Genomic DNA, 72,089 nt, shown 5'->3' with positions numbered 1-72,089 from the left:
ATCAACATTATCAAGAATTAAATAAAAATATTCTATATATCTTATCTTTGTGAGTCTAAAGTCTTATATGTAATTTATCTTTAATCCTAACTATGAAAAGCTGTAACCATAACTATCTGTCTTCAACTCCCTCAAAGACCACAGAAGGATAATATATAAACTCTAGAAATGACAGAGACATCGCTACCTGGTCAGTCACCCGAAGTTCTTCTGTAATCTTCCATCTTCAGCCCATAGGCCACAGTGTGTCTGGCAGACTCCTCAGCAAAGCAGGAAACTTTAAATTGTCCACCTGTGATGGCAGTTTGTCAGTCACTTTTCTCCATGTCCTGCAGACTGTCTGGCAGACTCTTCTATGAAGCAGGAACTCTGTAGCAATGTCCATCTTGTATCAGCAGTCACTTTCCTGTGGGTCCTGCGTGTCCAGTTTATACAGCATAAAGTCAAACAGTCCAGACAAGAGCAGTATCGTGCCCAAACCATAGCCATCTTGATATCATTATCATTGTCAACTTCACCACCCTTTCTGCCGTCCTCATCATCTCTTTACCATTCTCCTCCCTGTTGTTGTTAGCATCAGCACAACCACCACCATCATCACCACTAACACCACCATCATTACCACCACTAACACCACCACCAGCATCACCACACCATAAACATCACCACCACCAACATCATCACCACCATCAACATCATCATCACCACCACCAACATCACCATCATCACCATCATCATCACCACCCTCCAGCATCAATCACCATGTGGTACCAACATCGCCACCATCATCCTGGCTACCATAATGCACTGCCTGCCTGAGAAGCTGCTGTGGAGAGATTTAATCAACTGTAAGTACCAGAACTGAAAGGCGCACTGCTTACCCTGGGAAATAATAAGGAGAATGTTATTCTCGTTATTATTGCCGGTCCCCACCTCCTCTCCGCAGACACAAAGCTGGAAGCACAGAGAAGATGTGTGCTCTGCTTTACGGGCACACACAGAGGAGCCAGGATGCCAAGCTTGCACCCTAACTGTTTAATTCTTGAGTGTAGGACACTGTGTTTTGGGGGACAAGCTCTAAAACAGAGAGTGATCTGGGTGAGATACCTTAAAACACGTTCCCAGATTAATAAACAGAGACCAAGGGGAGAGATATGGCCAGGGCAACACACGGATGGAGCTGAATCTCATCAACAGTGGACACTAGTGTTTCCCAGGCACAGAGAGGGCTGGCTGGCTGTGGGTAACTGCCTTGCTCATGTGCTGATGTTTGTCTAAACAACCCTCCCCTCGCTGGAGCTGAGCGATGACAGCATCCAGCAGACTCTAGGGGAAGTGTGAGCGGGACCACCCTTTCCCCCACTACAGTATCCCATTACCTCCCTTTGTCTCCCAGCTAGTATCGGATTTCAGTGTGGCGGTGTGAAGGAAATGCGCCCGGCACCGCAAAAGGACCAACATGCTCATTTAGTGTCAGGATGACAGATGCTTCAATTAGCAGACAGGGACGTTTCTCCCCAAAATAGATAAAGATGAAATTTTTATAAGATCGTGCTGTTTGCCTGCATGGTGCCGCACTGTTCGAACCCGTCGTTACGGTATACGTTAAAGTAAAAAGCTCCCATATTGGTGGTGCCTAACCATCCTGCTAATCATTCTGCAGCTCAGATCCACAGATCATCAACGGCCTGCTTCCCCTCACCTAGGAGGCTCTTTGTGGTTGGGGATGTCATCCACGCATGCAGCGTTCTGACACCCAAGCACCCTTTTCAGAGAGAAGCTGGGAGGCAGGTGTGGAAGCTGTCCTTTGGCTGACGCTTCCGGAGATATTTTTTCATACATTAAATTTTTCTTTCCTGTCTGCTTCAAAATACCCACTTTGTGTTTTACAGGGTAGGCGGGGTCTGGGAATGCCTGGTCCCTCCTTGGCTGATGGGGGATGCAGCTCCAAGGTTCTGGACTGGTACCTAACTGTAGGAGGCCCCTGTTCCCTCAGCCACAATGGAGACTCGCCCTGTGACAAAGGCCAGCTCTCTACAGCTTCATTGCTAATCCCTCCTCTGTTATCCACATTAAGGGTTTGCAGTCTCGAAACAAGATGGGAGCCTATTGTTTTATAGCCAGGCATCACAACAGGCCTGCAAAAATATTTGGAAGGATATAACTAAGAGCTCCAGAAAGGCCATGCACACAGATGATGCGGGAGCTTCTAAAAATCCAGAGAACCTCGGACAAAATACAGGCCTTTCAGGAGGAGAAAGTCAGTCAGGAAGACCGAGGGAGGAAGAGGGAGGTAGGGAGGAAGAGAGAGAAGATGAGGGGAAGATGGAGGGGGAAGAAAGTGAAAAAGAGAGAAAAGGGGGGAGAAGAGGAGATGAGGGGGGAGAGGTAGAGAGAGGAAGTGAAGAGAGAGAGGAGATGAAGCGAGGGAAGGAAAGAGGGAGACAGGGGGAAGGAAGAGGTAGAGAGAGAGAAGAAGAAGAGAAGATAGAGAGAGAGGAGAGAGTGGGGGTGAGGGAAAGGAAGAGATGGGGAGAGGGAGAAAGAGACAGACAGACAGACAGACAGACGAGACAGAGACACAGACACAGAGGTGGAGATGCACAGGGCCACCTAGGAGACAGCTAGGGCCTTGCATGCATTCTGAGTGAGGGAGTGGAGTTTGAGGCCATGACCAGGTTCATTCAAGGCTGGGGGGGGGCGGCTGGGGGTTCATTCAGTGTGTGCTTGGGGCTCAGACCCTTGTGAAGGCCAGGCCAATCAGGGGCACAGGGCCCATCCCACACTCTGGAAGCCACAGCACCCCAGTTGGCCCTAGGTCTGCAGGGTGGGTTGGTGGTGTCCCTGGAGGGTGGGAACTGCTCCGTGTGTTTGGGTCCCAATCTCTCGTCACCCTCATGATCATTCATGTGGAAACCACATATATGCTTCCAGAACAGGAAATGTATATCTCAGGAGAATCTCATGGGCCTTAGATTCTGGAAGCTTCTTCCCTCTAGAGGGATTTTTGTTTTTGATCTGGGTTGCTTCAGAGCTCCGTTTCTGCTGTTACCAGAGGGACATCACTCACTTGGGAGCTCCATCTTCAGACATTTGGCTTCTTGAAGACCATCTCCCTGACTGCATACAACCAGCCTTCCAGGAGGGCGGGGTTTCTTTTGTGCCCCAGGAATGTGCTAGGCTCCTGTGTGCATCCCCCAATCCTATTTGCAGAGCCCATGCCCAAGCTTAAACAGGACCTGCGGCTTGATTTTTTGAAGCCTCCTAAGCTGGGCATCACCTTGGACTTCTCCTCCTGCTCTACATCAGGAGCGCTAGGATTACAGTTATGCACCTCCCATCCATGCCCGGTTCCAGGAGCTCATTTCTCATGAATTAACAGGAAATAAAGGTGGAGAGAACACCTTCTATCTGGTCAAGTTTTGAAATTAATAGCTGTTTTAAGCTGTTTTCCCTCCCTCGGTGCCAAGATTCCGCCTCTCTCTCCTTGTGTATCTGTGGAGTCCTGACATGGAAGGTGATGCTCTTAAACAAAAGGCTTTTAATAAAGGAGATTCATCACCCTGTGCTTCTGCTCCAACTGTCAGAGGCCCCTGTGTGCAGCCGAGGGGGTGGTGCTGGGCTTGCAAAGAGCTTTCACGGGAGATGCAAAAAGATAATTAGAGCTGTGAGGAGACAATAGAAGGAGACACCCACAGGAAGGGGGCCACAGGGTGAAGGCTGGGAGTGGAGAAGGCCGGCCCCCATGTCGCCAGGCCTGAATGGGGAGACAAAAGCCCAGGCCCCCACCTGTCTGCCTGCTGCACCTGCTGCTCCCAGAGGATTGGGTGGGAGGAGCTGATGGAGTCTCTCCCCTGCACCCACATTCCTAGAGAGCAGTTGGTTCAGTGTGGCCTCCTCTCCTCCCCTCTGCAAGATAGGAAGGACCAGTCACACGAAGAAGTAGAAGGAGAGAGCTCGGGTCCGCAGTGAAGCCTAGCAACTTGCCCAAGTACTCACAGATAGATGCCTCGTGGCAGGGTGGAGTCATTGCCTTTTAAGCCTACCCCGAAGATTTATTCTTTCTCTTTATTTTCCATGTGCAAGGTGTGCATATCCAGGCTGGAGGGATGTGTTAAGACAAGTCCTGCCAAGCAGTAGGCCAGAGTGCCTTTACTTTTAAGCCCCAACCATCCTGCATCCAAATGGGCAGCCGAGTCTGTATGGAGGACAAGGCGTTTGCGCTGGTGATGAGGGCTCAGGGCCAAGTCACAGAACTCTGCCCTACTCCCATGGGATCAGGGGAAGGTTCTGAAACATGGCGGTGGAAGACAGAGGACCAGGAGCCAGACTGAAGGCAGCGGGGTTTATGGATGTCTGAGCTCACATAACCTAGGTCACCTTTAAGCTGACGTCCTGCTCAAATGTCACTCCTCACACTTGTCCTCCGTGTGCATGGACGGCTTGCAGGATGCTTCCTATGTCCTTTGGCATGTCTTCCTACTTTGCATCCCTCCCAAGGCAGCACAGCTCATCCTGGCTCAATGAAACTCCCAGTGTCGCTCTTAACTTGAATTGGGAAAGCCGGAGACAAGCCCTGCAGGGAGAGCTGTGAGTCTGGAGTCACAGTCACTGCGTACATTCCGCGAGAGGTCCGCGGGCCTCTTGAAGTTTCCGAGCTCCTGGATAGCAGGGATAGTAGCGTCACCACCCTCAGAAGGCAGCACAGGTGGACACGAGGCAAATGCATGAGGCTGGGTGACCTGTGAAGGCCTGCACAGGTGGGCTGGGCTCTTTCTCCTGGGAGCACACTGCCTTCTGTCCATCTCGAGAGGGAAGTCATGGAGAGGGCCAAGACCTTCCCCAGTGTGTGAGGCCCAGAACCAGCTCACACCTGTGCTCCAAACCTGCCCCTGTCCTCAATATGTCCAGAGTTGACTTCGATGGACAGGGGCTGATTGAACCACCCCCCCCCAAAAAATTAGGGAGCCACATGTGGCCGCCGAGCCTACTGATCCATGGAAGTGCCTTGGTCTCCACAAACCCCATTAAGCTCCTAATTGGCATTTCTTACAGGTGACTTCTCTGAGCCCCTTCCTTTGGGTGGGGGAGAAATAGGGGAGCTAGCTGGCCTATCTGTTGAAGGCCCAACAGGTGCCTCTTTGCTAATGAGGAAGGCGTGGCCCCTAAGCTCCCAGGGGAGCAGCCATGCACCAAGGGAACTTGTGAGACTGGGGCCTGGCCACTGGCGACAGATGGCCAGTGAGTTTTGAGGGTGCCTGCAGCCTGCTGGAAGATGAATCTCTTTTAGACTTAGTGTCCCCCAGGGTTGAGAGAGTCCCAAACGTACCGGAACCTGTAGCCCCAGCACCATCCTCAGTAGCTGAGGCTTTGGGGTAGCCAGTTTCTCCCGAGGCTGTCTGCCTTACCAAAACGCCCGCCATGCTTTGATTTAGCTGTGTTTGCCTACGAATCAAACCTAACGATATTCTATTTAATTCCCCCCTCTCAAATATCACGATGCTTAATGTAAACCAATTACTACAATTTTGCTTTCTACGAAATCAGGAAATGTAATCAAGGGGACGTGATTTGTTTGCTTTTCATGGACTATTACGGCATGGTAGTGACAGCAGAGGCAGGAGGTGGCCTGGGGAGGGTTGAGAACATGAGTGTGAGCATGCTCATGGGTGTGAGGCATAGCTCCCTGTGTGTGTGTGTGTATGTGTGCATGCATGCGTGTGTGTACATGCATTCATGCATGTGTGTGTGCACATGAGAGAGAGAGAGAGAGAGAGAGAGAGAGGATGGAATTTGCCTAGGTGGCTTCATACAGCCCATACCCTGAGAAAGCCTAGCACAGGGTGATAAGCCAAGTGCACAGGCCTCCAGGGTTAGTGTTTCACAGAGTCCTCACACTTGAGCTCAGAGACTGTGGGACAGAGGTGGGGGCAGATTCGCTTCTGCAGTGGTTGCTCATTAATGCTGACTGAACAGAGTGGCCAGCTTTGACAGGAATCACCACCTTTCTAATTACAAATGAAAAGTTTTCTCCTGGAGAGAATGGCGAGGGCTCTAACATGGAAGGGTGACTTCGGGATGTGAACTTGGTTAGTCTGCAAATGGGGGAGGGCAATAGTCAGGGAGCAATAGTCAGGGAGCCCTGGGTACCCCGGCTGCCTTCCCTGTGAGGTGCTGAGCACGTCTTACCACGCTACAAGAGATAATCTTTCTAGTGTGGCTCCTCTACACCCCAGACTCTGTCTCTGATATCAGTCACTGTGGCATCAACAAGCAGAGAGGAATTCACACCCACCTTCCCTCCCGCCTCCCATTACCTCAGCCTCTGTCATGCAGATTCAGGAATGGGAGCTTCCAGTTCTAGAATTGGCTGGAAAAGTGGCCTGCCCCCTTCTCCATGCCCACAGGTGTGTTTTCCAACCTGGACATCCGTTCAGGACCTACAGCCCTATCTTTGGAGGCCAGGCAAGCAAACCCCAGGGGTTCGAGCAGGTCTTTACCTCTCTGTTTTTGTAGTCTTGGCTGGCGTGGAACTCGCAGAGATCTGCCTGCTTCAGCCTCATGAGTGTGGGGGTTAAAGGTGTACGCCACCACGCTGGGCTACGCCTTTACCTCTTTTCTCCTTTGCTTCACTTTGAAAGGAAGTGAAGGGCAAAGGACTTAATCATTTCATCGGATCAGAAGCGTCACAGTCATTTCTTTTTAGCTGACAAAATCTGCGTAGGTAAAACCTACAGTACAGAGCCATGGAGCCTTGCCCTTCCTTGTGCAGTGGCTGGAGCAGGCTAATTAGTATGTGTGTCACTGCCTCTAACGGACATTTCTGTGATCATCGCCTCTCTTTAGTTTTGGAGCCCTTGTCATCCCCGAGAGGCCAAGTCCTGCCCACTCCCTAACCCTATGATCTGGGGGCTTCCCGACTTTGACCTGACCCTCGCTCACAGCCAGCCTCTTGTGTCTGTTTCTCCAGCTTTAATGGGAGGAGGCAGCTTAGGGGGCTTCCATGCTGGGCCACACTGCAGCCTCTAAGGCTGAGGATGCCCTGTCTCTGCAAGTGCATCTAGAAATCCTGGAGACCCGTGAGGTAGGACAGGACCCTCAGGTGCTATGGCAGACTCTGGGGATCGTTCATTTTCAAGGCTCTTGTGTTTCCATCCAGAGCAGAGGGACTTTCTCCGTGGCCCTGCTTGGTGGAGGCAGACACTGTCCAACGAGGAAAAGCTGTTTCACTTGAAACAAGTGAACCCAGGTGGCAGGTGCTCCTTGACAGCAGGGTGCTGCTGGTAAGTGTCGATCCAGGACATGGGTGACCAGATGCTGTGTCTTCTGCCACCGTCTTGAAGCAGGAGGGCAGCAAAACCGCCTTTCCGCTCTGGTTCCACTGCCCTCCCCTTGGAAGCTGCAGTCTGAGAGTGGGTTTGTATGTGTGTGGCCAAGCGAGGCACCTGCGGGGAAGCATGGATTCTAGTCTTCCGGCGGTCTCTGCCTCCCCCCCCCCCCCGGTCTGGAGTTTCTGGGCCTCTGTGGAGGGGTTCTTTGTGCTTCCCACCCCCTGACTTCTGAGGCTCAAGCCAGCATGAAGGGGTTGAGCCTTGCTCTTCCTTCGCTCTTTCCTTTTAGGCAGTTCTCAGGAAGAAGAGCCTTCAGTCACACAAGTTCGGCCAAAGCTGACCCGTCTCTGATGTGTTCTTTCTCAACTTGGAGGGTCTGGAAGTCATATTTCTACCCCAACTCACCCCACTGGAGCGCCAACCTCCTCAGCCTAACCTGCACCCGCGCCTTCTCAGGGTTACCCGCTCAGGGACAGGCTCATAGGGGCTCAGGCTCGTACGGGGGCGGGAGGGGGTGGTGGCTAATACGTGGTTCTGAAGATTCTGCAGCACTACCCATGGCAAGAGTGATCGCCCCCTCCCCACCTAGACCCCCTCATGCTCCTCGATGTGTTTAAATCTTCTCCCAGCTCTATCCACGTCACGGAGACACTCTGCACCGGGGTTGTGGTGGTCTTTCAAGAGTGCACATTTTACCATGTTACACCCAGCCAAACACCCTTCCAGTGACTCACACTGTGCACAGGCCATAGGCTCGACCTTTCCAGCCCTTACACTGAGGAGGCAGGCCCTCCTCAGCTTTGTTTGAACCTACCCAGAACCTACACCCATAGGCCCCCCCATCCCTATGAACCCACAGGCCTGCCAGACTCTACCCACATGGATTCTCTCCAAGTTGTACCTTGGAAGGTTCTGCCCTCTGGTGGCCCCAGGCCTGGGCTCACCTTTGAGTTGTGGCATCTGTACTCCCATCATCCAGAGCATTCCTCTTTCTCCTCTTCATCCAAACCATATGCACACACTGTGGCCTTTCCCTGATCCTAACTAGAGGCAATCCTCCTGCCTCAGCTTTCCACATCCTCAGTCTGCAAGGCTAAGCCACCACTCCTGGGTCACAGCACTCTCAAGGATCTACTGGTTTGCAGACCTCCCTTGCATCTAGAAGCTTTTCTCTGAGCATAGAAAAGGAAGTCCGATTCTAGCCTGTCATCATATTTCCTGACCAACAAGGAAAGGATGGAATTCCTCCTTGTTGGCCATCTGGTGGTGAGACCCCTGGAGAGTTGTCTGAGTGAGCCCTCATGGCTGTAAGATTGTTCAGAGAAGCCTGGCAAGCTCCCATTTCCCATCATGCTGCTCAGGGACTCTGGAGTGGCCTCTTCTGCAGGAGCATCATAGACCGACAGGTATCCATGGGGGGGGGGTCAACCTGTTATCTTTAGTATGTTTTATGACAGTTTAGCAACAGGCCATGGGAAGAGCCAGCTAGAGGTCACCCATCTGACCTTGGAGTCCTCTGTTGAATTATCTAGTTGTGTTATTAGCAGTTTCCCACCAGCCTGGTCCCACAGCCACATCAGCCCCAAATAACACGCAGAGACAGTGTATTAATTATGAAACTGTTGGCCTGTTACTAACGTTCCTTAATTGGCTAACTCTGTCTTATATATTAACCCATTTCTATCAATCTAAGTGTTTCTACGTGGTCTTATCTTACGGGAGAGAGGGTCTGAACCTCTTCCGTCACATCCTATATCCTGACTTTACTACCTCTCCCAGAACCCTTCTTGTCTCCTAGTCCCGCCTATCTTGCTTTCCTATTGGCCAACAGGGCTTTATTCATTAACCAATAAGAGAAACATATGTGCAGAATGACATCTCCCATCATAGCTGCGAGTGCTTTCCGAGAGCCCACATCCACACAGAGGTGGCCTGGGAAGGTGTCACAGCTGCATCTTGGCACTGTGGTCTCTGTCAGGCTCAGTATAACTTCTGAGATTTCCTGGACCTCAGGGCCAGTGTACCCATCGTCTCTCGGTCTAGCCTATTAAAGATCGCCTGTTCCTGGTGAGACTGTTTAGCCCCGGGGCACATCATAGCCGAAGAGGACTCCAAGATGTGTGGCCCTTACAACCCTTGCTGGGCTTTGAGCTCATCCAGGGGCTGTCTTTCCAGAGATGCGGACACTTATCTTTAAGGAGCATATAGGCATCATGGCACCAGGGCCGCCCACTAACATTCCCAGGTTCTGCCTAGCTGATGATGAGTGCATGATGCCCAGCCAAGCTTTTCCCCCTCTCTGCTGTTTGCTGTGATTGTCTTCCATGGGTCTCTCTGTCTGTCCCTCAGGCTTTCTCTCCTCGTTCCCAGCCAGTGGGTCCCCTCTCAAGTCCCAACTTCCCTGGCATCCTTTGGTTCCCGGTGGGGGTCCATGCTTTTGTCCTATCCCCTTGTACCCTGCAGGACTCACTACTTCATACATGCAAATCACCGCCTTCAATTTACCGCCTTCAGTGAGCCAGCCCGTGAATAATGACACCCCAGCCTGTGTGTTAAAGTTGGTGCGAGTCAAGGAGTGCTGGTGTTAAGGGCACACCCTGCAGGCTTCGCAGGCATGATTCAGTGAGGAGGGGCAAGAGGCAGAAAGTGGGCTGGCAAGGAGAGTCTGAAGCCAGAGAAGCCAGCACCGGGAGGGGTGGGCTCGGGAAGCCACTGTCCTTCTGTCCTATCTTGCAAGCTCACCCACGCTCTCCTCAGCGCACAGCACCTCTGCCCTCTTTTACGACCCTCCGGTCTCCATACCCTTGCCTCACTATGCCATCATCTGCTTGTCCCCAGAGGTCCCCTGGGATTGTGGGGCGCTGGCCACCTATTTTTCTTTCTGTTGGTTAAGAGAGTTGAGAGCCACAGGCGTGGGTCCCAGCCTTGCAGCTCACTGGCTGTTGAGTGTGGGCGTTTGCACTTTGCACAACCATTTTGTCTCCTTGACCTCAAAGGATGGACAGCCGAGCGCTGCTTGAACAGGCTTCGCAAGGGGAGCTGAGGCAGCAAGTCCTCCTGTTACTGTAACAAGTTTTATTTCACAATTACCAAAAGCTGTGACCCGAGTGCATATCTCTGAGGCTGAGTCATCAGAGCCAGGGTGGCAGACACCCTGACTCCACAGATGCCGCCACAGAGTGTCTAGCACACCTGTAAACCACGGGGTGGCCACAGCCGGCACATGCAGAGTCACAGCAGGTTTCCTGCTTGTTTAAAGATTTCTTCAGTTCAGTTTTATGTGTACGAGTGTTTTGCCTGCATGCATGTATGTGCACTGTGGCCACGGAAGTCAGAGAGAGCATCAGATCCCCTTAACTGGAGGTACGGACGGTTGTGAGCCACCACGTGGGTGCTGGGACTCACACCGTGGCCCTCCGGAAGGGCAGCCAGTGCTCTTAACTGCTGAGCCTCCTCTCCGGTTCCCACACTGGACTTATAAAATCAGAACTCCCCCGGGCTGAGGAATAGGGAATGAGATGCCCTCTTCAGAACGGCTTTGGAGTGCACGGAATGCAGAGCTTGCGGCATGAGGCAGGCCTTGGTTCTCCTTGGTTCTCCCTGTGGTACGGCCCTTCTAATGCCACCCTTGTGTTTTCTCTTCTGCCCCTGGGGAAGTGCCTCTGCCCTCTGAACTTATTTCAGCAGGAAGCTGAGACCATGCCAACTCTCAGTGTTCGGAGACTGTCGTAGAAATAGCATCAAACGGCTTCAGATAACAAGAGTTTGTTCTCTCCAAACTGGAGTTTGGAGTCCGACATCCCTGTAGGGCAGAGCCATGTACGCACCCTTCCAGAGCCCCCCAGGGAGGCTTACTCTGCCTCTCTCAGCATCTTATAGCGCCTGGTTTCCCTTGGCTTGTGGCCACATCAACCCAATCCCTGTTATATCCTCAACGGCCTGCTCCCTGGTGCTTCTGCCTTCTGTCCTAGTGAGGGTCCATCTTAGTGTAACTAGAGTTCCAGGGAACCCATCCTCATGAGGACATATCTGCCAGGACCCATCTCCATAAGGTCACATGATCAGGTACTGGGTGGGGGGGGGCTTCAACATGATTTTACAAGAGTTAAACTTGAACAAGCTTGTCTTTTGTTTCTCAGTGTCTCCGAGGGAAGCTCCAGTCTGCAAATGAGAGAGGCAGAGGACATTCCTGGTAGCTCTCATGTAGGAACTGGCAGGTCCAGCCTCTCTGTGAATGTCCACATCACTGTTGTGTCGTTGCTATAGAGTAGGTGCGCACATGGGTGGCTTCAAGGACAAACTGGCCTGGGCTAACAGTGCGGAAGTCACCTTGGGGGGGTGGTAGGGAAGTGGCCCTGTTGCCCAATGGTCAGGGTGAGCAGAGGGATGCTGAGCTCAGCTTGTCATGTGTTTGGTGCGTAGTCTCCATGTCTCTGGGCCCTTCCCTTGGTTTGGAGCTCCTCTTCACACCTCCAGTGGGTATAAAAGCTCTGGGGACCCCTGTTCGGCTCTCCTCGTGGTGAGTGGTGTCTCCCCACGGCGGGCAGGCTTCCCTGGTCCTGCTGTTAAACCTCATGCCTCTCATCTGCTCATTTCACAGCCGTTCATTTTAATCACGAAAAGGTCAACTTGTCAGCACACAAATGTTACACTTAATTTGTTTTCTCCAGGCACATCCTATCCGTGGTAATTCGGCCCAATTTTAAGTCATTTGGCAACGAGAGCTGCAGTGTGGCGGGGTCACGAGCTGCAGCACCTGGGACCGCAACAGTTTACCTGGAGACCCACAGAGTAACTCTCGGCATGGTGTGGGCAGGGGTGCCAGTGGCTTTGAGACGAACTAACTGAATCTTTTGGTCCCAATCGTCTGTGGTAGTACCTGGCAGCCCCTTGGAGTAGGGGTCAGGGTGTTCCAGACTCCGATGAGGTTCCAGCATGTGTCCACTCGCACGCACTTCAACGGCCCCCACCTTAGTCTCTTTTCCTTGTCATCAGCCTTATCATTTTCTGTATGATAACTTCAGGAGAGGCTGGGAGACCTCCCTGAGTTCTCCCTCCCACAGTCTTCCTACAGGGTGGGATGTTGCTCCTGAACACTGTGTGAACTCGTCCTGGGGAGATGAACGAATGTGCATTCACGATTCCACTCAAGTCTATCTTGTTGAACCAGTGAGTTTAGTTATTTACAGGAGTCTGGGTGAAGGGTCCCCTACAGGTGCATGAGCAACCAATGAGCAGGTGGTTGAACCATGGGAAATGTCCGCCACTCCCCGTCACCCCTCAGCAACCGTTAGGTATGTGCAGGGAGGATCTTCATGAGTCCCTCTATCCTCCATGATGGGAAACTCATGGGCCAATCTTGTGCAGGTGTCCTGCAGAAGAGTCCAGCTTCTGAGAGTAAAAGTGGGCCATGGCTGTGCTGTGCCTGGCGGACAGAGGATCTGGGTGGTTGGGTAGGGTCGTGAAAAAATGGGTTTCTTAAAGTCATATCTTTGGCTTTTAGTGCCTTGGGTACCATAGAGACATAGACGTTAAATAGGCTTCAGGGTCAGCATTCAGCAGAGGCACTGAACACCCGTATTCCTGGCACACAGGCATCGGCTGAGATGACGGGGCTGTGGCGGAGGTGGATGGTAACCCTCCCCTATGATGCCGCATGTCACTTGACTCTATGGCCTGTCACCACATGGCCACTGTGTCTTACTCCTCTGGTGATCCCCAGCCCCCATTCCTTGTCCCTTCCCATCTCTCTGTGACAAACCTAACAGCTTTCTTGGTTCTGGCCCTGGCTTTGAAGCTTGCCCAGGGTGCTGCTGGTATGAGTCCCTCGGTCCCTTACTGTGGCGACAGCCTCAGGGAGATCCAGGCAGGAGGTTTGTTAACAGACTGGTGGATTTCACAGGGCTTTGCAGGTGGGAATTGAAGGTCCAGGTGTGAGCCTGGGCTCCAGCTGCTAATCACAGTTGGGAATGCTGAGCCTTACTGTGGGGGACAGCAGAAAGGAGAGGAGACAGGGTTGAGCCCACCCATGAGGGCAGAGCCATGTTAAACGCATCCCCTAACACCTCCCAAAGTGGCCACTGCTAGCATGGGTCTCAGGACTGTTAGGGGAACCAGCACCCAGACCGTGCCGTTCAGAACCCCCCTTCCCACACACGGGTGATGGGAGACGTGGGTGTGCCCACCTCTGCCACCTCTGCTACTCTGTTGCACTGACCTTATCACAGGAACAGCCACTGTGAGCAAAGGACAGAAAGTAACTTGTCCCTGCAGCTGGCATTGATATTCCTTTCCACCAGTGGCTATGGAAACAGTGAACATGGAGGTCTGGTGACTGCTCCTTTCTGGGTCCTGTCGGGGCACATCCTGTATCAGCCTCATGCTTCCTTAGTGCCTCCAGAAACTCAGCGCGCTCTGCTCATTTTGCAGAGAGAGCCCTAGGACTCTTGGGAAACAAGGCGAGTTACCCATGTTACACGGCTCACGGTATTGGTGCAGACCCCAAGAGTAAGCTCGAAGACCCAGTGCCACCCCTGTGGCACCTGGCCTGGGCCACCGGAAGGTTTTGCAGTGTCAGCTGGAAATACTGTTGTCCTCAGATACTTCCACACCGAAGTGGGGTGACGCCTCCCCTGTGTCCCATGGGGCGGAAGGTTCTCTCCAGGTGCAGGCCGCAGGCTCCTGGTGGCCCCGTGTCGGAACACTGTCTTCACTGTCCCTGAAAGGTCTCCTTCCTCACTCCAGCCACACTTGACAGGCCTCTCCTTCACAGGACTCGGCTGCATGCCAGGCAGGGGCCGCTGCCCTCACACACCCTCAAGGTTCCAGCTCTCTTTCCCCACAGGGCTCTTAGGGGTTGAGACCCCTGAGGCAGGGGTCTCTGGGTGCTGGGAACATGGATTATTGGAGCAGAACCATCCAGTCTCTCCGGCACCTCTGCTGTCCACTGTCACCCAATCTGCACCTGGCAGGTGGAAGGTGTTCCACTGAAGTTCAGGCATCGAAGATTGCAAGTGAGGACCTCACACTTAGGTCAGCTGATCACGGGCCAAGAGGTTCTGGGCGGAGTGTGCTCTGGGATCACAGAGCGGTGCTGGACAAGGGGGTCACCCAGTCACTGGAGAATAGAACCCAAGCAGCTGAAGGCTTAAGGAGCCCTTCATCTCCTTCTGACCTTCTCATCCTGTCAAACTCATCAAACAGCTCAGCAGTGTCCATCCCAGAGCTGGGGAGTGCTCAGTGTGGACATTGCTACTACAAGCACCAGCCAAGAAGGTTAAAATAGCTGGCTCCGCATCTCAGGCAGACTTGCCAGCTGTGTGACCACAGGAAATTATCAGATCTTGCTGTGCCCCCTCATCTGGATTTCAGTGCGACAGAGGCATGTGGACACATGCACCAAAGAACCTGCTTGGATAGGGGCTGCGGCTTCGTCAGCAGACTGCTTGCCTGGCACACACAGCCATGCATACAAAAACCAAACATGTCACTTAATGCCTGTAACACCAGCGTCTGAGAGACAGAGGCAGGAGGATCAGAAGTTCAAGGTCATATTCAGCTACCTGTCGGTAGGAGGCCAGCTTGGGCTGCATGAGATTTGCCTTCTAAGAGCACTTGGGATTCTAGCAAGCTTTAGATGAGTGTTTTGTCCTCTTTTGGTTAGTACAGGAAGTGTCCTTTGCCTTGGGGTAGGACTAGTGTCAGGCACTCACCTAGCTGCCTAGCTGCAGCCCTCAGACCTTGGGTGTGATGACACACTCTCTTCCAGAACCATCTCTTCCTTACTTAGGTCGTTAACTTGCAAATACTCCCCAATACTCCCTGCCAAGTTGGGCTCTGCTCAGAGCAATGGCTTAACAGGGAGGACAACAGTCAGGTAAGCTACAGTAAGTGATAGTCCTCTCTTGTCACCTACCGAGGCCCCAGGAACCCCTGATGCCACCAGATGTCTGTTCTCCATTCCCTCGGCTCCCATGTCTCACCTGTCGGGGAGCCCGAAGCCTTCCTGAACCCACGGCCTGCAGCAGGAGGGACTGAAGCCTGAGGTGGAGCGGAGGCAGCTGGATCAATGAAATACGTCGCTGAGAACACATTGCAGTCCCTGCTGGAGGCAGCAAGAATCCCGATCAAAGAATGTATCTTGCTGACAAACTGAATGTGAGATCAATTCTGAGCCCCTCAGAAACGAGTTGTCCGAGTGGCATAATTCTCCTAAAGGTGACACCTGCTGAATACAAATTAACCCAACTAGGCAGATGTGACCAGCAGCAAGTCCCTTTCCTGGGTGCTGGGTGATGTGAAAATGGCCAGGGGGTTCTCACACGCAGTGAGGAGGTATCCGTCAGGACTCTGAGGTCAGGCGCAACCCTGTCTCAGTGTCCCTGCTCTCTTCAGGAGCCCTCACATTTCACAGCTCCCTGAGAGGCAGTAGATCAATAGAAACATCTTTGGTGGGAAAGTCCTTGGTTGCAGGGTAATAGGTGTGTTGATGGGTTCCCTGTGGAAAATGTCAGATGATTGGCTTGTCTCCCAGGACTGGGTTGAGGGACTGATGCTGTCAGGCCTGTACCTTGCTGATTCCAGAGCCCGTGAGAGGGAGGGAGGCCATTGTGAGCCTAGCAGGAAGGCTATGTAGCTCTAAGGCTTCCAGGGCAAATGGTGGTGCTGCCTGCCCAGTATCTCAGCACTGAGCCTTGGTTTGTCACGAGAGATGAAATCTTTCGAAAATAACCCATCCGTGCATGCGTGCGTGGCTCTGACTTGCAAAATGTCTTGACACTGCCAGCCTTTAATTAGCTGTGCTTTGCCGTCAGGGATGCTGCGACTGCCACTTTGCAGGCTGCAAATGATATCGTTGAGTCGCCAAAAGGGACAGGGAAGTGAGAGCTGTGAGGGGGCCTGGGTCACCTCGGCCAGTGATAATCTGCAGAGCTTAGGGACAGCAGCCTGGCTGAGGTTACAAGCTGCAAAAGCTGACCAGATCTGCCTCCTGGACCTGACGGAGCTTCCTCCACTGCCTCATGCTTTGCATTCTGCAATGGCAGCTTCCATCCTCAGGGGCAGAGAAACACACACACACACACACACACACACACACTCACACAAACACAAACACACACACACACTCACACAAATACACACACACACACACACACACACACACACACACACCCCACCACCACCACCATCAATCACCAGGACAGCAAGCTGGTTGACTAGAGTTTGGAGATTGGTGCCCTGAGCCCAGACACAATCTCAGAGACTCCTGGGAGGGTCTGAGCTTCCATCTTTATTTTCCTAATGACCTGTGATGTTGAACATTTTGTCACAAGTGTCTGAGTCTTTCCATTTCTTTGGGGAGATGTGTATGAAATTCTTTGCCCACACTTTTTTTTTTTTAAACTAAGAAAACAGGCTTTATTTTCTTTTTCATAACAGTTTAGGTTTACAAGGAAAGGATGATTCCCCATAACCCCTTCCTACACAGGCCATTTACCTTGAGTTCACCCCTGGGATCTGATCATGGTTCTAAACACAGTACATGGCTCCAATGTAAGGAGTATGGTTTTTCCTGCTGGCCACCGCTGGTCTTGTCCCGCTGCCGCGCCAGCCCCAAATAACACACAGAGACTCTGTATTTGATATTATACTGTTGGCCAGTTACTACTTTCTTATCAGCTAGCTCTGTCTTAAGTATTAACCCATTTGTGTTAATCTATGTATTTCCACGTGGTCTTCTTACCCAGAGCCGGCTGCCGCATCCTGCTCTCTCCGGGCTCTCCATGCTGACTCCTCCTCATTACTTCCTATTTCCTCCTTGTCTCCTAGTCCTTCCTATCTTCCTTTCCTATTGGCCAACAGTGCTTTATTATTAACCAGTATGAGAAACATATACAGAATGACATCTCCCATCACTCCAAGGCAGAGAGCCATGCTGAATTGCCCGTTTCTAGGCTCCTAGAGACCTCCACGGACCACACTTACATTCAGCATCTACGGTATCTTGAACCTCACAGCATTTGATACCTAGAAGAATCAGATTTAGTTCTAAAGCAGGACCCTCCGGCCTCCACATCCCCAGGACTCCACAGCGTGTACCCACAGACCTCACTGAAGGGTGCTCCTTGTCTAGACACTGAGTCACGGGGATGACCGCACTGGAACCGTCTCCCCACGGCACCGAGACCCTGTTTTCTCTGCACTCTGCTCACTGCAGGGGTTGGCAGATGTTTTGTCTCGTCCATCTCCTGCAAGCCTGAGCGGTGCCTCTCTTCCCTTCTGATTAGAGAGTCCTATGCAGGCCCCACCCACCACAGAGAGCTCTTCCATATCTTGAGCTCAGGAAGTCCCAAATTCTTGGTTGTGACTTTCGCCAGAACTCCATGCTTGGCTTTGCCCACTGAGCTGCAAACACCTCATGAGTCAGACAAAGGCCATGTATTTCTTCACGTTCCAGAGCCTAGAACTGGGTGTGCGGCTGAGCTGATGGACACTACCCGGCTCAGATGCCACACTTGCCATGTCTCTACTGCTACTTTGCTTGGTGACCTCACTCCCTGTGTGTCCTCTGAGCCTCACTTCCTTCCTCTGAGCACAGCCCCTTCTGGATGTGGGATTTCGTGTGAATCCCTTGCTACTGTTGGTCTTCTGGGACACTCCTTGTGGACTTCCTGCATCCTTGGCTATCTTACAGGGTGGCTGCAGAAGCATCCACCGCTGGCTGTGTCTAGTGGCAGCTTTTGCTGGTTCGTGTGCTTCCATACCTCACCCTGACTTCCAGATGGGTCTTTCGCAGAGGAGGTGGCTTCTCGAGAGTCTCCCAGCAGCAGGCAATAGTCTTAGAGCCTTAAATGTAGTTAAGTCGCTGTTAGGGCTGGTGGTGGACAACACATCCACACCACAAATCTTCTATCGATTGTTCTCGAACACCAGGACAGTGTGGGGCTTTTCCTTCTTCAGTCACCCCCACCCCCAATGTGATTAAAAGGGAGAGTTTCTGGAAACTAAAAGGAGCTTTATTGTTCTTGACTTAAATCAATGCTGCCGCCTTACACAAAGCCAAGGTGGGGGTGAGGATAACAGGTCTACAAACATTTTTCCTTGCCAAGTTAAGCTGACCTCTAGGGATGCATGCATCTTGGCTCTCAGAAACCAGCTCTCTCCAAAAACTTGTTTGCAAGAAGTTTCTGTGGGGAAAACTTTTTAATAAAGGCCTTGCAGAATGAGACGCATTCAATTTCCTCCAATTATACATGGAAAGTAACTTTTGTTCACTGCATAGTTTTCTCCTTCGCCTCGGGTCTTTCCAGGGATGGGTTTAACTCAAAGCCCGTGTATGCAAGAAGAAAAGCTTTATGTTTCTTGGCTGAGAATAGCTTGCAACAAATTAGAAAGAAATGAAATATCCCCACAATACTTGGGCCTCCCACATTAGCAATTATGTTTCTCGACTTCCTGTATTGCAGAGCTGTTTTTATTTTCCATCTTCCAGCTCTGCATCACAGCCTTTCGTTTTGTTTGCTCCTGGACTGAGTTTTGTCCCACAAAGACTTTTAGGAGGAGCTACACTGGCCCCTAATTCTGCAACTGTTCACACCTAGGTGACCCAGGCCAGGCAGGTGAGGCTTCTGGGTGCAGCATTTAAGGACGTTCTCATTGTCTGGTCTCAGTGAGAGGTGATCCTGTGCTTACAGGGCCTTGAAATGTAGACCCTCCTTAAGAGAACAGTGTTTCCCCACTATCTCTCCACTGCAGTCTACTGACTTGGCCATGTGATACTTTGGAATGGATTTGACCAACTGATTAATTCAGCCCCGCCCTCCCATCTTTGGTTTGCACAGGCTGACCCTCTGAGTGTGCAAGTTACTAGGGATGACTGGGGAGATGGTGCAGTCTCCTCCTGGGTAGGGTAGGCGTGAGTTCAAAAAAAAAAAAAAGTGTCACTCAGACTGTGGCTCCCTTGCCCAAGTCTTACACTGAAGTATGAATCCTTCAAACCTCAGACACGATCGCCTTTGGGACAGTGCTTAGTGAAGTCACAGACTATATGGTGAGCCCTAATCCAAACTGTCACATCTATCTATCTATCTATCTATCTATCTATCTATCTATCTATCTACCTACCTATCACCTATCTATCTTCTATCTATCATATATCTATCAATCATCTATCCACCTATTTATGTATCTATGTATGTATCTGTTAGTCTATCATCTATCTATCATGTATCTATCTTCCATCTATTCATCCATACATCCATACATCTATTATCTATGTATATATCTATCCATCCTCTGTGTGTGTATGTGTGTGTGCACGCGATGGTTCATGTGTGCAGGTCAAAGGACAACGTGTAGGTTGTGAGACAGACTGCTTGCTCTCGCGAGCACAGGCTTAGCTTGCTGACATTCCTAGTCTACCCCAGGAGGACCTGTGTGTTCACTGTGCAGCACCCATGCCCACTCCACATCCATTGTTATCGGTACTTGGGCTCCGTCTGTCTTTTCTTTGTGGGCAATGTCTTACCTAGCACCCATGGAGGGTGTGAAATCCCAGCCTGTGCTTGTACAGGGGCCATCTCCAGAGCTAAGGTCTGCTCTCTGGGACAGATCACAGCTCTGAGAACCTGTCCTGCGTTGTCTACACACCACTTGTGGCCAGCGTTCCCCAGGGCGAGGGTTTTACCCTTTTCTATCTGTTTCTGGATTTTGCCCTTGATTGTCTGTAAATGTCAAGTGAAAAGCAAGAGGTGTCTCCCTCATGCTAATGACACAATGGCTATGTGAGGAAGAATTTTATGAACTTGGTGTCCAAAATCGTGGAGGCACTGAGCACCATGTATATCATGGCCATCTTGCATGTCTCTGGAGAAAGGCTAGTGTGATTCTGGAAGCCCAGTGAGTGCTATTTAAAGTCTGCTTTTCCATCTCCATCAGTCAGTCACATTGGAAATGGCAAAGCATGAATGTGGTGCTGGCCGATGGGCTCAGCTTCAGCAGACTGCCATTTGTGCTGTGATGAGGACCATTTGCAGAGCTCAGGAACTCCATGGAGACCGCTTTTCTGCACGAGGCCATTGTGCTGTTGCTCAGGACAGCACCTGAGGCTCCTGCCTCCTCACACCAGAGTCCCATAGCAAAAGCAGGTAGCAAAAGCCATGCTACCCTAGATCTCAGTAAACGGCACTGGCATTCCTATGTGGTGAAGCCAGGGCCTCTCAGGGCAATGCTGCCCTTTCTGTGCCTCATCATGAACGTGACCTTGCTCTAGTCCTTGGGGAAGTTCACAGCAATAGACAGAGGGAGAAATCTGACCTGACTCTGCTGTGTCCGGATCCAGCCTGGAGGATCTGAGGCAGGCACAGCTAATTCCACGGATTCTCAGGTGACAGCATGGCCTGTTCACTCCACATGTGGTTGAAGAACAGGGTTTGCCTTTTATTTCTTTTTTAAGTGGGGGGAAAGGGAAATCACAGAGCACAGGAGAGCAACATCCATCCAGAAGAATCAAGAACAATAGCTCCGGTGTCTTTGATCTGCTCGACAGCTCTCTGCTCAGCTGCCATGTTCATCACAGTTTGGTTGTGGTGCTTTCTTCCTTGTGCATGAAGGGAAGGAACTCAGAGTGCTGTGGGGTCGAGTCCAGGGTCATCAGCTAGAAAGTGTGAACCCAGAGCCTTCCCACTGCCTGTGTTGGCCTCAGGGTCTGTTGCTGGTCCCCAGACACCTTGAGGCGATGTGGGCTTGAGTCTAGGCTCCAACTCAGGGCAGGCCGAGTCTCTGAGCTGTCTACTGTGCGGATGTATGCAGATGTGTGAGACAGGGCAGGCACTGGCAGCTTTCAGGCTGGGACAGCCTTGCTGGACCTCCTTCCCTCCTCAAGTCTATTATAGTGTCCCCAGGGTTCCCGGGTCAGATGCCCACTCTTTGGCTGCTAGCAGAATAGAAATTCATTCCTCACTGTCTGGGGGTCAGAACACACAGAGGAGGTCAGGCCTCTTCCGGCTACTGGGGCTTTACTGGGAAACTGGTTACCTTGGCTCACAGCCGGGCAATTCCAATCTGTCCCTGGTGTCACTTGGCAAGCTCAATACGTATCTTCTTGTAAGGATGCTAGTTTCCTTGGATTAGGGCCATGGCTCCCCAGTGTGCCCTCAGTCAGCCTCCTGGTGCGGTTCTCCAGTTCCGGGGAAGCCTTTGCTGCAGGCCCTGTTAGAGAGGAGAGATCATGGGGATAGTGTGGCCCAGTGAGAACCCTTCTCTCCAGTGAGAAGCACTCCCCCCAGTGGCCATTTGTGGGGACTTTCACCCTGCCAGACCTGGGTGTGTAGCTCTCAGGATCTCTGTACTGCTCTGAAGAAGGCCGCATCAAGCTGTGGTTCTGTTGTTGCTAAGGACTACCAGCACCCAAGCCAGTGCATCGTCCCTTTCCACTCGGTTGCGGCCTGTGTGCCCCAGTGAGGTCTGACTCCACCTGTTTTAGCTGTAGAGCAAGCAGCCTTACCACTGGGTAAGGTAAAAAGTCCAACCCTGACAGGGTTCAGAAGTAAACTTGGGCCATTGTACATCGCACGTGGCGGCATCTCAACTTGCTGGTACAGGAAGCTAAAGGGGCCACAGGATATAGTTGAAATGATTCCGCAAGTCCAGGGTCCCTTGCAGGCTGGCTGATGGGTCAGTTCAATATGCCCCATTGATGTCACTGTCTCTCTGTGTTAGGACACCGGTGTCCCTTTACACAGTGTTACTCATGAGCCCATCATCAATGGCACAAGACTATACTGAACTCACCATCGTTAATTTGGTTGAAGGGAGCTATGTTTAATATTTATTTAGAAGAGCCATCCAAACTTGCATTACTCCTTGGGCCCAGGGTCAAATGGATTCGAACTCTTCCCCTCTTGGAATGGATGCTGCAAGAAGCCTCCGACAGCGTGGAGATTGGTTTTAATCGTCACTGCCCAAACTCGGTGCAGGAAATCTCACCGCAGAGTTTGCTTTACTTCCTTCTGCCATCCATCTTCTTGGTGACCCCATCTGGGCTTCTGCTGCTGTGACATCTTTGTGTCTCTGTGCCCCACAGAGAGAGATGAGAGGAAGGACTAGTGAGGGCGGGTGCAGGCGTGGCCTTGAGGTTGGAAGCTGATGAATTAAGATGAGCAGGGAGCCCTGGAGGACCCCAAGCCGGTGCCAGGGAACCACGGGTCTCCCCATCAGAGCTTTTGCAAAGCAGTGGCAGCTGCCAGTGTCCCGCAGGAGACTGGGGATGGCCAGGAGCTCTGCCTCAGAACTTGGCACTCCTTCAGTGGCTCCTCTGGCTCCGGGTTGCAAGCATATGTCATAAGGACATGCCAAGTTGGAAATGTGCGGCACTTTCATGACACACACCATGGGATTACTGTGTTTACTTACTCCAGCTTGCAAGGTCAGCATTTTAGTTAAAGACAGGAACCCCTCCCCCACCCCAGCTCCCAGTAAGAGAGAGCATATAGCACTGTTGGTAGGGAAGATGGTGGCAGGTACAGGTCCCCAGGGGGCAGAGTGGCATCTCCAAGGACAGCAGTAGCTAACGAGGGGCTTGTCTGGTTATAGCCTTTTTTGTTTACGAGGGAATGTGGATTGTGACCTTGGCAGGTAGAGGGTGTATCGGGGACATCTGGCTCTACTCAGTATGTGTGGGGGAATGTGTGTTTGAGATCCTGGTGGCTAAGGCTGTCAGTCAGCGCTGCAGAGTGGTGGGTCTGTGTCCACCTTGGAGGCCTGATCCCGTGACAGCTTTATTAAGTGTGCAGTGCATTTTAACGGATAAAGCCTGGAACAGAGGCACGGTGGGTGACAACCTGAAGAGTCATCAACCTGGAGCCTCTGCTCATGGTGGAAGTTAGGGCTCATACTGTGGTGTGAGCTGCAGGAGCAGCCCCTGATGATGTGTCTCCATGCCGTGCTGTGGTCCAGCTCCTACAGACAACCGTGGCTGCTGGTGTTTGCTGAGCATCTGCGTCCAGCAGGACACTTCCTAGGCCAACTTGGGTGTCATTCCTTTGTGGGTTCCAACTTTGTTTCTGGAGACAAGGTCTGTCACTGTGCGAAAGTTGATAATTAAGATAAACTGTCTGGCCAGTGGTCCCCAGGGATCAATCAGTTTACCTGTCCCTGCCTCCCCACAGATGGGGTTGCAGGCACACACCACCACACCCGACTTTTCAGATGGATTCTGTGGCCTCGAACTCAGGTCCTCACGCTTGCACGGTGGCAAGTACTCTCCTGACTGGACTGTCTTCCCCACCTCTGATACGAAGTTTTCCGATTACTTTCTTTGATTCTATGTGAAGTTTCTGCAGAGGTCAGGCTTGCCCAGACCTCTCCAGGGAGCCCTGCTGCATCCCTGTTGGCTCCGCTTGGACCATCATGGTGACCTGTTTTCCTTACCTACCAAACTCAACAAACCTGAAGCCCCTGGAGAGAGGAAAGTGGAGTTAAGATCTGAAGAAGAGCAACGAGAGCCATCTGGGTCTCCAGCAAGAAGAAAATGCAAGCAGAGTGCGTCCATCCATGCCAGACACAGCTGTTGGTTATCAGTTCCTTTAGATGTGGGAAAGCTTCTTCCTAGGAAGAGAATCCAGAAACCGGATGTGTGACTATTTGGGCCTATCACCTGATTTGTACAGCCATAGAATTCAGGGTTGAGAGTCGCTTTTGAAGTCTCTCATTTACCGTGGCTGTGGTGACTGCCCGTGGTCTCTCACTGTATAATAATGATATTTTTAAAATTTGAGTTGTGACAAAATGTGCACAGCACATAAATGGCCCCGATCAGCATTTTATTTTATTTTATTTGTGTGTGTGGAGGCCAGAGAGGTTGATGTTGGGTGTTTTCTTCTATTTCTATTGCCCTATGGCTTGTTTTGTGAGACAGGTTGCTCCCTCAACCTGGAGTTCATTGAGCTCCAGGGATTCACCTGTCTCCAAACCCTGCTGAGGCTACAGACACTCTCTGCCTGCACCCAGCTTCTGAGGGTTCTGGGGTCTGAGCCCAGCCCTCTCCTGAGGTTACAGACATTCTGCCTGCACCCAGCTTCTGAGGGTTCTGGGGTCTGAGCCCAGCCCTCTCCTGAGGTTACAGACATTCTGCCTGCACCCAGCTTCTGAGGGTTCTGGGGTCTGAGCCCAGCCCTCTCCTGAGGTTACAGACATTCTGCCTGCACCCAGCTTCTGTGGGTTCTGGGGTCTGAGCTCAGCCCTCTCCTGAGGTTACAGACATTCTGCCTGCACCCAGTTTCTAGTGGGTTCTGGGGTCTGAGCTCAGCCCCCACCTGAGGTTACAGACATTCTGCCTGCACCCAGCTTCTGTGGGTTCTGGGGTCTGAGCCCAGCCCTCTCCTGAAGCTACAGACATTCTGCCTGCACCCAGCTTCTGTGGGTTCTGGGGTTTGGGTTCTGGGGTCTGAGCCCAGCCCTCTCCTGAGGCTACAGACACTCTGCCTGCACCCAGCTTCTGTGGGTTCTGGGGTCTGAGCCCAGCCCTCTCCTGAGGCTACAGACACTCTGCCTGCACCCAGTTTCTAGTGGGTTCTGGGGTCTGAGTTCAGCTCTCTCCTGAGGCCACAGACACATTCTGCCTGCACCCAGCTTCTGTGGGTTCTGAGCTCAGCCCTCCTTTGCATGGCAAACACTTTGCTCACTGAGTCGTCTCCCCGGGCCCCACTTTTAGCATCCGCCAGGCACTATTGTTAAGTGCAGCTGCACAGCTGTGTGTCCATCACCAGCACCTATCAGCCTGAACTGGTCCTCATCCAAATCGCTTTAAACACAGTGTGGGTGCAGAGAGCAGGCCTCAGGCTCACCTCTCCAACTGCTGCAGCTACATCTGATTTATCTGCAGGCTGCTGGGACTTCTAATTTTCCATCTTTGGAATCTATACTCTTTCGGGATGCTTCATGCTTGATAAAATGGTATTCCGTATCACTTGAAAGAATATTTTTTTTCTCTGCTATTAGGAGAGTTTTTGAAGGGCTGCAGCTACATAGATGCTTGTGTTCATTTGTTTCCTTTATAATGCACCATTTAATAAGGCAATGGCGGCACAGATAGCATAGGAGTAACCATTTCATGAGTAGATTTAAGGCCCACTCTTCGAGTTGAAATCCTTACCCAGTACCACTACTCAACCAAGAGAATAACGAGACCTAGGGGAGAATACTACTATTGTTCTGCTAAACGGGCATAACATTCAACCAACTCCTAATGACTACCACTATAGTTGTAGATCACTGCATACTTTAACCCTCATCAGACAAACTTCTTTCTTCAGTAGGTGGTGATTAACAGAGTCCTACCACTCACCAGGGTGTAGAGAATAAGAACCGTGGAATGTTCAACCATAAATAAGGTCAGATCCCTTCTTCCAAGGCTCAGGGATTGTCGAAGAAGAGATTGTGGAAGTGTGTGAGCCAGTGGATGACACACCGGAGAAACTGCACACATGAACACATAGTGGTTGTGACAGCATGTACAAGACCAGTGTAGACCCAAGCCAAACCAAATCCCAGCATGGAAAGGAAAGGTGGACAGGAAGTCCCACCCCCATCTGAAGATAAACTGGCTACTGACAACTGCTGGGAGAGGAAGAGTCAATTTTCTTTAGGAGTGCAACCTTGGTTTGTCAGCCACACCCCACAGGAAGGGCACACATCCAAGTATACAAACTGCACTTAATGCCTTAGCAAAAAAAGACACAAAGTTTCTGTAGCCTGGATTCCAGGAGTTCCGCTCAGTGTTTAGCTGTGGGTGTCTGCTTCTGTTTCCATCAGCTACTAGATGAGAGCTCTATGATAGTAGATAAGTTAGTCATCAATCTCATTATAAGGGAAGGGCATTTAAGGTAGCCTTTCCACTGTTGCTCAGATTGTTAGTTGGGGTCATCCTTGTAGGTCTCTAGACATTTCTCTAGAGTCAGTTTTCTCTACAAACTTATAATGGCTCCCTCTTTTATTCTCTCTCTCTCTCTCTCTCTCTCTCTCTCTCTCTCTCTCCTCTCATCTATTCCTCCCTTGACTCAACCTTCCTGGTCCCACATGTTCTCCTCTCCTCCCTCCTCTTTCTCCTGGTCCCCTCTCCACTCACTGTGCCCCCCACTCCCAATATGCTCAGGAGATCTTTTTCCTTTCCCCTTCTGTGAGGGACCTTGCATAAATCTCTTAGGTTCTCCTTATATTCTAGTTTCTCTGACAGTGTGAATTATAGACTGGTGATCCTTTGCTCTATGTCTAAAATCCATATATGAGTGAGTACATGCCGTGTTTCTCTTACTATGACTGGGTTACCTCACTCAGGATGGTTTCTTCAAGTTCTATCCATTTGTCTGCAAATTTCAAGATTCCATTGTTTTTTTTTACACAGAGTAGTATTCCATTGTGTAAATGTGCTACATCTTTATCCATTCTTCAGTGGAGGGGCATCTAGGGTGCTTCCAGGTTCTTGCTATTACAAATAATGCTGCTATGAACATAGTTGCATAGAGACTGATTCCCATTTTCCTGAGGAACTGCCACACTGATCTCCAAAATGGCTGTATAAGTTTGCACTCCCACCAGCAGTGGAGGAGTGTTTCTCTTTCTCCACATCCTGTCCAGCATAAACTGTCATTGATATTTCCAATTTTAGCCACTCTGACAAGAGTAAGATGCTATCTCAGAGTTGTTTTCATTTGCTTTTCCCTGATGGCTAAGGATGTTGAGCACTTTCTTAAGCATCTTTTAGCCATTTTGGATTCCTCCATTGAGAATTCTCTATTCAGTTCTGTACCTCACTTTTTAGTAGGGTTATTTGGTGTTTTGGTAACTAGTTTCTTGAGTTCTTTGCATATTTTAGAGATCAGCCCTCTGTCAGATACAGAAACCTACAGAGACAGATGACCTGAACAAGGAGGAGCTCATGGACCCCAGACTGATAGCTGGGAAACCAGCATTTTACTGATTCAGACCCCCTGAATGTGGATCTCAGTTAGAAGGCCTGGGCAGTCTAAGGGACTGATGGGAGATGTCATCCTGTACTCTTTACAAGGGACCTCAGACAGTGGAACCAGGATGTATCCCTGGTGCACGAAAGGACTTTGTGAACACATTCCCCATGGAGGGATACTCCCTTAGCCTAGAGGCAGGGGGGAGGGCCTAGTCCCTACTCCAATGACTTGACAGATTTTGATGATCCCCCCGGAAGGCATTACCCCTCCATAGAATGTGTGTGGGGGAATGGGATGGGAGGGGGGCTCCAGGGGCATGGGAGGGAGAGGGAACTGGGGTCAATATGTAACATAAGAATATATAGAATATATATATATATATATATATATATATATATATATATATTTGGCTAGGCAGTTAGGGTGGGATAAATCTGGGAGGAGTGGGAGGTGAATATGATCAAAATATATCTTACAAAATTCTCAAAGAACTAGTTAAAAACTGCAAAAGTGTGTCATGGTTTGTTGACTTTTCTTCTAACTGGATGGGTAGAGTCTACTTTTGTCCTATCACACATCTACCTGCTTGTTGTGAGGTTCCGTAGTCCTGAGACACTTGGATGCTAACCCTTCTTTACGTGTATTAAAGGGGTTTTGGCTGCTGAAGCACTGGTGCACCTCAGGGATTGTTTCTCTGTGTCATGAAATACAACTCCTTGTCTAAGCTGCATGCAGCACTTAATTAGCCAGTGTGCGGCAACGGCTTTTACATCTGTGTTCGTTCTCACGCCCATCTGAGGTCCCCTCCCCACCTCCCATTTTGCCAGTCTCCTTCCTGAATTTCCACTCTTCTCGTGCAGAGAGTTGGGCAGTTTCCTTTTCTTTTATAGTCTCTTACGCGGTTTTATTATTACGTTTTAAAAGCTTGGCTTGGTTTGCTTAAAATTGCCTGTAAACTATTCTCCTTGGGGCCTTTGGAGGGTTGGTGGGGGGGGGGGCTCCTGAAGATTGATTTAGTTCTCCAATGTGTATCGGCTCGCCCAGGTTTTTCCGTCACTTCTGTTAATGTTTTCATTGAAAAAATATTTATTTTTTCCAAATGTATCAGAAAACCAATGAGACCTTTAGAAGAAAGAGAAAAAAAAAAAAAAAAAAAAAAAAAAGCATCCTTGTGCCCTCAGAGAAGGGAGAACAGCTTAAACAATATGTAAAAAGTAATGGCAGCTATAAAGGAAACTATTGATGAATTTAGTTACATTGAAATTGTAGATTCTTGTTTTTCTGGTTAGCTTTTTGTCAACTTGACACAAGCCAGGTTGTCTGGGAATGTGTATTGAGAAACTGCCTCCATCAGATTGGCCTGTAGGCAAGCCTGTGGGGCACTTTCTCAATTAATAATGGATGTGGGAGGGTCCAGTCCACTGTGGGTAGTACCCCCTCCCACACAGGTGGTCCTGGGTCTATAAAAAAGCAGGCTGAGCAAGCCACGGGCAGCAAGTCAGTGAATAGCATTCCTTCATGGTCTCTGCTTCAGCTCCTGCCTCTAGGTCCCCACCCTGAGTTCCTGTCCTGACGTTCCTCCGTGACGGGCATGAAACTGAATAAACCCTTTCCTTCCCATGTTGATTTGTTTTTAAACCACAGCAATAGAAAAAAAAAAAAAAACAGAGATTCTGTAGACTGAATTACATCAGGACAGAACAGGGGAAAGCCATGTCTGAGGTCTGAGAAAAGAGGGTCATAATGGTAAAAGGAAACAGAAGACAGGAGAAAACAAACATAAGAAAAAAAGAGGCTCCGCAGAGCCCAGGCAGCTCCCCATTTTCTGTGTGACCTATAGGAATGCTGGCGTCGAGAGGATCAGAGAAGAATGGGATCTGTGTGTAATGCAGGCATGTGGGTGCTTTGATCGACCTCCAAAAGAAGGAGCAGGGGCTGCACCAGCTGCTCCTGGAGAAGACCTGGGTTTGAGTCCCAGCACCCACATTGTGTGGCTCATCCCATTTGTAATCCAGTTTCAGAGGAATCCGGTGCCCACTTCTGGCCTCCAATGGCTCTGTATGCACACATGGGCAACTCTTAAACACGTAAAATAAAAATAAATACAATCTTTAAGAAAAGACTAGAAATGGCTTATTGGGGCAGAGGGATGGCTCCTCCTCACACAGGCTGAGGGTCTGGCTGTTCTTTGAAACACCTGGGACCAGAAGTGTTACGGATTTTGAGACAGAATATCCATACATGGGTAGAGCAGTATCTTCAGCCTGGCACCCAGCCTAAACATGAAGCTGCATTTCATGCGCACCTTTTGCATGCAAAATTACCTGATGGCAATTTTAGACAGTATTTTTAGTGTGTGTGAATTCTGACTATAGTCTGTCACTGAAGGTCAGGTGTGAAAATATCCACTTATGATCTTTGGGTTGGTTGTAACAATCTGGTAATTTTTCAATTATCCAGGTTTTTGAATTTGGGATTAGGGACATTTGGTCTACAATAAAATCCTAACCAATAAGTATGTGCAGAGTTGGGAGAAAGATCAATTTGTTGTGGGGAAATTGGTTGGGAAGTCATTGGTGGTACTAATTTGGGGTGGTGAGGGAGGGATGGACATGAAGTATGTATTCCCACATGGGAGTCACACAGGTGATCTGAGCTGGACCTACAAGGAGAGAAGTAGATGGGCGAATGGAAATCTCCAGAGGCTCTGAGTGTTGGTCTGCACCAAGACATCTATACTAGGACACTCTGGAAAGTCACTGTCCCACCTTCTCTTAGGAAACAGAGACCCAAGAGGTGTTACGTCAATGGAGACACAGGAGACACGCAGCCCCGAACTGGATGGGGTCCCTAGGAGGACCTGCCACTAAGGCTGTCACCAGGGAAACTGAATGAGCTGGGAAGTATCACATGACTACCAGATCGTCCCCAGGGGTACCCACTGCTGTGTGGAGCTGCATATTGTCTTGCCCAGGAAAAGCAAGGCAGAGTGACATACGGAAAAGATGAAGGGACCGAGGGAGGCAGCTTGTGCTGAAACAATCAGAGAACAACAAAACAGATGCTTGTGGGTGGAAATAGTAAACCCTGGTGAATGCAGAAGATGCTAACTGGTGTTCTGTGTCAATTTTGCAATAGCCCTGTACATTTATAACCAATTCAAAGTCAGTCTTAAAAAAGAAGAAAGCCAGGATGTTCAGCAACAGAACCAAGTTATAGCAAAGTACATGCAGCCTACATCCAGAACTTGTGCAAGGGGCTTCGGAGATGGCAACGTGGCTATGATGATCACCGTGCAAGTTTGAGGGCCTGAGTTTGAACCCCCGGGGCCTACACAAAAATTTGGGTGTGGTAATGCATACCCATGACTCCAGCACGGAGGGGCCCATCCCAGTGGGGCCCTAAGGTCCTATAGGATAGCCACACTAGCCAAAATGGTGAACTTCAGATTCATTTAGAGGCCATGTCTCAAGAAAGAAGACGGAGGGGCATAGGTCACGACACTCGGTGTCAGCCTTAGGCTCTTGCACAGTCATGGAAACAGCACAAAAACACAACACAACTTTCTCCAGCACGTATGTGTTACACGTACTCTTGTGAATAAGTCATCCTTGAAAGTAGGTTTTAGTTACTGATAGGTATTTATTTAGTCAAGTTTTCGCATCTCTCAGGCTAGCCTTTAACTTCTATGTGGACTTGAATTCTGATCCCTCTGCCTCCACATTTGGAATGTTGGATTACAGGAACCAGTGTGTGTGGTTCTGGGGATGGAGTCAAAGCTTTGAGCATTAGAGGCAAACACTCTACCCACTGAGCTTTACAGCCTGCAAATACAAAGGTGAAGAATGAATGCGGTCATCTCCCTCCCACAACAATGTTTATTATTTTTATTATTCTATTGCTTTTAACAAATGAAGAGATATAAGTTCAGGGATTTGGCAAGGTCAGGATTTGAACCCAAATCCTGGGCTCCGCAGCCCATGTTCCTCCTCTACCTTTGTAAGGAGCCCAAGTTAACACAGTAAAAAGGAAGGAAGCAACCCCAGCGGCAGCTGGCTGTCCATACAGCTTTCTCCTATGCCCTCACCCTCTCCATGGAGGCGCTGGTGCAGCCATGGCCCACCAGGGTCTGGGGCTCTCCTTCTGATGGGCAGAGGGAAGAGAGGCTCGGTCTGGCCCTCTAGAACCTTTCCAGTTGATTGGAGGGCTCTGAAGACAGATTTCCCCAATTAATTCCAGTTAGAAATGAACACCTGAGGAGAGCTAACAGTTGTGATCAAATGAACAATGCAAGGAGAGCCCGTCTCTCCAACTGCCAACTCACCCAGCTCACCGGTCTGCCGATGCCAAAAATAGCTGAAGAGGAGGTCTGTCCTCACCTGCAGAGTGGGGATAATTGTGGCTGCCTTGTTGAACCAAATGACCAGATGGGTCCACATCTGCCCCCTTGTCCGCTTGTCCTTGTCCCAGTGTGGGTCAGCAGAAAGACAGCAGTTGTCTTTGACTTCCCATATACATGACTCTAAAGTTTTGTTTTTATTTGCAGCTTTGCTCTGTTCACCATTAGTTTTTGGTCTAATAAATAATTAGCTTCTAATTGGTGTTTGTGTGGGTGTCTGGGGTGGTGGGCAACTGTCAGGAGCTGATTCGAATTCCCTCCGTGTTTCCTCCATCCGACGTGTTTTCATTCGCTCCCTCATTCCCCAGTGAAAACATATATGCGTTAAGAAGTAAACACAGGTGTTGAAGGGGATGTTTTGAAATGTTCTCTTGTCCCTGACAGCTGTGCTCTCTGTAGAAATCATGAGATTGTTTCCCCCGTAATTGCACGAATTTCCTCCAAGCTTCCAGGATTTTAACATGCGAATATATCATTATGAAAACTTCACGCCCGAGAATACTGCATTACAATCCATCCCAGGATGATCCCCAGAGCTCGTGGGATTTTAATGTCATTCCAGAAGGCTGCTGGAAATCAAGACAGAGTACCTTTCTCATCGAAAGCCAATCCTTGCTGGATCGAGTAACTTGGCAGAATTACCCACTCCCCTTTCTAGCCAGTGCCTGTCTGCGGCCAAGGGAAGTTTACCATCCTGGGGGCTCGCAGTATCAAGTGTGGTGTTGTGGTTCTATGCTGCACATTCAGATCCAGTGCTGGTTTTAAGTGTTTCGTGGACTTTGCTTGTTTGAAAATAGCCGCAGGGAGGGAAGATGATGCTCCTCTGTTCAGCTGTGGTTGCTGGTACCAAGAGAGAAAAAATAACCCCAATGCGGGGTCAGGAAAACACAGGGCAGAGCTCAGCCTTGTCTGCCCCCAATCATGATGCCCCCTTGGGCCTGTCGCCTGGTTACTAACACTACAGGCATCTTTCCAGATGTTATATGAAGCCCTGGTTGATTGGAGCGATGCCTTTGGCTCTGTGGAGGAAAGATAAGACAGAAATTTAACAAACATGCAAACACACACAGGCTAGCATATGCCTCCTGAGAGGGAGCCAGTTAAGGCTGGAGTTGCCAATGGGCTCTGTGACTTTCAGGCCAGTGGGTGCTGTGGTATGAAGGTTGTGTTTTCCTCACTGCAAAGGAGATTGAACCCTTATCCCCCGATTGGTGGTGTTAGGAGGCATGGTTTGAGAAGTGATTCGTTTGGAGGGTGCACCCTAAAAGTGGGATTATTGACAAACAGGAACCCCAGAGAGACAATCGGCTTTCTCACCCTGTGAGTTCGCACCTTGAAAGCAACATCTATAATTCCGAAATGGGTCCCACCAGATACTGAGCTTGCCGGCACCCTGGCTTGCACACACCAGACTCCAGAAACGTGAGACATGGACAACCGCGGATCCCAAGACGACAGCAACGTTACAACAGTCCAACAGCCATAGAGTGATAGAGTGTGTTTTCTTTCTTCTTAAGAAAAATTAATGTGGTTTTATTTCCTTTTAAAGTCACATTTGAATGGAGTTGTGTGCACATGACCTGGGTTTGTACCCTACAAAGGTGCCATGGGTATGGACGAGGGTTTTACCCGCTTGGCAGCCGCACTGCCTTCTGGGTGCTCCGCAGCTCTCCTATACTCTCAGGTTTCAGCCTCTGTGGTGGCTGGGTTGACCACACACACCTTCACCTGACTGGGACGCGATGCCCATCCTTTTCTCTGCCAGGCTGGCTCCCTGGCTGCTCGTTTCCTTAAGCAGGTACTGGGGCTCTTTCTGCTGCAGAAGGTGACCCTCGAGTCCCTCAGGGGGACCCACCACGCCACCACAGAGGTGAAGGTCCCAGCGTAGTCTACTGTTTGTGCAGGGCTCGGAACAGCCCGCGGGGTCGGCATTGAAACCCTTTGCCCTGTGAGGGGATCACCTAGGATAAACACCCAGGAGTGGATTCTCCTTTAGTCAGTGCGCATGCTCCACAGCCAAGGACCTCCAGAGAGGATGGGTGGGTCCCTGTGTGCCTGGCGTCCCTGAGGGCACAAGTTTTTAAGTATGCCCCATCTGAAAAGGGGAAGTGCTTCCGGCTGGAGGTCCAGTCTGGCCTTTCTCTAGTCAGGAGTGAAGCTGAGAGTTTTCAGGCATTGAAGAACTGTGCCTATGCCCACTCTGCTCCTGTGTTCACAGCTGCTCCCGTGCCCGCTGCTGCTCCCGTGCCCACAGCTGCTCCCGTGCCCGCTGCTGCTCCCGTGCCCGCTGCTGCTCCCGTGCCCACAGCTGCTCCCGTGCCCACAGCTGCTCCCGTGCCCGCTGCTGCTCCCGTGCCCACAGCTGCTCCCGTGCCCGCTGCTGCTCCCGTGCCCACAGCTGCTCCCGTGCCCACAGCTGCTCCCGTGCCCAGAGCTGCTCCCGTGCCCGCTGCTGCTCCCGTGCCCGCTGCTTCTCCCGTGCCCGCTGCTGCTCCCGTGCCCACTGCTGCTCCCGTGCCCGCTGCTGCTCCCGTGCCCGCTGCTGCTCCCGTGCCCGCTGCTTCTCCCGTGCCCGCTGCTGCTCCCGTGCCCGCTGCTGCTCCCGTGCCCGCTGCTTCTCCTGTGCCCGCTGCTTCTCCCGTGCCCGCTGCTGCTCCCGTGCCCGCTGCTGCTCCCGTGCCCGCTGCTTCTCCTGTGCCCGCTGCTTCTCCCGTGCCCGCTGCTGCTCCCGTGCCCGCTGCTTCTCCCGTCCTCGCTGCTGCTCCCGTGCCCGCTGCTTCTCCCGTGCCCAAGGCCCGCTGCTGCTCCTGTGTTCACAGCTGCTCCCGTGCCCACAGCTGCTCCCGTGCCCGCTGCTGCTCCTGTGTTCACAGCTGCTCCCGTGCCCACAGCTGCTCCCGTGCCTGCTGCTGCTCCCGTGCCCACAGCTGCTCCCGTGCCCGCTGCTGCTCCTGTGTTCACAGCTGCTCCCGTGCCTGCTGCTGCTCCCGTGCCCACAGCTGCTCCCGTGCCCACAGCTGCTCCCGTGCCCGCTGCTGCTCCCGTGCCCGCTGCTACTCCCGTGCCCGCTGCTTCTCCCGTGCCCACAGCTGCTCCCGTGCCCACTGCTGCTCCCGTGCCCGCTGCTGCTCCCGTGACAACAGCTGCTTCTGTGCCCGCTGCTACTCCCGTGCCCTCTGCTACTCCCGTGGCCGCCGCTGCTCCAGTGCCCACTGCTTCTCCAGTGCGCACTGCCTCTGTGTTCACAGCTGCTCTCGTGCCTGCTGAGGCTCCCGTGCCCACTGCTTCTCCCGTGCCCGCTGCTACTCCCATGCCCGCTGCTGCTCCTGTGTCCACAGCTGCTCCTGTGCTCATGGCTGCTCCTGTGAACCACTATTTCTTAGTTTTGCCTCTGGGAAGTTAGTTGATAACTTAGTTTTTTAGTTCATGAAAGACAGATCTGCAACATCAGTCCCCCCTCCCTCTCCCCGCCCTTCTCTTCCTCTTCCCTCCCATTCCCCCCATTTTCTCTTCTCCTCTCTTCCTTCCTCCTTCCCTTCCCCTTCCTATCTCTTCCCCTTCCCACTTCCTCTCCCCTTCCTCTCCATCTCTTCCTCTATTCCCTCCTTCTCTCTTCCTCTCCACTTGCTTCCTTTGTGTCTTATTTTTTTTTAATCTGTTCCTTGACATTTGCTTTTTGTGTCCATCAGCAATTTGCTAGTTTTACATAAGCAAGCCTTAACTTTTATTTTTTACATCCCTAGGCATTATAACACTGTCTCTAAAGTCTTTAGTGCTGTCGGGTGGTGGGGACAATGAGCTCCTTTTCCCTAAGTTTTGAAGAGCTTCACATCTTTGTTTTGTCTCCACTGTAGTGGAGATAGGGGTTTTCTTCTTGACAGCTCTTAAGTTCATAACTTAGATTTTTTTTTTCAAACATTGGTTTCATAGGCAGAGACTCTTCCAGTTGCTTTTTCAGTGGTCGACTGAGACGGTTATGTCACCTGGTATGTGTGGCACTTTCATTTTCCTTTGTAGCTCTTTTGTTTGTTTGTTTGTTTGTTTATTTATTTATTTTGTGGGGCACATCCATTTCTCCGCTGTCACATCACAGCATCACAGTAGACTCTGAGACCCTAAGAGATACGGAGTTTTCTCACCAGCAAGCAGGACAGTCTGCTCCACCAGATGGGTCCTCTAATCCAATTCAGTTCTTACGCTGTTGCCTGGAGACAGCATTGGATCCCACAGCGAAAGCCTGGTCTCCAACGTGGCCCCAACCATGTGATTTTCACCTGTGTTTCTGACTTCTCATTCCCAAGCGAATACAACCTGCTTACAGCTACTCAGGGTGGGAGATGCCTCACAGCCTCTCCTCCTGGTGGGAGGAACCTCACGAGCCTCTCCCCAGGGTGGGTGGAGCCTCATGACCCCCCCCCCCCTTGGGAGGAGCCTCACGAGCCTCTCCACCAGGCTTTACATTGTATCTAACAACTCTACAAGTATATATAACTTTAGATTTTAGGTTAAGGTTTCTTTGGTTGCTTTCTATTTCTGGTCATAAACATGACCAGAAGCAGCTGGGAGAGGAAAGATGCCAGGTCTCAGTTCCTCACCGAAGGAAACCAGGGCAGAAACTCAAGGTAGGAACCTACAGGCAGGAACTGGAGCAGAGGCCATGTAAGAATGCTTTTTACTGACTTGCTCCCCATGGTTTGCTCAGCCTGCTTTCTTACACAACCAAAGACCACTTGCCAGGGGTGGCACTGATGGTCAATCAGGAAAGCATTCCACCCACAGACTTGCGCACAGGCGATCTAATGGAGGCATTTTCTCATTTGAGATCCCCTTCTTCCCAGATGACCAGAGCTGACAAAACACCATAGAGCACCGAAGTGTGTCACCATTTTGGGCTGGTTTTGTGAAAGGCAGAGGGTCTGTGGATCCTGATTCATACATGTGACATGCATAGCTGTTGCAGCATCATGTGTTGAAGACTCTGCTCTCTCAGATTACCCTGGGTTCTTCGCCAAAGATCAGCTTTTGCACTTGGCTAGGTGGTCGGGTCTATTTCTGAATTTTTCTTGTTGTATGTTTGCTTTCTGTTCCATTCAGTTTTTTTTTTTTTTTAAATCTGGCGAATTTCTATATCTGTGTTTGTTAGGAAATAAGCTTCTCTGTCCTTTTTGTTGACACAGGCCTTCCCCTTTTACAGGGTCCTCATGTTCCAAACTCTCTTCTGGCTTCTGTTAATAGCAACCATTCATACAGAAAAACACACCCTTCAAATAAATCTTGACATTTTTGGCCATCATAGGAACAACTAGAATCAGGCAGGCCAGGGATATTCTTAGAGCCCAGGCCTCCCATGTGATAGAATCACAGATGGAAATGAGTTACCAGCCCCTGCCACACTGCGTGGAGAAGCAAGGACTTCTGTCTCTATGTCTATTCTATGCTGCCTGGCTGGACAAAGTTCATCTAAGAGTCTACAATCCCCCCATGTCTTAACTCCTGACAAAGATAGCGATATTGCTGCCCCTCCTGTTTCTAACAAATCACAGAGCTTAAAAAAAAAAAAAAAGCAACAGATACAGTCCAGTTAAAGGCGGACGAGTACTCCCTCCCGCCTCCCTGTGGGCTGAGATGTGGGCAACATTTCTAAATCTGCCCATTGGATTCTTCAGGATTAGTGTGGCCTTTCAGTCATAGATGCTGGGAAAGGAGGAGCTTCGTGTCACACAAAGGGCACACAAGGTGAAAGTAACTTAGCAAGGCAATTGCTTTTTGCACCTTTCTAAGGGTGCATCAGAACCTAAAGTGAGTGGGCTGGGCAGCATGCTCAGCCAAGAGGACCTTGTCTGCTACCGCTGGTGTGAGTTGAGACTGTCTCATCCCACTGGTGGGAGGGTTCCAACATCACAATCTGACAGTTAGCTAATCGGTGCAAAGGCGGGTGTATGGTTCATGGAATATGGGCTCTTGGGTTCCTAAGTACCCATTTCTGACATAGTAAAGCTTTCTTAAAAGGCAAAAATAAGAGCGTTGTACACAGTCAATAAACAGCAGAAGCCCAGACTTCCTGCTTTCTTAACCATGGCAATTGTCAAGATGATGAGCAGCCGGGTTCAGGTTCCTTTTGCCTTGTTACATATAATTTTGCCTCCATGTACTTTTGAAAATAAGTGCCATTTATGTTTAACAAAGTGTTTTATGTCAACATTTGTATGATGGTTTTAATTTAGTCCTGGGAGAATAATAAGTGTTATTTATTTGTTATAGCATTATACGGCCCTTTTCTTTTAGTTTTTAATGTACATGTGTGTGGAAGCCAGAGGATAGCTTCTGGTGGCATCCTTAGTTTCTTCTGAACACAGCGTCCCTCACTAGCCCAAAGTATCATTAGCCCCTCACTGGGTGGCTAGTGAGTCCCAGGGATCCTCCTGTCTCTGCCTCCTCAGTGCTGGGGTAATGAGTCAGTGCTGCTATGCCTAGCATTTTTATGTGAGCTCTGGGGGTTGAGGCTCCATGCATGCAAGGCTACTACTGCCCTGCTGCTCCTTACTTCACATTTTAAATCCAAAAGCAAAAGATGTGTAAAATAAGATTTAAATTTCATTTAATTATTGCTGTATGTGTGTGGGGGCATGCATGTGGTGTGTGTGTGTGTGTGCGTGTACATAGCACAGTGTATGCATTCCAAGAGTGTGGGTGGTATGTGTGTGTGTGTGTACACAGCACAGTGTGTTCATGTCATGAGTGTGGGTGGTGTGTGGGTCTACACAGCCCAGTGTGTGCATGTCAAGAGTGTGTGTTGTGTGTGTGTGTGTGTGTGTGTGTGTGTACACAGCCCAGTGTGTGCATGTCAGAGGACAGCTTTCTGGAGTCAATTCTGGGACCAAGGGATTGAACTCAGGTCATCAAGTTTGCATGGCAAGAGCTTTTTTACACACTGAGCATTTTGTTGGCCCAAACAGGGATGTTTGATTGGGCCTCTTGGGTTTATTGCTCAGTGGCGGAGCCTGTGCTTAGCATGCTCTGAGCTCAGTCCACAGTATAACTACTAAAAGTTGAGCCAATTGTTTACCCTCATTTGTAGGTGATCACTATTTTCTGGCTGGTGTGAGGCTGGTGGCCACAGTGTTCTTTGTTCTCCTGGAAGTGTTTTGTCTAAAAGCTTTGCCATCAGCTGACAAAATTATGTAGTTTGCTATCAACAGGCTTGCTCATCTGTCCCTCACATTCTTTTGTGTCTGGGAAGAGCAAACCTCAATTGACAAACTGCCTTAGTGGGTTGGCCTCTGGGTCATTTTCTTGATTGCTGATTGATGGGTGGTGTGGTTCAGCCCCCTCCTAGGTAAGTGGTCCTGGGTTCCATATGAAAGCTGGCTGAGCAAACCATGGGGAGCAAGCCAGGAGGCAGCTCCTTCCTTGGTCTCTCCACCATTTCCTGCCTCCAGGTTCCTGCCTGTATTTCTTGCCTTGACTTCCTCTGATGAGGGATTGTGACACTTAAACAAAAAAACCCCTTTTCTCCCTAAGTGGCTTTTGGTCAGTGTTTTACACACGCACGCACGCACGCATGCACGCATTCACGCAGGAACACACACAACTTTTAAAATGCTGGTCCCTGCATAGATAGATATAGCATGATAGCATCTTTCAGAGTCTGGCTTACTTTACTTAACATCATGACCTCCAGCTGTGCTTCTGTAAAATGACACAATTTCATTCTCTTCGAGGCGATAAAACTGTGTTGTGCACACCATGCTCCCTTCTCCATTTGCTTTCCGGTGAGCACCTAGGCTGTGTCTGCCACTTGGCTCTTATGAAGAGTGTTGTAATGAGTGTGGGTATGCAGGCATCTGTGTGGCACAGATGTCTTGGGGTGTACTGTCAGGACTGGGCATCGGCATCAGCCAGTGGCTCTATTTTTGGAGTTTTAAGCACCAGCCACAGGGACTCCCATGGCGGTTTTGCTCATTTACACTACAACCAGCAGTGTTTAAAGTTTCTCTATTCGTTACTTTTCTGTTGTCATGAAAAAACACTACGGCCAAACTCAGAGAAGGATTTTCTTTTGTTTGAATTTATGACTCCAGAGGGTTTGAGTCCACGATGGTGGGGTGTTGCAGAGTTTTCTTGTCCCCGTGGGTCCCGCTGTCCTTCTCAGCCCCAAATAAACTCACGGATGCTACATTAGTTACAAAACTGTTGGCTGGTGGCTTTGGTTTCTTATTGGCTAGCTCTGTCTTAACCCATTTCTATTCATCTATGTATTTCCACATGGAGAATGCCTGAGCTTGTTACTCCTTTGGTGATCTACATGGCGACTGTTCTCAAGGGCCCTCTCTGCCTACCTTTCCCAGAATTCCCTTCATCCTAGCCTTGCCTGTACTCCCAGCCTGGCCAATCAGCCAAACAGTGTTTTATTCATCAACCAATAAGAGGAATATATATAGAGAAGATCATTCACTATCAGTGAGGAAGCATGGAGTAGATGGCTGGACACCCCAGTGGTATGCTTCTTCCAGGAAGACCAAACTTCCCAAACAGTACCACCAGCTAAGACCAGGTGTGTAAATGCCTGAGCCTATGGGGGTCAGCTCATTCAAACCAGCACACATTCCCCCCACATCTTCATCAGCATTTGATATGTCAGTCTTTCTGACTGATCACCACACATTGCCCAGTGTCTTCATCGACATTTGGCGTGGCTTCCTCGATCACAGACATTCTAACGGGTGGAATCTCTGCGTGGTTTTGATTTGCATTTTGTTGATGGCTGGGGATGATGAACTTTGCCCATTTATTGATCAAATGATTTGGCTTTGCAGCATTGGATGATTTTGTGTGTGTGTGTGTGTGTGTGTGTGTGTTTTATAGATTCTAGATATTACTCCTGTGTTGGATGTGTAACAGGCAATGATTTCCTCCCATTTCATACTCAGCCTCTTTGCTCTGTTAATCATTTCATTTGCTGTGCAGAACCTTTTTAATTTCACACAATATCCTCCGTCAATTATTGGTTTTGCTTCTCGAGCTACTGGCGTCCCTTGCCAATATCCTCCAGCCATCAGAAAGTTTCAATTCTTCCATCAATATCCTTAGTCCATTCTGAATTGACTTTCATATAAGATGCGTGCCACACCCATCAGCTGTCGAAATGACACAAACTAGTCACCTGGGTAGAGGGACCATCAACTGAGGAATTGCTTCCCTCAGGTTGGGGCATTCTTCTGATTGCTAGTTGACACAGGAGGTGACCAGGTCACCATTAGCCATCCCAAGGCAGGTGGTCCCGGGCTGTGTAAGGAACAGAGATGAGCAAGCGGCGCTCTCCCCAGCCTCTGCTTGAGCTCCCGCATCCAGTTCTTGGCTCCCCTTGGCGGTGACCTGTGACCTGGGAGCTGCTGTAAGATGAAATAAACCTTTGCCCCCCTCAAGTTGGTCTTTTGCTCAGGTGTTTCATCACAGCAACAGAAAGCAGCCTGGAGCTGGGAGGGGATTTTCATCTCTCTCCACGTGGGTATTCAGCGTCCCTCCTGGAGCAGCTGCCTCTGCCACCTTTGTCAAAACTCAGGTGGCCATAGCGGCATGGAGTTATTTCTGGGTCCTCTATTCTATCCCATTCGTCTGTGTGTCTGTTTTTGTGCAGGTGCCACACTGCTCCCTTTTGTCACTGTGGCCCTATGGTGTAATTTGATGTCAGGTACCGTGACACATCCCGCCCCCCCCCCCCCGCATTGCTCTCTCTCCTCTGTCTTGCTTTGTTATTCCAGAGTCTTTTGTGTTTCCATGTGAAATTTAGGCTTTTCTTTTTCGATTTCTGTAGAGAGCGTCTTTGGAATTCTGATGGGAAAGGTTTTGAATGTGCAGAACGGCTTTCATGTTATGAAAACGTAGCCATTTTCATAATACTAATTTTTCCAAAACACGCACCCAGGAAGTCTTTTCATCTTCTGTCATCTTCCTTAGTGTTTAAAGTTCTCACCGTAGGGGGCTCTCATCCCCTTTGTTAGGTTTATTCCTGCCCATTGTGGCTGGCACTGTTTTCTGACTTCTCTCTTGGTGTGTTGGTGACTTGTGTCTCGAAGGAAGCCGAGGCCTGTGTCTTGATTTTGTATCTCGCTGCATTCCTCAAAGCCCTTTCATAACTAGCAGTTTTGGGGTTGAGCCTTCAGTGTCTCTTAAGTCTGGAATTGAATTGTCTCCCATCAAAGAGACTTCGACCTCTTCCTTTCTCTCTCTATTGTATTTCTTTCTCTTATCGCTCTAAGAGTTCAGGTACTACACTGACCAAGAGTAGAGAGTGGCCCCTTGTCTTATTCCTGATATTAGAGGAAAATCTTCCAGTTCTGTAGAATAATCTTGGGTATAGATCTGTCTAGGTAGTCTTTGATATGTTGAGATATGTGCCGTATATTCATTTCTTTGAAGTTGAATTCTGTCGCTATCTGTTGAGATGATTATGTGGTTTCTATAATTAAATACTTAGTAACATCATATATCCTTTTAGTTTAAGTATCACTATTATTATCAGTGTGTGCGTGTATGCGTGCAGTGTGTGTGTGTGTGTGTGTGTGTGTGTGTGTGTGTGTGTGATATGATTGTTTCCATTCTTGACTCAGGATACTTTTATTTCTTCCTCCTATGGAGGTATTTTCTCATTTAAGATTCCTTCTTCCCAGATGATCCTGGCTTGTAACAAGTTGACAGGAAAACCACTTAGATGGGTCTACACAGAAAGTTCTGGAATGGTCTAGGATATGTAATGAGACCCTCTCCTAAAAACAAACAATAACTTCCTGGGGCAGCCTGGTCAATTTGGAACTCACTGAGTAGACCATTGCTCTTCCTTTTCCTTGCAGAAGCACCAAGACCAGAGCATCCGGTGACGATGCTGGATAGAAGTGACAAGAGCTGACACCCCTTGATTTTTAATTAAAAACTTTTGCGTTTGCATGTTTTGCACCCCCCCACATACATGTGCACGATGCAAATGCAGTGCTTTCATGGGCCAGAAGAGGGCACCAGATCTCTTGGAACTAGAGCTACAGATGGTTGTGAGCCACCATGCAGATGCTGGGAATTGAACCTGAGCCTCAAGTCCTCTGCAAGAGAATCAAGTGCTCTTACATTTTGGTCCATTTCTCCAGCCCCAAGCTCTTGATTTTTTTTTGAAGCTATTAAAGCATTCTATTTTCCATTCAATGCTGGGTGTCTTCCTCCGTCCATTCTGTTTATGTATCCATGTGTTTGTTTTGCTGGGTAGTGGGCAATATCTGAAAGCCAGAGGACAGCTTACAGAAGCCTCCTTCCACCATGGATGCTCCGGGGATCACAGTCGTCTGTCTACCTTGTGTTTTGAGACAGTCTCTGAACCTGGGTTTTCCTGGTTCGTCGAGGCTGGCTGTACTGTCAGCTGTGGGGATCGACCTGCCCCTGGCCCCCTCAGGGCTGGGATGACAGACAAATGCCACCACACCAGCTTTTCCTGTGGGTGCTGGGAAATCCACACTCAGGTCCCTGTGCCTGTGTGGTGAGCACGTCACTGATGGAGTATCTCCCAGCTCCTGTAGATTTGTTTTTAAAACTGGTTCCCTTTGTTTGATGATGGCAGTCTCCTTATTTCTGTTTTCTTAGGTGTTTTCAATCTTGAAAGGGTGGTCTACGCTACATGTGTATCTATGTTACATGTGTGGAGACGAGATACAGTGAGCATGCTCAGTCCTGAATATTCGTGGGTTGCATTATGCCTTAGGCACATAACAAATGAGACTTAAATTTATCTTGTATTTGTGGGAGAATTACAACTTTTTGGGGGTAGGTATAGAGTCCTCTGATTACAAGAAAAAAAAATCACGATTATGTCTCATGGCATTTTTTGCTTGCTCTGAGTTGAACCTTGATGAGGTTGCTAGCCTTTGTGAGCTTTGTATGGTTCAGAGCTGGGGTTTCTTTCATTGTTTGTTTGTTTGTTTGAATACTATCGAACTTTGTTCCAGAAGATGGCTAAGGGCCCGGCCCAGAAGGCAAGCTGTCCCTCCAATGCTTGCTTTCAGAGTTTTGGGGGGAACTCGCGTCCTAGCTTGGACTTCAGAGAGATCCAAGTGTACAGCAGGGCTCAGCTTTGAGCAGGTGGAATCCAAACACTTCTAGCCTCCTGCGGGGTCATTGTTTCCCCTTGTGGTGCTTCACCTTGTGCAGGCGAGTGTCCGGCCGAAGTCCCATGGGATTCCTGTGCAGATCTGGGGTCCCGCCTGTGACAGAACAAGCTTTGGTGCCTCCCAGATGCCTCAGGCCCCCGCCCCGATCGCTCTGTGTTCCAGTCATAGGGGCCCACACTGTGCCTCAACCCCACTCGTTACAGGAAGCCTGGGAAGTGTGTCAGTCAGAGCCAGGGCAGCCCTGGCGTCACCTGGCCTGCCCCTCTCCTGTTCCCCCATCATACTGTCACACATGCCTTTTTCTGGGTGCCCCGCTCTCCCAAGGGGAAGACGAGGCTGATCCTGGATCCTCTGCTATTCATTACTTCACTTTCAGCCTCTCTGCATGCATGCATTCCCCCAAAACGAGATCCGAGCATGCATTCCCCCTTCTGCAAACACTTCAACACCTCAGCATTTACCACCAAACACAAAGATGGGACCCCTCCCTAGAGTGCCTTGTCCCAGCATCTTGATCTCCCCGCACTGATTCCCTTGCCCGAGTCACCCACAATCATGGCCTTACTTGCCTGCACTGTCCTGCTCATCATCACAGTCTGAACGGCCTGCAGCAGAGTGCACCTGGCCACCTCACCCCTACCTTATTCTTCACCATTAGAGCATGCCCAGTGGTTACCTTGCCAGTGAATTGGTACCTTAATTAAAACAATACATTTATGGCTGTGCCTGTTACCATCTGCTGGGCATATCTGCAGGCTAGGAACTGTCCAGTTATTTTCACAAATTATCTCTTGTACCCATCCAAACCTCCTAACTAGGCAGACAGACATTATGGCTTTACTGGTAGGTCACATGACTCCGATGCTCTTAAATGCAGCTGGGATTCTTTTACAGGCAGCCCGACTCAAACACCTTTCCTCTCGTGATGCTGTCGCTCTGGTTTACTTCTGCATCATTCTGATTGTCATCATCACCCAGACGCATGACCGTGTAATAAGGCCCCTCCCCTGTATGTTTCCTTTAGTTCCCAGGTCATGTGATAAACTCTTCCAAGGTTCACACAGGACACGGAGGAAGCATCAAGATCCCAGAGAGCAGCAGCCTCGCAGCTTGTCCATTTAGCTTTTCCAGGGCGAGAGCCGTCGTCCGGGTGATTCATCTCTGCTCTCATTAGAGCGATTATCCAGCTAATGGCTTTGATTTTGACTTGGCTGAGGTAGTCACAGCAGCTGGGGAGTGTCTGGGTGTGAGCAGATGGACAGCAAAGAGTTCTCCAAAGGAAGGCCAGGGTTTGATCTCATGACTATGGGCAAGGAAGCTAAGGAATGTGGTCCCTGGGCCCCTGAGATGCTCTTCAGCAGCCACCTGTTATGGAGGAGACTCTGTGTCCTTCTGCCTGCTCGCCACTGATGTTAGCAGGCAACGACTGCCCAGAGGTTCTGGCAAGGTGACCTCCCATCTGTGGAGAGTCTCCTATCTACTATACCTGGTTGGCTATGGCAGAGGCACTCGGATCTTCAATTGCCTGAATGACAGGAAAGCCCTAGGCTAGCGGGCTAGACTGTCACCTAAGCTGATAAAGTGACACATTCCAGGCAAGCTGTTTCAGTCAGGAGGGGCTGGGTTGTGCTGCAGTGCTGAGGATTGTATCTGCCCAGCCTGACACAGAGCTTTCGGAACCATCCCCAACCTGCGCTTGGCTGCAGGAACATCGTCCCCATCTCGGATCCCCACCTTATACCCAGAGTGGCTTTACCCGGGCTGGTCAACCCCCACTTCCCACAGCCCCCTCTGGTCGTGGTAACTAATCAGAGACAAAGTCACATCCAGGGCCTTGGAATCCTTTCCCAGGAGCAGAAGGGACATGGAGACGGTCTCCTCCAACCTCCACTGAATCTCTCAAGCTTGGGCGGAAAACTGAAACCTGGACACCAATGCTGAGCAGGTTGCACCTTGACCAAGGAGTGCGCCTATTGCTGCTGTGTGGTGTGGGTGTCTATCGGGGAGGCGAGACTAGACAACAGTGAAGGAGAAAATTCCAGAGATGAACACACCAAAGCTGTCCACGGGAGAAGACGGTAAGCTCTTAGCACACTCGAGCTTCTTCCAGCCAGGGAACAAGTACAGAAATGCCCTCTCCAAGCCTGAGAATCCAGGAGAGGCAGGTACTATGCTAACAACACACAAAAGGTCACTGGGGACTCAACCCTTTCTCTCTCATGCCCTCTTGCAGCCAGGCCACCAGCGAAGCACGGCATGTCCCCAGGACCCTCCCTCTATCTCCCCCTTAATGAAGTCCCTGCTTTCCCGCAACAGTTCGCGTGTCTCGGCACAACTCATTGTAACCCAAAGAGCCCTGGGAACTTCAGCATCTTCCTTCTAGACTCAGTGCATCTGTGACAGCCCTGTCCAGATGGCCGCAGTACCCCACTGCAGATAGCCTTTGCTCCTCACAAGGACCCATGAGCAGATGTTCACGTTCACGTGAGCGTGGGACCGCGGTGTGGAGTTTTAGACGTGTCCCAGGCTGCGTCTGTGTTTTTGTTTTTGTATTTTTCTTTTTTGCTCTTACATGACATTCTCAAAAAAAATCTGTGCATGTGTGTCCTGTAGAGTGCCATACCGCATGGATAGCGCCACACCGCATTGATGGCTTCTCTACCGAAAGTGCAGTTATAGGCGAGTGTGTCAGCTGCAGATCTGTGCACCGTGGAGTGTGAAAGGATGGCCCTCTAAGGCTTGGGGGCCCTCAGTGATGGTGCGCCCTTTAAGGCTGTAGGGACCTGAGTCAGGCTAGGACATTCTCTCCAAAGCGCGGGATAGCTATGTATGCATGTCTTATCCTCCCTCCCGTATTTATTGTAGATGCACAGTAAGAAGGAACTTAAGAGAGAAAGGGCTTACGAGCACAGCCCTTCATGATGGGTAAGTTGCTGTTTACGTTTGTGATTCAGGGACATGAAGGTTTGGATGTGCTTGCATCAGGGAGCACAGGAAGCAGAGATGGGTGAGACAGGAACTGACACCTGACCCCAGCAACCCATTCTCTTCCTGAGGTCCCACCTCTCTACAGCCTCCCTCAAGCAGCGCCTCCAGATGGGAACCAACGGTTCTGTCCCATGAGCCTGTGGGGGAGGCTTCGTATTGAAACCATGCTCCAGTAAAGCAGTGTATAATACTATGCCAGTGTATTGGTTTCAGGGGGGCAGACTGCTCCCCACGGGAGAGTACACTTTTGCCTTTCCTTCAGCAAATGGCACAGAGGCTGCCAGCTGCCGGCACCTTGCTTCCTGGGCCAGGTGACCTACCCACGGGTTCCGTGATGGGAGAGGTGTGGGGATGGGCCATGTGTGTGCTCCTCCCAAGGTGCACGGCACAGAGTGAGGGCCTTGTTGAAACAGGACGCTTCTGCTTTGCCATTTCCGGGTCTGGCTGAGGAGAACAAAACTCCATCTTGAAGCAGAGGAAATGCTTGTCAGCATGCAGGCCAGACCCATGGCCTCTTCCCCCTTGTAGTTAGATGGAAAGTCCTTCCTTCTTACCGCTGTTGACCTACCCTGCCTGGTTCAGTGTCTCTGACGCTGGACGTGCAAATGAAGCGCGTATAAAGCAGCGATGGTCATGGTACCAACATCAGCTCCTCCTGCAGGCTCACTCCAAGCCCCACAGGCAACTCCCACCAAATCTCCAGGAGGCAGACAAGCGCAGGGAGTCCACATTGCACGTGAGGGGAAGCATCATCCCTGACCTTTCTTGGCACATTGCCCTGGAGGGAGGGCGGGAGGCACGTGCTCAGGGCAGGGGCCTTAGTGTCACCTGCTGTTTGAGGTGTCTCCAGCTGTTCCTCCAAAGCTGATCCCTCCTCAAGGTCCACCTCGTCTCCTCAGCACCCCAAGGTGGCTCCCCTGGCCCTCTCTGCTCTCAGTGACCTTGGCATGCTTAGCCATCACCGCGGAGGAACTGACAGTGAAGATGAAGGAGCCCAGCAACCCCAGTGGCTCCTGCTTTGCAATATGTACTGCTTTTGGGAAACTCCCTGCTGGTGACAGCCAGGCACAATTTCCTTGCAGGTCTGAGCAAATGGTTGTGGTATTAAGATGAATATGCGCGTGATACCTCACGTATGTGCAGAAGCACACATATACGCAAACACACAACAGACACGTGTCTAGGGATATAGGCAGGTGCGTACAGTGACACCTGCACACACAGAAACACAAGCACAGTCTGCAAACACAGATACGGAGTTAGGACGGAAGAAACACTTGCTGAGCTTTCTGCTAGCAGGCAGCTTGGTATGAGCGTCTCTCCCTCAGCATCCTCCTAAGCCCGGGGTGGTAGTTTATGCAGGTGGGCGCATTTTACCTGCACTGCAAGGGCGTCACTGAGAAGGACCTCAGGGGACTCAGTCTCTCACATCCCCTGAGGTGAAAGCTCGGGTGATTCAGTGCTGTTCACCCTCTGTAGGACGACTCAGGAAATCTTCTGGCAGAGCCTAGAGAAAGCTGACTTTTCCTCCCCTCACGCTTGCCCCTTCCCTCCCTGATCACTTTGGGTGGGAGGAGCCTTTTCAAGTTCCCCAGCACTGAGATGTTGTGTAGTCACAGTGTGTGTCCACTCTCCCACTTCCAGGCTCTCCGGGGAAGGATGGATACACTGGCGGAGCCGTGAGATAAAGGTGCAGCCACACAGGACTTTGAAAGGTGTTGTCAACATTCATTTCAAACAGCAGCACGGGCTCATAGTCCTGTGCCTGATGTCTAAAGGGATTTGCTGCCTTGGACCTTGGAAAGCGTAGACCTTTAGTGTATGGAGACGATGGTAGAGAAACAGAGGGAGACAAGGAGATGGAGGTAGGCTTGTATTCTGCAAAGGACAGTTGGGGACATCTGAGGGAACAGGGGAGGGGCTCACACACATGTCCAAAGTGCCATCCCAGGGGAGCAGGGGAGGGGCTCACACACATGTCCAAAGTGCCATCCCAGGGCACAAAACAAGTGCAAAGGCTGGAGGGGAGCAGCTATGTTTGTGGGCAGGTTGGCAGGGGCATAGAGTCTTCCGGAAGGACGGACAGGGTGGCAGGGGCAGAGAGTCTTCCGGAAGGACGGACAGGGTGGCAGGGGCAGAGAGACTTCCGGAAGGACGGACAGGGTGGCAGGGGCAGAGAGACTTCCGGAAGGATGGACAGGGTGGCTGGAGCAGAGAAACTTCTGGAAGGATGGGTTGAGCAGAGGTGGGAGCAGATGAACAGGCCCCGGAGGGCTCATGTGTTGATGCTGTGTTGGGCTGAGATGGGAAGGCGTTGGGACTCAGGAGAAGAGGGAGAACATTGACTTCAGAATGAGAGAGCCATTCTGGCCTCGGAGATGAAAGCAAACTGCCAGGGGATGCGCGCAGGTGAGGGAATGCACGGGGTGGGGTGGGATGTGTGGAGGACACAATGCCAACCGTGTGGTTGGAGGATGACGTGTCCCCCAGGGCCTTGCATGTGAGGCTCCATCCCCAGTGTGTAGTCAGGCAGACTTTGAGGAAGCTGTTATATCACAAAGGCCCTTATTCCTTATCCTTCGACGGTTTTGTCCACAGTTGAATGGATCTTTGGGGAGGTGGGAGGACCTGGCTGGAGAGAGGGGTCGGTTGGGTGTTGTTGTAGTTTTAGGGATGTTTTAAAATGTGTTTGTATGTATGTATGTATAGTGCGTGCGTGGATACACCAGTGTATACATGCCTGTCATAGCACATGTGTTCTGAGGTCAGAGGATAACCTCAGGTGTCAGGAAATTTGTGTCTTTTATTATCATTCAGCCTCAGGTATTCTATGGCACCGGAGACCGAGACACCAGACTCGGTGCAGAATGTCTCCAAAGACCCTGACCCCAGAGACCTCCGTGTCTTCCTGCTTCTCTTTCATGATAAAATTACATGTAAGGTCAGCACTTCCTATCACACTGGTCATCATCTGCTGGAAAAATCAAACAGGGCAAACGTGGTTTAATGGAAATTAAAACAGCTCATTCCCAGCAATGAATACTGTGCCATCCAGGCAAAATCGACAAGTCCTGGCAGGAGCCCAGCCATGTTTAGAATTTAGAGTCAGTATGAAATCAATGGCAGCTGTATTTCAATATGAATTATTTGGACTCTGCTTGAGGAGTTCACCCAGCCCAAACCGTCAGGCTGTGAAGGCTTGAAAACAGACTCCTTTGCATAATTAAGCAGTCAAGGGGACGTGCTTTGAAATAAGACATCGGAAACACTCATCTTGGACAGCTGAGGGCAGAGTGGGCTGCCAGGCAATTAGCAGTGAAGCTGTCCAGCTGATGCCCGAGCCTGGGGACATTGCACTGCCCCTTTCCTCACGGTCAGCATGCAGCCCAGCTGTGGAGGGCTTGGGTCCCTTGAGGTTTGAGCAGACCTCACAGCACCTTCCAGGGTGTGTGGACACAGCAGGGTGCTTCTGGTTACTTCTGTTCCCCGTGGGCATTTTGCTCAGGGAAACCTGAAGAGGAGAGGGACTGGGGGTCCTTGCTGGGACTGGTACTGCAAGCCAGGTCTGGACCCTGGACAGAGAAACGGCTGTTTCCCAGGACTCTGATAGCTGCCCACCTTCTTCAGGTGTTTTGTTCTTAGACGGGTGCTTCTCTCTCTCTCTCTCTCTCTCTCTCTCTCTCTCTCTCTCTCTCTCTCTCTCTCTCTCTCTCTATGTCCTTTCTCTCTGTGGTTTTCAGAAAAACACAAAGCTGAGCCTCAGGAGGGTTCCCCCGGTGACCTGTTAACTAGGCAGGAGCTGCTGAACTATAGCGGATGTCCAGAGAGATGAGGAAGGAGCTGGCTGGGATTGCCGGGTGAGCCTCCAGCTTGGCCCCTCTTAAGGACTTCCACTGTGTGGAGAGTCATACCTCTGAGCAGCTGCTCTGATGCACAGAGAACTGGGCGCTGCAGTAGTGGGTACAGGCCAGGCTCAAGGGATGAGCAGGAGGACAGTTTTTCCTGTTGGTGGGGAACAAACAAACAGGCACACCCAGGCAAGGAAGAGGGGAGCGAAGGGACATCCGTCTCTCCCTCCCCTGCCTCCCAGTGGCCTTCCAGCCTCTCTTACTGGCCAAGGAGACAGAGACTGTGTGATGTGCCCTTCCGCAGCAGCCCATGGGACCCAGAGGAAGGAGGAGACAAATCTGTAGGCTGTTGGTGAGTAGCAGCCCCCAGCTGGTCAGGATGACCCGGTGGCGGCAGAGGCACAGGGATGTGAGGCCACGGTGTGGTAGCTGCCCGCCCACTGCTGTGACAAAACACCAGGACCAAAAGCAACCCAAGGCTTATGGCTCCAGAGGGGGGAGTCAATGATGGCGGGGAAGGCTTGCATGGCAGTGGGCAGCAAAGGCTTGGCAGGGAGAGTGGCCACACTGGGTCTGCAAGAAGGGAGGAGGGAGAGGGGGCAGAGGACAGGAACTGGAGCAAGGCTATTAACTCTTTATAAAGGCCATCCCCAGTGACATACTTCCTCTCGCAAGGCTGCACTAGGGACCAAGTGTTCAGTCACATAAACCTATGAGGGTCATTTCCCATTCACACTAAAAAAGTGAGCTGTGTACGCACAAAATTAGAGAGATTGTGTGGTCTCCCATCTCCATTGGCTGTGAGAACTGCCAGATGCCTCCTGACTGGGTTTTGTTTTTGTGTTTTGCTTTGTTTTGTTTTGTTTGACTTAGCATGCTGAGGAAGTACGGCTCAAATGGTACTGTGTAGCAGAGACTCAGAGGTTGAGAGGCCTGATGGTCAGGGCAGGAGAGATCGTGGGGCAGGGTTTCTCCGGATCAAGGCTTCTCGGGGAGTGGGGTTTCTGGGGGACCAGGACTTCTGGGGATCAAAGCTTCTGGGGAGCAGAGCTCTTGGAGCAGTTTGTGCTCATACTTAGAAGTGATTGCCTAGCTCTTCCGCCAGCCATTGGCTAGAGAAAATGAAAAGCTGTGGATTCCTTCCAGACTAATGTGGTTTGACCAAGCCAGACCACCTGAAACAGAGTACCAGGTGATCCTACATTCAATACAGCTGGACAAAGCAGCCTTACAGACTACAGCCAGGATTTCTGCATCGTCTTAGAAACCCCCATGACAGCGCCCCTTCAGCAGGAAGTAGTTTGGAAAGAACGATGCCCAAATTCCCAAATATTGTCTATAAATGTTTGTTTTCATTTAAATGGACTTGGTTATATAAAATAAAAAAGCACAATTACGTTAAATTCTCAAATGTGCATCCAATTACAGTACCTAAGAAAAATTAATTTGTGTCCTAGACCATCATGATTCATTAAAAATGCTATCTCAATTAAAAAAAAGAAATCATTGCCTACACACACACACACACATATATGTATATATCCCTCTTTAAATTAAAAGTCAAGGCAACGTCTGCAGATGCCAGTGGATGCCAACTTAGGCAGGATTTGCCTCCTTACTGTCTCCAGGCAGTGTGTGGTTTGGCTCCGGTGCCTCTGCATGTCTACTTTAAAACGACTTGTGAGTGTGATTTCGTGCATCAGGAACTGGCAGTGTCAGGGACAGCATCCATGTAGGGAGAGTACAATTGGCCTCTGGGAGCCAAGACTCAGGCTCATTGAACAAGCAGGGAGACTGGATGTGTCCTTGGGAATCTCCATCAGGAGGGAGCTCTGCTTGACGCTGACGAGGGCAAGAGTTTGTCAGGCCACCTTCTAGGAGTGAACATCCCTGTGGTGATATATTGTTCATGATCTAATCAGGCTTGCCTAGGGGGTCAGAATGCAAAGCCATCCAGAAGCCATAGAGGCCAGACAGTGGTGGTACCACCTTTAATCCCAGCACCAGGGAGATGGAGTGATGTGGCTGGGCAGGGAGAGGACAGGAGCTCAGAGGGATTGCAGTCTGAGGCTTAGTGGAGAGCAGTCTGAGGAGTTGTGGACACAGGCTCACCCACTTCCATCTGAGGAAGAGGTAGGAGCAGCTAGTGGCTGGCTACTCTGCTCTTCTGATCTTCAGTCTGAATCCTGTTATCTGTCTTTGGGCTTTTTATCATTCCTACTACACACCCCAGTGCACAGAGTTGTACTTGGTACCCTTGCAGTGCTGAGGGTGTGTGTGAGGGTGGCCTCTGGCTGTTGACAAAGGCAGGCAGGCCTCATCTTTTTAAGGAACAAAGCTTCAAACCTGACTACACCGGGTTGTCATAGCTGGTGAAGGAGCCTAGAGCTGGTGGGTGGTGTCTAAGGGCTGACAGAGTGCAAAACCACCCAGACCTTTCTCCAAGGTGGAGTGAACATTCTAGTAGCTCGCCAACAGAGTGGCCTACATGGCAGCCATGTGGAATTCCCTGCAGGGTCACAGATGTGGCCATGTGGTCCACCTTCTGCTGTGTCACACCCTGTGGGTCACCTCCTCCTCTTCTGAATTCTACGCAGCCAACAGCTTCCTCTTATCAGGCCTCCATGGATCTTAGGAGCTCTTCTCTCCTCAAGAACAAATCCAGACACAGAATTGATGTAGTGAAACTCCATCCCAGGAGCTTTGAAGAAATAATCCTTCTAGATTACACACCGAAGAGGGTGCAAAAACCCAGCATGGCCCAATTGCAGACTCTATCTGTAGTTTTTTGCTAAGTGAGTCCAGGCTTCATGTGTCTTTGGGGATGGAGCAGTCTGTCACGTCTCTCTTTGAAGCTTAATTTACAAAGTGTCAGCTGATGTCAGGGAGCCTTGGATCTCTCTTTTTATTTCCCCTTCTGGCTCTCTCCAAGGGAAATAGACTAAAAGGAAGATGCTGGCCACACCCAAAGCAGAGTGCAGGTGAGCCCCAGTCTGGCTTCCTTCCCCAAAAACCTGGGATCTGAGTGGATCAGCCACAGCCTCTCCTGCCACATTAGTCCTGGGCTGGCCTTGTGTGCTCTGTCTTGGCTGGACCGGGACCTGCCAGACATTTCCTTTTATTAAAAATGTTCATCCCAGGGAAAGGAGAGCTGCAGCTCTGCTATCCTCTGCGGTGCCGCATTGGCTGTGTGGAAGTTGGCTGTGGGTCCAGCCATTTGTAAGCCGATTCATTATTTTCAATCAAGCAGCTTGTGTGTCAGGCTGTTGCGGTTGTGGAGTCTCTGGGGTGTGAGCATGGTCCAGTTATTTCCATTATTGAGACACAACCCAAATTAAGTGAATCATAAATGTCCCGTTAGTGGGCAGCTGGGAGCCGGCGCTTGGAAATCCATCAAAGGTTTTATTTTCCATGAAAACACAACATGGCAAATGAGAAATGTGGTCCTCAGAGAGAAGTCCAGGCAATGAGGGGCTGGGGTCTTCCAGGGACCATGGCTCTGCTTCCTGAAGGCTGAGGAATGACATGGATGTGGCTCTCTGTTACCTCACTGAGCATCTCTAGCACCAAACTGCATCTTGGCACTTTGATGTGTGTCCAGGTGACGGAGGAAATCCCTCTCTAACCTTAAACTGCTTTCGTCGAGTATTTTATCATTGCAATCGGAAGAGTACTGAACACAACCAGTTCCAGACCCTTCTTCAAGGCAATGTAAGACTTTGAAGTGATGAACTTCTTCTCAAGCTCAGCTCAGCTGGGCAATTCAAATTCTGCGTTATATATATTTTTTAATACTATTAAAATGCAGATTTCTATTACCTTTAATGTTTCCTGTAGCTCCTCAATTTGGCCCATGGTTATTTAGAAATGGCCTTGCTTCATTTTCAAATCTTTAAGCGTAACCCGTGTTTTTCAATGAATTTATGTTGTACTCAGAGTTTCTGATTTTGGGTCTCTTTAAAAAAATTCATGTAGACTTCTTGCTAGCCTAGCATGAGGTCTGTCCAGATACACTCTGAAGAAAAGATTACACAATCTGCACTTTGTAGGCACGATGTTCTGTAGCCGTGGAGATGGGCGATGCTGTTGGTCTAATGTTTTTTTTTTTATCTTTACAAGTGTGGCAATCCATTTTCACTATCAGCTGACTTGGATTTGGAAACAGGGAGAGATACATCGGGGTGTGTCTGCGATTCAAGATCTAGAAGATTGTACTGAAGAGGGAACACACACCCTCCATGTAATGGCGCCACTCCACCAGTCAGGGTCCTGGAGTGGACTCAGCAGAAGAGACAACATCGACCTCAGGGCTGTCTGACTGGGAACACCACGATCAGGCTCCTCATTCTCTTCACATGACCCTTCCCTGCCGTGATGGACTGCACCCTCCGACTCTGAGCCGTGACCAAAGCTTCCGTCTTAAAGCTCCTCGTGGACACCCTGTCACAATAGCAAGAAAAACAGCTTCCATGCCCGATCGTACACTGGCGTTTAAATAATTAATGAGTGTTTTGCTTGCCTGTAGGTTGCATGTATCGCTTACATGCCATTCTCATAGAGGTCAGAAGAAGGCATCAAGTTCCCTGGAACTGTGAGCTACTAAGTGGGTGGTGCTGGGAATCGAACCAGGATCATCTGAAAGAATGGTAAGTACTCTCTTAGCAACTCAGCCATTCCTCCAACCCCAAGCTGAGTTGTTTTAACAGTTAGTAGGGAAAGGGGTTTTAGCATGTTCTGTGGTGCCTGGAAAATTGTCTATCCCCTTACCTTATGCACTGTGGGTTTTCTGGCTCTGACAATGAGATGAATGGCATTATGATTGGTGTGGCTCCCCAGTGAACTGGCCTTTGGTAGCACACTGCCTTGAACACCATGCTCTATGGAGTTGACATAGCTAGACTTTAGGCACAAAAATATGGTTCTTTTTTATTAATTATTTTGAATTTGCTTCTATATAAAGTACTTACCTTCAGACAGAATATTGAATCTTGCTTGAATTTTCTTAAAGATTTATTTTATTTTTAAGTGTGTGTGTGTGTGTGTGTGTGTGTGTGTGTGTGTGTGTGTTCAGGCACCCATGCACCTTGGCAGAGGGTGTTGGATTCATTGTAGCTGGAATTCTAGGCAGTTGTGAGGTTTCTGATGTGGGTGCTGGGAACCGAACCCAGGTCCTCTGTAAGAGCGGCATGTGCCCTTAACCACTAAGCCGTCTCTCCAGCTCTTGAATCTTGTTTTTAAACACACATTCTTAAACTCGCTGGGTTAATATTTATTGTACCTACTAATACAGAACCAAGTTTTCCAGTCAATTGTTTTGTGTTGGTCTTAAGATCCATACCCCTCTTTTCTAGCCCCCCCCCACCCCATGGTACTTGAATTCCCTCAAGGATTTCAGGGAGTTTGTATTCTTCATAATTTTCTTAACTTCTCCAAATTGTCAATGTGTATCTGTCACCACTGTTAAACTATTGGCTGCAAATTCTTCAAATATTTTTTCACCCATCTCCTCTGTTGTCCCGTTACTTATATTTCGGAGCCAGGCCCCGAGGCTCAGTTCTGTTCATTTTCAGCATCTTATTCCTTAGAGTGGGTGATTTCAATTGACCTTGTCTCAACTTCACTGACTTTTTTAAAAGTAAAAATGACTTTATTGTAGTGAACTCAACAAATAAAAATATCACATGGGCATGGGCAGATTAACACAGGCACTAAGACAAATACTCTCCCAATCCCAGACTCTGTAAGTCTCACTGACTTTTTATAGCCCTAGTCAATGTTTCTATAGAACCCGTCAGGTAAGTGTTCATTTCAGGAAGTGTAAAGTTTGGTTCCAGAGGCTTCCTTTACCCTCCTCTTTACACTCCCTAGCTCTGCTCTGACATCTTTTCATCAAAAACATTACAGACGCTTCCTTTGCCTCATAAACATGGCCATGGGGAACTCCAACTGTAAAACACTGACCTATTAACCCTGGTGCCTGGATAGTCACAGAGGTGGCCTCCTTTGCTACTCATTTTCTGTGAGGATTCACCTCTCCCCCCATTCCCCCCCTCTCTCTGGTTTGTGTTGTAAATTTAGATACAGTTGGGCATTGTGACTAGTAGGCTCAGAGACTTTGGTTCCTGTTAAGCCCTCTAAAGAGCATTGATTGGTTTGTTTCAGTAGCCAATATATTTATTTATTAAGTTGAACCCCAGACTCACCTAATCCTTGTATTAATTTGTTTTTGTTTTGTCTTCACCACTGTGATCAAATCTCTGGCAGATGCAGAATAAGGGAGTGGGATATTTTGGTTCACAGTTTCGAGGAGATTTCAGCCATTCGTGGTATGGAAGGCAGGATGAAGGGTGAAGAGACAGGCAGGCGGGGCTCAGTCTGTGTTGGTGGACCAAAGACACACATGGTTACATTGTGGCAGGCAGGAAGCATAGACCTTCACAGGAAGGAGCCAGAAACAATGTACTGATAAAGACTTGTCCCAGGTGACCTATCTTCTCTTGCTGGGGTCCACATCCTAAAGGATGCATAGCCTAAAAGAATTATATCAGCTGAGGGTCAGGTGCTGCCCCCTGCAGACATAAGCTTTGACCTATCTGGGGTGATGGGATGCAGAGCTGACAGACACACATACAGAAAACCTGGGATGGGGTGGGGTGTGTTCCCTGATGGAATCTCACCAACAATCCAGGAGCTCAGTGTTTATCGTATACAGCAGAAGGAGGCAGGTTAGCAGGTCTCTCAGGGGCAGTCTGAGGTTACAGCCACCCAGGAGGAGGAAGCTGTAGTTGGTGTTTTAGTACAGGTTGGTTTTAGCTAAAGGACAACTGTTTGTCACCGTTAGTACCTGGGCCAGGGAAAGGCTTTGGTTTTCCTCTGAGCCTGACCTGGGAAGACTTTTCCATTCCCATGGATCTGAGGCACTGGGGTCATTGACATGGCAATGCTCACGTGGAGAGTGCACATTCATTCAGGACTTAATCTAGACCTCATATGTCAGACTGTGGGGGACATTTCACACCCCAGCTCTCACATGCTGTTTTAACTGGCTGGTTGCTTCCTGCAGTGGGCAGGAAGGTTTCTAACCCGCTCTGGCTTCAGATTGAAAAAGTTGGGGTCTCCTAAACTCATTGGCATCTGTGGTCTGTCAGATAATGGAGTTTTCATCCAGGGTCCCCCAGCATTGCATTGTGCTGGGGTCAAGGTTTGACCTCACCCAAAGCCAGGAATTGTGTACTGCCTCCATCCTTCACGGGGAGGCTTCCAAATCTGCCTGCTTTGTCCACGACTTAGAACCCTGGGTAGTTTGTTTGCTTTAGCCAGAACTTATAGCTGCTTTCTGTGGTAGGGCTGGTCTGTGGAGGACGGACTCTACCATATGACCCCACTAAATGTTTAATTTTCTTGTGTAATTAATTTGTTAGCCTTCTCTTTACCCCCTGGGAACTGGGGTCATGTGGCTCTGATCTGCCAGGTTTGGAACAGTACCAGAGAGGGGCAGGTCTGTAAAGTGTAATGTGGGGAAATACTTACCAGCTAGTATCTGCTGTCTGAAGATGTTTTATACTCCCAGTAAGTTTTTACTGTGGCCTTTCCAATGCCTAACACATGTTTGGAATGGTTAGTACAGTTATGGTTCAGGGGATGAAAGAGGGCTCAGTTGGTAAAGAATTGGCTGTGTTAACATGAGGATCCGGGTTCCATCCTGCTGTCCCTTGGGGGAACCATCACTCATGGCAGTGTGTGAAAGGTAACAGCGAAGTTGCTGGTGCCGACAAGGAATCTCTCAGGCCAGACCAAGACCCTTGTGTGTTTTCTGTTCCAGCGGACTCTGTTCCCATTCACCCCAGATCAACAATGGCAGACCAAAGTGATGATTCCATTTGTGAACCAGAGGTTTTGTGGGGTTTATTTTGGGTGGGGGTTGCATACAGTACCATTGGATATTAATTACCCATTTTGTTGCTGTACTAAAACATCATGACCAAAATCAATTATAGAAGGAAGCGTTGATTGGGATTGTATGGTTCCAAGGGGACAACTGTCAATCATGGCAGCAAGCAGCAGACATGGTGGCAGGAGCAGAGAGATGACAGACCATAGTCTCAACAATTCCCCAGGGCAGAGAGAGCGAGCCGGGAGGAGGGCCAGGCTTCACAATCTCAAAGACCACACCTGTGTGCTATACTTTCTCCTGCAATGCTGCACCATGAGGGACTCCCCGAAAAGCACCACCACTACCGAGAAGCAAGGGTTCAAATATCAGAGCCTGCATGGGACACTCCTCCTCCGAACCATCACAAAGGTGGCGGGACCAGCATCACCGAAAAGCCCGTGTCAGCGTGGGTGATGGCGGGTGGAAAACTGCATCCCTATGGCTCGCCAAGCTTCTTTGCACGGAAGACCACTCTCCCCAAATGATCACTGCCTCCATCATTCTGGGAGGGGCCTCAGGGGCCTTGTGAACTTCTTGTGAGTTTCCTGAGTCCCCTCTCCTCCTTTCAGGAGGAGCTGTTGTCGTGACAACCACACAGCACAGACTGCAGCTGGGGGATTGTGATGGAGGGAGCTGGCATGGGAGAAAACTGTCGGGCGGGCTATCTGAAACCCCACAATATCTTTCTTCATCCCCTCATGTATGCCAGACTTTGCACACCCCTCCCTTCATCTCACATCGCCACACACGGGTCCAGGTTGAGGTTTTTCAGAGACCACAGTGATCCAGCTAAGATGCAGTCACTCCTCCACCGAGGACCTGATGCTGGCCCCTACTCAGAGCAGGCAGGCTATGGACAGCTCCCTTGCTGTTGTCAAATGGTGAAATGAAGGCTGCCAGAGACTCGCCTTTGAAGAGGCTCTTGCCTATGTGACTTCTATCTAGGTAGCACAAAAAACCCTTTCAGCCAGATGACTGGTTGACAAGCTTAGTGCCTCTGTAGGAAGACTCACCAGAGAGCCTCTCTCCTCCCCTCTCCTCCCCTCTCCTGTTCCCCCTCCCCCTCCCCTCTCCTCCCCTCTCCTCCCCTCTCCTCCCCTCCCCTCCCCTCTCCTCCCCTCTCCTCCCCTCCCCTCCCCTCCCCTCCCCTCTCCTCCCCTCCCCTCTCCTCCCCTCTCCTGTTCCCCCTCCCCCTCCCCTCTTCCCCCTCCCTTACCTCCTCCCTCCCCTCTCCTCCCCCTCTCCTCCCCTCTCCTCCCCTCCCCTCCCCTCTTCCCCCCTCCCTTACCTCCTCCTCTCTTCTCCCCCTTTCCTCTCCCTCCCTCCCCTCTCCCCTCCATCTCCCCCTCCTCCCCCTCCCCTCCTTCCCCTGTCCTCCTCTCCCATCTCTCTTCCTCCCCTCCCTTACTCTTTCCTCTCCTCTCTCCTTTTCATCCTAATTCTTTTCTCTTCTTACCCTCCTCAGTCCATCCCTTTCCCTCCTCCTCCCTCCCTTACCAAGTCAACCCCATTTCTCCCCCTCCCCAATTTCTCCTCTCCTCTCTTTCTCCCTCTCCCTTCTTCTCCTTCTTTTCTCTCACCAGCCCACCTATGGTGGCTCCTTAATCTTGAACATCCAGCTTCCTGGATCGTGAGAAATAACGAATGTGTTTTCTAAGCTCCTGGCTGTGTATCACTCACTCATGGTAACTCTGGGTGATTAGTGAGTTGCAAACATGAGTCCAGATGTGGCGGAACACAGAGAGAGCAGAGATGCTGATGTGAGAATTTACAAAAGGAATCATAACCAATTTGTTAAGGGAGGGGTGCAATGGAAAGACAAACCCATGAATACAGGACATGGATACAGAAGCCGGTGCAGATCCTACCCTGCTAATTTGCGACTACTCGCTGCAAGATGCCTTCTTCCATGGACCCACAGGAGGCAGCACCACATGACATGTGGGGACGGAGCTTCCCTCAGAGGCTCAGGGGACAGAAGCTCTGTTCCCAGCTCACTCATCTGTCAGGAAGAAGAGCTTATTTCAGCTCCACCATGGCGGGGAAGGCATGGTGTTGGGCGCAGCTGGTCACATGTCCACAGTGAGGAAGCAGACAGAGATGAAGGATGCTGGTGTTCTGGCCACGTTCTTCTTTTTGTGCAGTTTGGGACCCCAGCCTGTGGGATAGAGTGGCTCACATTTAGAGCGGGTCTTCCCATCTCAACAGGTGTAATCTAGAAAACTCCTCATAGACATGCCTGGGGAGTCACCTCCAAGATGATTCTAGATCCTGTCAAATGCTGACAATCAAAATTACTCACTGCACAGGTCCAGTTCAGAGAGCATCCATCTCAGGGAGGCTTCAAGCCCACAGGGTGGGAGTAGGTACCCTGTCTTGCCTTGCCCCTCCTGGGAAAGCTGGTGAGAACTGGAATGGGAAAGGGGAGAGGGCAGGAAGGCTAGGGAGCAGAGAGATCATGTCGCTGGCTTGTCAGGTCCAGCTCTTGGCAAGGTCACCAATGACTGTGATTTTCCCAGCGCCACCTCATAGCTACAGGCACAACAGGACTTGAGATTATTGGAAATCAATATGAAAGCTGTGTTCCACATCAAGCCTTTTCTGGTTGCTCCCAGAGCAGAGGAGGAGGAACCTGGCAGAGCACAAGAAAAATGTTTAATTTCTATTCAAGCTGTTATATATCTTTTGTGGCTTGGGGGCTTGGCTTCATTTGGGTAGACAGTTTAACCTTTGTGTGGGTGAAAAGAAGTGAAGGTATATATGGGGTAGGCAGCCCCAAACTGTAACCCCATAACTGATTACCAACGGTTGCAAACCTCCTAACCTGCCCTTCTGCGAGCTTCTCCTTTTACCCCCTACTGAAAACGGGGCAATCTGCTTAATTTCAGGACTGAGTCAACTGCCAGGGCCCCAGGATCTTTTGCATGCTGACAAAGAAGAGATTTTTCTCTCACCAGGAAAAGTGTCTTTGAAGTTTCTGCTTCTCTATTTAACCAGGTTCAGGCCACATTGCTGGAGAGCAAGAGGTGGGAGATGCTCTCAGCAGAGTTAGAGATCTCTATTGTTCTCCCAGAATCCCATGCCTCTGTGTGTGTGTGTGCATGTGAGGACATGTGTGTATGTGTATGCTCACATGTTTATGTATATGTATGTATGTATGTATATGTGCACATATCACCATATGTGTGTACTGTAGTTTTTTTATTCTGGGGGGGGCATTACCCAGCTCCCAAATAATCATACAAAGACTTATCCTTTCTTATGAATGCCTGACCTTAGCGTGCCTTATTTCTAGCCAGATTTTCTAAAATTATCCCATCTACCTTTTGCCTCTGGGCTTTTGTGTTTCTCTATTTCTGCATATCTTTTCTTTCTTTCTTGTGCCATGTCTGGCTGTGTGGCTGGATGGCTCCTGGCATCTTCCTTTCCTCCTTCTCTTGATCCTCACCCTTCTCTAAATTTCTCCTCCTTTTTATTCTCTCTGCCTGCCAGCCCCACCTATCCTTTCTCCTACTTTTTCCTGCCTTGCTATTGGCCATCCAGCTCTTTATTAGACCAATCAGGTGCCTTAGACAGGCAAAGTAACACAGCTTCACAGAGATAAATACAACATAAAAGAATGTAACACTTCTTAAACTAATATTCCACAACAGTGTATGTCTGTGTGTGTAGATGTGTGTATGTACATGTATGTATTCATGTATGCATGTGTTCATGTGTGCAAGTGTGTGCATGTGTTCATGTATATGTATGTATTCATGTATACATGGGCACTTCCATATGTATGTTCATATGTGCATGAATGCATTCGTGTGTGCACATTATGTGTTCTTGTATACATGTGCATGAATACGTGTATATTCCTGTGTACATATGTATGTTCATATGTGCATATATGTGTTTATGTTTACATGTGTGCATGTGCAAGCCTGGGAGTGCCTGTGTGCGTATCTTCTGAAAATTTCTTGTCAAAGTAGCTGTCTTCATGGCAACTGACATGTAGATTTAGGGGTGGGGGCTGATGTTGGATCTAGGTCCAGTAGCAGGTGGCATCTAGCACTGTCTACTCACACTGGGGAACCCACTTTAGGGAAGTCAGAGGGAAAGCAGTTGGCAAGTGTGTTGTGAGAGTTTGCTGTGTTACTCTCTGGGGAAGCCTGTTTCTAGGCTCCCAGGTAGGGCTATGACTGACAAGCCAGTCAGTCCAGGTTCACCCTGGTGAACACGAGGTAACTGGGGTTACTTACGGAGCATGGAGACCCAGGCAGCTGTGTCACTAAAATGACCCCCTGAGCTGTGAGGACCCGTAGGCAGCCATACCCCCGAAGAGCCCTCTTCGTCCCTGACAAGTGTGCCTGCTTCTGTGGTCTCAGGACCCTCTGAGTTTCCTTCGTCTCAGTGAGCTGCCGCATCTCTCCACAACGAAAGGTCAACTGGAGGCGCCAGCTACATGATTACAGCCTTCCATCTGGCTAGCCCCACAGGAGGACACACAGTTTTCTGGTGACCCTGGCTGGGGGCTGTGCACACAATTTGGAGGCAGTAACTGTGGAGTCAATTACAGGCCTTTAGCCCCTAGGAGGGTTTGGAGATCGGTGGCCTCTGACCTTGCTGGACCTGCGGCTTTGGTTTTCTTGAAGGAATCTGGCCTGACATTTCCCTATCTGCTCTGGAGCTGCAGAGCTGGCAGAAGGACCTTATCCAAAGTGACGAAGGGACATGCACGCCTCATTATAAATCCTTGTGTGAACTGTGACCCATTCTTTCAGGCCCTGCTGGGTGGTGGTAACCAAGCTGATGATGTCATGGTGCACGAGAAGTCATTCATAGTGATCCAACACAGGTGTCACTCTTCCAAGGTCTGGGAACGTTTACAGACCTTTAGGAGATGTCTCAGGGTAGGGAAAGAGTTCAAGCAAGTTGGGAGGCCACAACATCATGGCATGGAGTGTGGTGCTTTAGGAGGACGGATGGCTCCAGCCAAGCCCTGCTGGGCCTCTAGACAAGCACACAGGGCTTGTCAGCCTGGCCTTCACTTCTGAGTTTGGGCTTCACAGTGGGACTGGAGTGGAGCTCCACCTGAGCTGATTTTCCTCCAGGCAACTTCATCAGAACAAAGTTTTATGTGGCAGATAATGAGAAAAGCAGCTGTGAAATCCTAAAGGGATGAAAATAATTTTGAAAGAGAACATGCCATCGATTCCTTCAGACACCATAAAGAACACGCATTCCTAACACGAATCGTAATGGGCGTTGGAGACATCTTAATGAGCAAGCAATTTAAAAGTTGGTAAACATGTGTCTTTTGTCTAAGTACAGCCGTGATTTTTTTCGATGGGGGAGGGACCAGAGCTCATTAGCACAAGGTCCCTTTATTAGGTGCCTGGAGGAGCTGCATATTTTAGCAGCCGGAGTTCAGACTAGGGTACACACAGATTTGGGTGGGATTCTAAGTGGCCTTTGATGCTGATAAAGGAGCTGGGTCTGCTGTGGAGATGGGCTGCGTTTTTCAGAAAAAAGAATATTCTGCAGCTCTCACCTCAAAGGGAACAAAGATGTGTTCTGGAATGCAGTGTGAGTGACCATGACCTAGGAACTTGGAGTCAGGTTTCCGTAAATACCGCATACAATGTTGGAACAGATCATGAAGTTTTTATAATGACAGAACAAAGGTAGTCACAAATCGAGGAGTGTTGAAAACATATTTGTGGGACTATCAGGTAGGCGTCACAGCAGAGCAAGTACGGGAATGCCTGTGTGAGCCTCAGACACTTTCTGAGGACATTCTTAGCGTCTGAGTCAGTGGAAGTTAGGAGTCTGTTTGTATGTTCCAAAAGGACTTACTGACAGATGCATGGCTTGTAGGCCAGGAACAGAGGTGGGCAATGATGGCTCGTAAGAGGCTTAATAATATCTTCGAATCATTAGGCTCCAGATCTGCAACTTTCCAGCTCTCCATGGCCATTAAAGTGTCAGTCCGTAGATCAGCCCTGTAGAGAATGTTTGACATGGGCATGGCTTTTTACCCTGGGAGCTTGAATTTACACACTGAATTTTGACACATCTGTATCAGCGGCCATAGAACCGTACATTTGCCACTGTTTCTCAGACTAGGGGAAGCCCGGGAAGGATGGATACCAGTAGTCCATAAGTGATGAATCATAAGCACTCAGAAATAGGTAAAGAAGGTACATGAGCCATGTGGGAGAGGACCTTCATTCTACCTGCGAAGTCCCATTAGCTTGCCATAGTCTATTGATTAGAAGCAGCTCACAGAGCTCACCCAGCTTTGGAGTAAGGTGACTACAACCTGATGTAAACATAGGAGGGTAAGGAAATACCTAGAGCAGTGGCCTTCCTAACGCTGCGACCCTTGAATACAGTTCCTCATGTCATGGTGACCCCACAATTATTTCTGTTGCTACTTCATCGCTATAACTTTGCTACAGTTATGACTCGTAATGTCTGTATTTTCTGCTATTCTTAGGCAGCACCTGTGAAAGGGTCATTTGACCCCTGAAAGGGGCTGTGACTCACGGGTTGGGAACCACTGCCCTGTGTGTGTGTGTGTGTGTGTGTGTGTGTGTGTGTGTGTGTGTGTGGTGTGTGTTTGTGTGTGAGTGGCATTAGCATTACCATTACTTATCTGGGAACTGGATGCTGTGACTTTGGCAGCATCCACATCCTCCCGGCTCTCTGTGGGTCCCTGGGGAGGGAACAGTGAGGCAGGAAAGATCCCATGGGACATGAGGTGACAATGACAGGAAGGATACCAGTCTAGCCCCATGGACCATGCTGCTTTTGACCACAGAGCACAGCTGGTGGAGATCCACAGTGCAGCAGAGCCAGGACAGGGACGGGCTTGCAGGGAGCCAAGAACACCTCCGACCACATTTGCACTCCACTCTTGACGTCAGGTCATGGCCCAGCATCCACCACCTATCGAGTGGGAAATAAGATTCACTGGGACTCAGTATAGGTTGAATGAGGTTTATTGGGGGGGGGGGATTCACTTACATCGGCAACAGATGACTGATGTGGGTTCCTGCTTCATGGATGCCATGCGAATGTTCTCTGCAGCCTGACCAGGAAGCAAGAGAGGGAGCTGGGGTCCCAGACCCCAGACCTAGCCTCCCCTGTCATGTCTGTACCTGTGTCACTGCCCCAATGGGTGTGGTCAGTGAACAGGTGTGGGTGGGGTGGATGGTAGAGGTAAGATTTCAACTCATGTTCAGGATGGATTTGGTGTACACTTATGGATGCAGCAATCCTGAGGAGCTTTAACCTGTGCCCTAGCTGTGACTCACCTTTGCTAGTGTGATTCTGGATACTTTGTAACTGTGTCCTGCATAGAGCATGGCTATTCCCCTGGCTAACCAAATCCACAGCCGGACTTTTCTGTGTATAATGGAGGTAGCTGTTGTGTTAGTTAATTTTTTGTTGCTGTGATAAAATAACATTGTTACAAGTACTTTTTTTCCCACCAGCCTGGTCCCACAGCTGTGCCAGCCCCAAATAACACAGAGATGTTGTATTAGATATAAAGCTGTTGGCCAGTTACTAGCATTTCTTATTGGCTAGCTGTGTCTTAAATATTAACCCATTTCTATTAATCTAAGTGTTTCCACGTGGTTGTTTCTTACTGGGAAGAGGGTCTGGACCTTCTTCTCAAGTCCCAATATTGTGACTCACCTCTACTACATCTCCCAGCATCCTCCTTGTCTCCTAGTCCCGCCTATCTTGCTTTCCTATTGGCCAACAGTGCTTTATTCATTAACCATAAGAGAACCATATTTACAGAATGACATCTCCCATCATCATCTCTTTTCTGTCTAAATAGAAAGAAGGGTTTTAATCTTAATATAGCAAAATATATAACAAAATGGTTATCAAATAAGAACCACAGTTAACAATGTTCAGTTCATTAACATTTAGAAGATTTAAAGAAAATATTCCATCATCTATCCTATTTTTGTGAGTCTAAAGTCTTATATGTAACTTAACTTTAATCCTAACTGAGGAAAACTATAACCATAACTATCTGTCTTCAACTCCATCAAAGACCACAAAAGGATAATATATAAACTCTAGGAATGACAGAGACATCGCTACCTGGTCAGTCACCTGAAGTTCTTCTGTAAAGTTCCATCTTCGGCCCACAGGCCATAGTGTGTCAGGCAGACTCCTCAGCAAAGCAGGAAATCTAAACTGTCCCACCTGTATTGGCAATTTTTCAGTCACTTTTCTCTGTGTCCTGCAGACTGTCTGGCAGACTCTTCCATGAATCAGAACCCTGTAGCACTGTCCATCTTGAATCAGCAGTCACTTTCCTGTGGGTCCTGTGTGTCCAGTTTATACAGCATAAAGTCAAACAGTCTAGACAAGAGCAGTTTCTTGCCCAAATGGCTAGTCTTGCCATATTGGGAGTAAACTCCATAACAAGATTCTTCGATGTTCATTTTGTTTTCTGATGCAGGTGGTGTTGCCAGGAACAGTTGTGCCTCACTGTTAAGAAAAACCCTAAATCATTTTAAATGCCATATTCTGAAGGTCTTTGAAAGGTTTGAAGAATGCCTATTCATCTCAAATACATCTCTGTGTATCTAGAAAACCTGACTCACCTAACTATGTTTTGACTATCATAGGTAACTATCTATAATCTGTACTGAATTATACATTACATTTTTAAATGAGCTATATAAACACAATACCTAAACAAGAGGAGAAATATACATATCACAAAATTGACCTTAAATTTGTATCAATAAATGAAAATCCATTCCAAAATAAAGTATTCATCTCTATACCATATTTCCCTTTTTGCCTTTAAAAAGAGATTGGTTGTGATCATTAACCATTTATAACCAACCCCATATAAATGAAAACAAACATTTATAAGCAATATTGGGGAATTTTTGCATAGTTCTTTTCAAACTGTTTCTACTTGTGGACACTGTTTTGGGGATCCTAAGAAGATGCAGAAATCCTGGCTCTAGTGGTCTGTCAGGCTGGCTTGTCCCAACTGTTTTGAATGGTGGATCACCTGGAACACTCTTTCAGGGGGTCTTGCTTGATCAAACCATATTAGTCTGGAAGGAATCCATAGCTTTTCATTTTCTGTGGAAACAAAAATAGGAATTCTTTTCCCCAGTAACCTGTCCTTAGACTTAAATTTGGAAGTCAAAGCATTTTTATGATATATAAATTGGATTAATTCAGCAGCATTTCTTATAACAGTTGTTATTTCCTCAGCAGTCAAACAATAAAAAGACCATACAATAGCATACAGTATCCATACTCTTTGTGTGCTTTCCATCTTCATGTGGCTTTTTTTATTACTCTATTTCTTCTACTTCTACTTTTTTTAAAAAAAAATTTATTGAGACAGGGTTTCTCTGTGTAACTTTGGCTGCCCTGGAATTAACTCTGTATACAAAGTTCACTTTGAAATCACAGAGATTTGCTTGCCTCTGCCTCCCGAGTGCTGGTATTAAAGGAGTGTGCCACCATACCCAGCTACTGTCTTTCTACTTTTTAAAACCTCTTTAACCTGTTTCTTTTTCTCTCCTAAGCCTATGTATATTTTTAAAACACATTGTAAACCTTTAGAGGCTTTTCTTTATCTGAATCTGTCTTTGCTGTAAATCTTTATCTTTTTCTAGCCACAAGTTTTTCATCTGGTAAACAACATTGTTAAAATTAAATCCATAGCTGTATTAGCTGTGGTTTATCCAAGATGTTGGGGCTACATTTACTGCCAGCACTGAGAGCTGTGCTCACTGCCTTGGTCTATGTTGCCATCAACAGCATGCTACCGGCTTGGAGATGTGGTCAATGCCACTGCCAGCAGGATTTGCCTCTTATGTTGAGTCAGGAAATCTACCTTAAAGGAGCCACACAAATCTCTGCTTGTCTCTAGCAAAACAGAGTCCAACTGAGAAAAATGCTGCTACCAAGAAGCCTTGCTTGTCTCTGTTCTTTTATTTCTAAAACTCCTTTTAAAGCCTTTGTTAAGTTGTAAGTGAAAGTTCTCCGGCCCCAAGTTGTAGGCGCCATTCTGTTATGAGCAGTTTCCCCGCCAGCCTGGGCCACAGCCATGTCAGGCCCAAATAACACACAGAGACATTGTAGTAGATTTAAAGCTGTTGGCCTGTTTCTATGGTTTCTTATTGGTAGCTCTGTCTTAAATATTAACCCATTTCTATCAATCTAAGTGTTTCCACATGGTCTTATCTTGCCGGAGAGAGTGTTCAGACTTCTCTCTAGTCCCTACATTTTGAATCTCTACTACTACATCTCCCAGCACCCTCCTTGTCTCCTAGTCCCGACTATCTTGCTTTCCTATTGGCCAACAGGGCTTTATTCATTAACCAATAAGAGAAACATATTTACACAATGACATCTCCCAACATAACATGACAAAAAGTTCTAGTTTGAGAAGAAAGGGTTTTCTTTGGATCACAGTTTCCAGAGGGGAAGACTTAGCAGATGGAATGTCAGGCTGACCTGGCAGTCATGCAGCAGAGAGATCAGATCTCATCCATACACAGGAAGCAGAGAGAGAGAGAGAGAGAGAGAGAGAGAGAGAGAGAGAGAGAGAGAGAGAGAGAGAACAGGAAGTGTTACAAACCCTCAATGCTCACCCTCCAGCAATGTGGTTCCTTCCTACAGCGAGCCTCCGACTCCTAAAGGTTCCATAACAGCCTCAAACGGTGCCACCAGGTGGAAACAGATGTCCATACATGTGAGCCTATGGAGGGAGAGTTCTCATGTAAACTGCCATCGCCATCAAAGGGCTATGGAGAATCATCAGAAAGCATAGTACTATGTGCTAAATTCCATACTGCAGGGGTTTCTGGCCATCCCTGAGTTACAGGGTCATTCTGGGCTGAGCCAGGCAATCGCAGAGAGACACACTTTGGAGAGAAATAACAGACCTGTGCTGCGGTGGCCCATCAGATCATGGCTGTCCAGCTCCAGGTTCACTTTGAACACGGGGTGGGAGTGACCTCCATGGACATGAGGCTTTGGGAGTGTGTATAGGACACTCCCTCTCAGTCTTGAAGTCTGCTGTCCTGATGCCAGAGGCTGGAGCTTTGGGTTAGGGGCAGGGAGCAGGTCTGTGAAGCCGGATCTGGTTGACCTTTTGATAAGGGCAGGATTGGGTCACCTGTGCATCCCTTGACCTCACAATCAAGGTCTGGTTTGCATCTAGCTGGCTGGATGAGGCTTCATGAACCATCGCAGTGAACACTAAAACCAGTCTGGACCAAGAAGCTCAGAGTTCTCAGCTGCCAAATCGCTCTCCCAGGCGAGGACTTGGCATTTTCGTTCCTTGTTTGCAAGAAATTGGGACCATAAATAACACGAAATCAGGCTGTTCCATCTAGCTCCCAGATCCTGCTGTGAGCTTTTGAGGTGGCATTGGGGAGGGCTCATGGAGGGCTCTGTGAGGAAGCATCAAGGAAGAGGAGCAGAGACGCTTCATAGAGGAAGCCGAGAGCCCATCATGATGCCGCTCCCATGTGAGCAATGTGTAAGGAAGAAAGATGACTGGAAGTCTGGGGACACGGCTTAATGGGTAAAGTGATTGCTAGGCAAGCAATGAAGGCCTGAGTTCAAGGTCCCCATCACTCCCACAAAAAAAAATAAATAAATAAAAATGGACATGATGTATATATACCCATAATCTCAGTACGAGGGCCAGCACAGGCAGGTGGATCCTGGGAACTCACCAGTCAGCAAGTAAATCATCTAGCTCTACGTTCATCAAGAGTCCTTGTCTCAAAAGTTCAGGTGCAGAGCAATTGAGGAAGACATATGGTGTCCATGTCTGCCTTCCACATGTATGTGCATGTGCGCCTATGTACACAGCACCCCAGGGAAGATGCCTGAACCTTGCAGGAGACCCACTCAGATCTCTGTGAGCCACAGTCTGTCTGCAGGGTCTGATGGCTGACCCTGTTTCCAAAACCTGGCTCCTTGGGTCTGCCCAGCACTGAGGTACTGAACATTATCTTTAAGGGGGGGGCAAGATCACCAGCTGCACGTAAATCAATCATACTTCACACAGACAGGACACAGCTGCCTCTGCTGCTCTTGCCTTGCCTTGACTTCCCCCTCCCTCCTCCCCTGTGTACATTTTGTGTGTTTGAGAAAGAAAGAGGCAAATATGAGGGAGAATGAGAATCATCCTGCTTTTTTTTTTTTTCATGAGGAGGATGCTTCTTCAATGGCTAACCCTCACGGATTCCATTAACTCCCTCCAGCCACTGCCCGCACACCTGCAGAGCCTTTGGTGACTGCTATTTCTCTCTTATCCCTCCTGGGCATTATCTCGGCTCAGGAATAATGTGTGACACACAGAGGGTGGCAAAAATATGTTGTTTGATTTAAATCTGATTCCGGTGAAATAGGCATTCTAAAGGAAGAGGTGTTGGATAAAATAGCATAATATTTCAACTCTTTGATATGGGTGAGCGGTCGAAGCTGTCTGAGCATTGCCTGGGGACGCTTCCGTTACAGGAAGGGTGGCAAGCCACACCGCGCGAGAGGAACAGAGGTGTGGGAGGGGATGCCGTGGTCCTGATGATGCTTAAGCATTTGATATCTCATACCCACCACAGAGGCACACCGCTGCTCCTTGATCCACCTAGTGCTTCCCTGGCACCGGATATGGATGTGCACAGAATGACACACATCCATTGAGACTATAGCCTGCCCAGAGTCACCTGAGACCAGCAATGGATATTTGATACTGTTCAACCCAATGGAATCCAAATGAGAGTTACTGGAGAGATCAACTCCCCCCAATGCCCACATACAGGCTCCTTTTTATGGCTGTTCTTTCTTCCTATCCCCCACCCTCAAATGGGAGGTGGTGGCTGAATGAATGACATCCTTCTGGAGGCACTGAGCACAAAGATCGTAGTATTAGCTGCAGCTGAAGAGGGATGAAGAGCCACTGTTGACCACCCCAGCAGCTCAGACTGCCCACTCCACTGCATGCCTTAAACATGACCCCACCCCCACACCAGCCACCAAGGGATGGTCACTGCTGGAGGCTTTCCATGCTTTACAGCTCCTACCTGCTGCAGCAGTAACTCTCCTCCCCATGGCTGGGCATAATTAATCATCTTTTGTAAACAGGAAATTCACAACTCAGAGAAAATGATGAGATTCAGCATATGTCTCTTAGCTCAGCACCTCTACTTTATTATTATTATTATTTTCCTGGACTCATAGGCCTGGAGACTCTTGCCAAGCCACACATATCCAATATTCTCCTGGGCAATGTTGTCTTGGAGGATTGCCAACCTAGAGGGCTCTCTCCTACCTTCCAGAATACTCTCTGCTGGTGTGTGGTTTGCTTTCTGCAGAGGGAGGTGGCTCCCTCACACCAGTCCCTAGATCCACTCTGCATCTTGGGCTGTCTTTGGCTTTGGTGAGCTCCTGCCTTCCAGGGTTGGGCCTGAGAGAA

The sequence above is a fragment of the Phodopus roborovskii genome, unplaced genomic scaffold, assembly GCF_943737965.1.
Source record: "Phodopus roborovskii unplaced genomic scaffold, PHOROB, whole genome shotgun sequence".
Lineage (NCBI taxonomy): Eukaryota > Metazoa > Chordata > Mammalia > Rodentia > Cricetidae > Phodopus > Phodopus roborovskii.
The sequence above is the reverse complement of the archived record's forward strand: the minus strand, read 5'-3'. Positions refer to the sequence as shown.